This window comes from Rhinichthys klamathensis, unplaced genomic scaffold (assembly GCF_029890125.1).
Source record: "Rhinichthys klamathensis goyatoka isolate OS25496 unplaced genomic scaffold, OSU_Roscu_1.1 h1tg000945l_1, whole genome shotgun sequence".
Lineage (NCBI taxonomy): Eukaryota > Metazoa > Chordata > Actinopteri > Cypriniformes > Leuciscidae > Rhinichthys > Rhinichthys klamathensis.
In genome coordinates this window covers 143,092-212,866 of record NW_026607270.1, presented here as the reverse complement: position 1 = coordinate 212,866, position 69,775 = coordinate 143,092, and the positions used below count along the sequence as shown (strand labels likewise).

Genomic DNA, 69,775 nt, shown 5'->3' with positions numbered 1-69,775 from the left:
ACGGGCCCAAGCCGGTGGCACCGCAACCCCGGTGCCTTTAGTTACCTAAAGGCACCGGAGTGGCGGTGCCACCGGCTTTGGCCCTTCATCGCTGCTCGCAGCTATATTTATATATATATATATATATATATATATATATATATATATATATATATATATATATATATAAACAAGCCGGTGGCACCGCCACCCTGGTGCCTTTAGGGTTACTGTGCATGACGGGCAATAACTTAACCCCGCTTTGACTGTTGAGAAGATGTGTACTGTAGAGCTTGCATTGGTGTGGGCTCTGCAAAAGTGTGCATTGAGGGCACATATCATATGCGTGAGCAACCTTCTGAAACCTAAAATGAAAAATGAGACACCCTACGGTCTCATGGACTTAATGGACACATGAAATAAGTACACAAGATTGAAAGTTAAATCAAGTGTGCCAAGACAGAATATTACTTGCCTGATCTGATTAGAAAAAAGTTTGTGTGTGTGTATGTGTGTGTGTGTGTGTGTGAAACGTGATTGAACAATGTAGACATTAAAACATACTCCGTCCTTTTGTTCATACAGGACATTATTCAAACTGCAAAGTGTTTACTTATATTTGTGTACAATCGCAATAAAACACAACATTGTGCTTTTGTCAAACTGTAAACTACAACTGTCACCCAACCAAAATCTCTTTTTTATTTTATACAAAAATAAATAGTCTATCATTCAGATGAGAATAAAGTTAGTTCAAATTTTAAGGAAAACTCTGAAATATAGCACATTCATTTAAAATTCATTCAGGTTCAATTACCAAACATACAAATCTTAATGTAATTTAAAGCAAACAATACATTTAAAATATATGGGTTGTATGCCTATTTTTTTTATATAAAAAGATATATATCCAAAAAGACAAGGCCTAAACTTTAACAAGGGTTAAACAATCACTGTAACAGACACAATCATACACACACACACACACACACACACAGACACAGACACAGACACAGACACAGACACACACAAGTCAAATCACTTACATTTTAGATGCAATATTGACTTTTTTCTGTTTCAGCAGCGAAAATAGTTAAACAAAGATCACAGCAGAACCATCGAGCATCTCACAGCAACGCGTTCTCATTACTGAATGATTCAGCATTTTGAACGAATCGGTTGACTCAAAGATTCAATGACCAATCCATAATCTGTCTCATTCATGAATGACTCAGCCGTTCGAACGAATCGTTCGAACAAATGAATCAATGACTCGCTCATTAAGACGGTCGCCTGGCGACACCTAATGATGGTTTAGTGATATGTTTAAAAGTATCATTCTTTCAAACGATTGTTAATTAACTCATATTTGAAACATAAGCTATATATATATATATATACACACACATATATATATACACAAAAATAAAATAAAAACACATTTGAAGCGTGTTTGCTTACTAAATTGTGAGCGGAACGAAAGTTGCAGCAAATATCAGCAATAAATTTCATTAATCACGAGAGTGAAGTGCTGACTGAAAAGATGATGACGGAATAGGCTATTTTATGTAAAAGCGCCTATTTAAGCGAATCTGTCATTGTACTCTTTTGTTGTTGTGTTTTCCGTGAAAAATAATAGACTATTGAACTCACAATTCAAGCAATTGGCCCCCGATATTGCACTAATTTTAAAGTGACACTAAAAAGTATGCGGCTGCAGTGGCATTCATTACAGTGCGCATCCATGGCGACGAGCGAGCAAAACAGAGCGAACGTTTTTTCATTTCTACTTCCATAGAAATTCATTCGAGCGCACTGCGAGCGCCACCACTATAAATGTCCTTACTTTACTTTCACTTTTAACTTAGCGATATAAAAGCCCCCGGTGTTACACGTCAAATAACCGGTGAGAAAAAATTCTCGGAGTCACATAGCAGCTACCTATATTTAAATACAACAGGCCTACCTGATTTTGAACACAAGAGGGCAGTATAGCCCTATGTATTATTTGATATATTTATTTTTTAACTGAATAGTGCATCCTGGCTGTTTTTAAACTTGTACATTATTCTTAAATTGAAAAAAAGAATAAAATGGGTTTAGTTCTGATATTTGTATAATTTTATCTAGAAATAAATGGTGTATAATTACATTTTTAGAAGATATGAAGCTTTTAGTGTTTTTTTTTTTTTTTTACATGACTTTAATCCCTCGCCATAGCAAAACAATTAGAGATATTCAATAGATATTCACAATTATGCTTCTTTAATGTATTTTCATCATGTTGAAAAAGTTTGGTGGGAATAAAATAAACCACTTAAGAGGAGTGATGCATATTTTGTCATTTAAAAAAAAATACAAAAATTGTTATGCGAAAAGACAAGGACTTAGAGATTTCTTTATCCTTTAATGCAGGAAAAATCATACAGCCAGCCACACACACACACACACACACATAAACACAGACACCAACCCTCCCTCCCTCCCCTCCCCTCTGCTCCCCTCCCCACACAGACACACACACAAACAGAATGGCAGGGGGACAAGAAATCCATTCAAACTACAATATCTGACTTTCTGTTGCTCTGAGCTAATGACTTTAAATTAGAAAGTCGATTGGCTTGATGAGAACAATATGCGTGGCAAGTTTTGTAACTGTAGGTAAAACGAGCAAAGTTATAACACACTTTATGTGTCCTTTTTTAGTCATAAAATTAATTTCCTCGCCACGGCCAAACCGTTCGAGATATCAAAAATCCCTCCGGAATTTAGCATCATCAATGTCTTGACGTCATGCTGACCGAGTTTGCTTGAAATCCGATCAATTCCCAAGGAGAATTAAATAGAATTTCAGAGGTATGCGTTTCCAAACAAACCATGATAGCCGGCTTCCTGTTGGGATGTCGTAAAACTTAGAGCACGAAAGTTGTTTAACCCAATGAGATCTATAAGTGTACACAGTTTCATATTATTACATGCAAGTGTCTTTGATTTATGGACAAGTGTTCGAATCCCAGTCCAGGGGGCGCTGTCGGTCCGCCCTGCCACGCCCGGGTACCAGCTTCAGTCCGGCCCTGATGGCCACGGGTTCTGACCCGTGTGCAAAGTTTCAAGAGTTTTAGAGGATGTTAAGGGCCCCAAAAGCCCCCGAAACCTTGATCAACAATAATTAAAAGCTTTGTCACTCAAACAGACACATCCCCCTCCCCCCACAGACACAGAGGTATGCAGAGAGAGGGAGAGAGGGACAGAGATTACTCCAAAACATCCCATTCAAACCAAAATATCTGACTTCCTGTTGTTCGGAACCAAAAACTGTAAATAAGAAAGTTGTCCGGCTTGATCTGAACAATATGCCTACCGAGTTTTAAGATTGCAGGTAAAACTATGAAACTAACCCTCTCACTTTTGTCAAAAGGTGGCGCTACTGAGTCCCTGCACCACGCCCGTTCCTGAAACTTTGCACATGTCTACTGGCTAATATATGTGACATGTCTGTCGAGTTTCATGCAATTTCAAGCATGCTAAGAGTCTCAAAAGCATCAAAAAAGAATTTTAAAGTTTGATGTGTTGCCACGGCAACAGTATCAAAGATATCAAGAATCCATTCACAGGTCTACATCTGGCGTATGTTTACATTATACAGATGAAGTTTGAAGCAAATTGGGTTAAAATAAGAGGGTGATTTCGAAGCATTTTGAAAGTGACACACTTCCTGCTGCCAGTTGGTGGCGCTATAACTTTGACTCACAATAGTCACATCCATGTGATCGGCCTCTTACAGCGAACACACTGGTGAAGTTTCATCAAGATCAGTTAATGTATGCAGAAGTTATAACACACTTCCTGTTTCACGTTTCTCGCCATAATTTCGTTTCCCCGCCACGGCCAAACCGTTCGAGATATCAAAAATCCCCTCGCAATTTTTCATCCTCAATGTCTTGACTTCATGCTGACCGAGTTTCGAGGCATTTCTTTGAATTCTCTAGGAGAAGTACTTTAAATTCCATTGCATGCGTTTTACAAACAACCCTAAATAGCCGACTTCCTGTTGGGCTGGGGTAAAAAGTAAGAGCATGAAGTATATATGAACCGATGAGATCTATATGTGTACCGAGTTTCATATTCTTACATACAAGCGTGTTTGATTTATGGACCAAGTTTTCGGACCCCGTTCCAGGGGGCGCTGTCGAGCCCCCCTGCCACGCCCGGGTACCATCTTCACCCCGACCCTGATGGCCGCGGGTTCTGACCCGCGTGCAAAGTTTCAAGAGTTTTCGTGCACGTTAAGAGCCCCAAAAGTGCCCGAATAGTCGTAAGAAAAATAAAAGAGAAAAAAAAAAAAAAAATTTATATATATATATATATATATATATATAAATATAGCTGCGAGCAGCGATTACGGGCCCAAGCCGGTGGCACCGCAACCCCGGTGCCTTTAGTTACCTAAAGGCACCGGGGTGGCGGTGCCGCCGGCTTTGGCCCTTCATCGCTGCTCGCAGCTATATTTATATATATATATATATATATATATATAAAGCCGGTGGCACCGCCACCCTGGTGCCTTTAGGGTTATTGTGCACGACGTGACACAAAATATCTGCTCCCTATCTGCCGAACGGCTCTGGTAGTTCTGCTTCAACACTGATGATGTTGTAGAAATAGTGCGCTCTGGTTGGTCTGGATTATTCGGGATTTTTTATTTTATACAGAAATAAGTTATTTATAATTCAGATGAGAATAAAGTTAGTGTTGATTAAAATGAAGGAAAACAAATATATTTATCTGAAATATAGCACATTAGTTTTAAATTTATTTAGGTTCAATTACCAAACATACAATCTTAATTTAATTTAAAGCAAACAATACATTTAAAATATATGGCGTGTATGCACTTTTTTTTTTATACAAAAAAAAAGATATATATCCAAAAAGACAAGGCCTTAAAGGGTTAAACTCTTGTCACTGTAACAGACACAATCTCTCTCTCTCACACACACACACACACACACACACACACACGTCAAGTCACTTACATTTTAGATGCAATATTGAATAAGCAGAAAAATCGGATTTTCTGCTCTGAAAATATAAATAAGCTTAAAAATTGAATAAGCACTTTGAATATTCTAAACAGAATAAGCACTGGTCGCTAATGTATAAGTACTAGTACTTAATGGAATAGATACTAGTATCTAAAAAATAAGTACTAGTAGCATGAAAATAGAGACTAGTAGGTTAAAATGATTAAATGTTAAAACGGCTTGCCATATTGGCTCAGAGAGAGAGAGAGAGAGAGAGAGAGAGAGAGAGAGAGAGAGAGAGAGAGAGAGAGAGAGAGAGAAAATTACCTTTTAGATACTAGTACCTATTAATAGATACTAGTATTTAGGCTCTAGATCCACTCCGAAAGTCACTTCGTGATCATTTAACCGCTTCATTTGAGAAAAACTATCATTATGACATAAACAAACAAACTCAAAATGTCTTCACGGCAACCCGTCAAAATAAAAGTTCGGTTTAACTTGACAGAAATATATTACCGGTGTACAGTAGAATTTAGATATGTCCCAATGTAATAATACTAACACTAATCCAAATAAATTATCATCAAAACTGAATTTAAGGAATAATCCATGTTTTAATTTTAACAGTAAAGCTCATTGTGCAGCACGTTATTTGACAAAAAGTTTATTTAATTTCATATGATTAAAATTGATGATAAATGATAAAATTTGTGTTTTATGTCTTCATTTTATTACCAGAAAAAACACAACACAGAATTAGTGTGACATTTTTTTTCATATATTTTTTTAAATGTTGTATACGTTTAATGATTCATAATACACTATTTCAATTAATTAGACATGCTTTTTGATTGCTAAAAAATTTACACCACGTATTCGTAATACACCTGCTCCGCAACACTAGCAGTTCCCCCAATCCCCCACCCCCCCCCCCTGAAAAAAAATCCTAGGGGAAACACTGGGCATTCATAACGGTGCGCGTCCATGGCGACGAGCGAGCAGAGCTGAGCGAACGTTTAGTTAATTTATTCATTCGAGCGCTCTGCAAGCGCCACCATTATCAATGTGGACGTCCGTATTTAAAAGCTCTCGATCCTCAGTCACATACCAAATATGTATATAATTTTGAACACAAGAGGGCAGTATGGCCCTATGTATGAGTTGGTGTTTAAACTAAACTATCACTCAAAGAGCCCCTTCCCCCTTCCCCCCACAGACACACACACACACACACAAACAGAATGGCAGGGGGACAAGAAATCCATTCAAACTACAATATCTGACTTTCTGTTGCTCTGAGCTAATGACTTTAAATTAGAAAGTCGATTGGCTTGATGAGAACAATATGTGTGGCAAGTTTTGTAACTGTAGGTAAAACGAGCAAAGTTATAACACACTTTATGTGTCCTTTTTTAGTCATGAAATTAATTTCCTCGCCACGGCCAAACCGTTCGAGATATCAAAAATCCCTCCGGAATTTAGCATCATCAATGTCTTGACGTCATGCTGACCGAGTTTGCTTGAAATCCGATCAATTCCCAAGGAGAATTAAATAGAATTTCAGGGGTATGCGTTTCCAAACAAACCATGATAGCCGGCTTCCTGTTGGGATGTCGTAAAACTTAGAGCACGAAAGTTGTTCAACCCAATGAGATCTATAAGTGTACCGAGTTTCATATTATTACATGCAAGTGTCTTTGATTTATGGACAAGTGTTCGAATCCCAGTCCAGGGGGCGCTGTCGGTCCGCCCTGCCACGCCCGGGTACCAGCTTCAGTCCGGCCCTGATGGCCACGGGTTCTGACCCGTGTGCAAAGTTTCAAGAGTTTTAGAGGATGTTAAGGGCCCCAAAAGCCCCCAAAACCTTGATCAACAATAATTAAAAGCTTTGTCACTCAAACAGACACATCCCCCTCCCCCCACAGACACAGAGGTATGCAGAGAGAGGGAGAGAGTGACAGAGATTACTCCAAAACATCCCATTCAAACCAAAATATCTGACTTCCTGTTGTTCGGAACCAAAATCTGTAAATTAGAAAGTTGTCCGGCTTGATCTGAACAATATGCCTACCGAGTTTTAAGATTGCAGGTAAAACTATGAAACTAACCCTCTCACTTTTGTCAAAAGGTGGCGCTACTGAGTCCCTGCACCACGCCCGTTCCTGAAACTTTGCACATGTCTACTGGCTAATATATGTGACATGTCTGTCGAGTTTCATGCAATTTCAAGCATGCTAAGAGTCTCAAAAGCCTCAAAAAAGAATTTTGAAGTTTGATGTGTTGCCACGGTAACAGTATCAAAGATATCAAGAATCCATTCACAGGTCTACATCTGGCGTATGTTTACATTATAGTAGTGAAGTTTGAAGCAAATCGGGTAAAAATAAGAGGGTGCTTTCAAAGCATTTTGAAAGTGACACACTTCCTGCTGCCAGTTGGTGGCGCTATAACTTTGACTCACAAAAGTCACATCCATGTGATCGGCCTCTTACAGCGAACACACTGCTGAAGTTTCATCAAGATCAGTTAATGTATGTAGAAGTTATAACACACTTCCTGTTTCACGTTTCTCGCCATAATTTCGTTTCCTCGCCACGGCCAAACCGTTCGAGATATCAAAAATCCCCTCGCAATTTTTCATCCTCAATGTCTTGAGTTCATGCTGACCGAGTTTCGTGGCATTTCTTTGAATTCTCTAGGAGAAGTACTTTAAATTCCATTGCATGCGTTTTACAAACAACCCTAAATAGCCGACTTCCTGTTGGGCTGGGGTAAAAAGTAAGAGCATGAAGTATATATGAACCGATGAGATCTATATGTGTACCGAGTTTCATATTCTTACATACAAGCGTGTTTGATTTATGGACCAAGTTTTCGGAGCCCATTCCAGGGGGCGCTGTCGAGCCCCCCTGCCACGCCCGGGTACCATCTTCACCCCGACCCTGATGGCCGCGGGTTCTGACCCGTGTGCAAAGTTTCAAGAGTTTTCGTGCACGTTAAGAGCCCCAAAAGTGCCCGAATAGTCGTAAGAAAAATAAAAGAGGAGAAAAAAAAAAAAAAATATATATATAAATATAGCTGCGAGCAGCGATTACGGGCCCAAGCCGGTGGCACCGCAACCCCGGTTCCTTTAGTTACCTAAAGGCACCGGGGTGGCGGTGCCGCCGGCTTTGGCCCTTCATCGCTGCTCGCAGCTATATTTATATATATATATATATATATATATATATATATATATATATATATATATATATATATATATATAAATTATATATATATATAAAAAAAAAAATATATATATATATATATATATATCACTTGCCTTACCGGATTAGAACAATGAAAACAATAAAAAAATAACTAGGGAATCACTAAACCGAGAGAATTAATCTGTTTTGATGATACACTCAAAATATTACACAAGCAATTCTTTAAATTTAATGATATTCAGAACAGAACAAGAATAAAAAAAAACTATAATTAAGAAATAACCGAAATAATTGAAAGCGAAAGTGAAAGTAGGTGGTGTTTGGCTCACGTAACTCTCTCATTAGAATCAAACTGTTTCAACATTTGCGATGTATTTGGATGCTAAACTATTCTTCATTATGGGCTTTGTACTTCACTCAGGTTTCAATATGTGTGTGTGTGTGTGTGTGTGTGTGTGTGTGTGTGTGTGTGTGTGTCTGTGTGTGTGTGTGGGTGAGGTGCGGGTGCGGGTGCGATTGAACTGTTACACATAAAAACATACTCCGTCATTTTGTTCATAGAGGACATCATTCAAACTGCAAAGTGTTTACTTATATTTGTGTACACTCGCAATAAAACACAACAAAGTGCTTTTGTCAAACTATAAACTCTTGTCAAACTGTAACCTACAACTGTCACCCAACTAAAATCACACGCACACACTGTCTAAAAGCAAAAAATATTTATCCAACCCCATTTAAAACAGTCTGTGGGAGCCATCTTTTGGACATTCACCATATCGCATTGATTTTCATTTATTGTCCTCAGAGCCCTAATCTGTTTATTTTTCAATTACACATTCTACATTGATTAAAAAAGAAAATTCTAATGTGTTTTTATTTTATACAGGAATAAGTTATTTATAATTCAGATGAGAATAAAGTTAGTGTTAGTTCAAATTTTAAGGAAAACAAATATATTGATCTGAAATATAGCACATTCATCTCAGGTTAAATTACCAAACATACAATCTTAATTTAATTTAAAGCAAACGATACATTTAAAATATATGGGTTGTATGCATATTTTGGAATTTAAAAAAAAAGATATATATCCAAAAAGACAAGGCCTTAAACTTGAACAAGGGTTAAACTCTTGTCGCTGTAAGAGACACAATGATTCAGCATTTTGAACGAATCGATTGACTCAAAGATTCAATGACCAATCCATAAACATGTATTGTCTCATTCATGAATGACTCAGTCGTTCGAACGAATCATTTGAACGAATGAATCAATGACTCACTCATTAAGACGGTCGCCTGGCGACACCTAATGACGGTTTAGTGTTATGTTTAAAAGTATCATTCTTTCCAACTCATATTTAAAACAATCTCACATTATTTAATGCATTGTTATTTTTCAGTGTAAACGATTTAATTTGATCACCCCTACCTAGAGTAACAGCCATATAGTGTCTTATTATTCTAAATAATTGAATTTATTGATCAAATTTACAAATTAAAAATGAAAGATGAAGCATACATTTAATAAGACTAGACTAGGGGTGCCCAGCAGATATTACAATTGGCAGATTTAAATATACCATGGCCCCCCACCGTCAATTTGGTGTGTGTATAATAAAATCATTTAGTCACTACAATTAAAACTTGAACGTATTTGCTTACTAAATTGTGAGCAGAACGAAAGTTGCAGCAAAGATCAGCAACAGGAGTCAAAATTCATTAATCACGAGAGTGAAGAGCTGACTGGAAAAATTATGACGGAATATTTTGTGTAAAAGCGCCTATATAAGCGAATCTGTCATTTACTCTTTTGTTGTTGTCTTTTCCCTGAAAACCGGAAGCAATCGGTCCCCGATATGGCGCTAATTTTAGTGACACTAAAAAGTATGCGGCTGCACTGGAATTCATAACGGTGCGCGTCCATGGCGACGAGCGAGCAAAACAGAGCGAATGTTTTTTCATTTCTACTTCCATAGAAATTCATTCGAGCGCACTGTGAGCGCCACCACTATAAATGTCCGTGCGGACGTCCTTACTTTACTTTCACTTTTAACTTAGCGATTTAACACGTTTTACACGTCAAATAACCGGTGAGAAAATATTCTCGGAGTCACATAGGCTACCTAATATATTTAAATACAATAGGCCTACCTGATTTTGAACACAAGAGGGCAGTATAGCCCTATGTATTATTTGATATATTTATTTTTTTAACTGAATAGTGCATCCTGGCTGTTTTTAAACTTGTACATTACTCTTAAATTGAAAACAAGAATAAAATGGGTTTAGTTGTGATATTTGTATAATTTTATCTAGAAATAAATGGTGTATAATTAAATTTTTAGAAGATATGAGGCTTTTAGTGTTTATTTTTTTTTTACATGATTTTAATCCCTCGCCATAGCAAAACAATTAGAGATATTCAATAGATATTCACAATTATGCTTCTTTAATGTATTTTCATCATGTTGAAAAAGTTTGGTGGGAATAAAATAAACCACTTAAGAGGAGTGGGTAAAAATGTAGAGCCTGGTTTTGCAAAACATCCACATTAAGACAAAAATAGCCCACTTCCTGTTGGGCTGGCTTAAAGTTGTTTGGCCCGATGAGATCTATATACCGAGTTTCATAATATTACATGCAAGTGTGTTTGATTTATGGACCAAATTTTCTGACGAAGTTTATGGACCAAGTTAATTTAATTAATAAACTAATTATATAAAACTATTTTCAATGCACTACAATTCAACTGGTTATATGCCTTTACGTCGGACTCCTAGACCACCGTGTTCATACAATACCCACATTGAATAGTTGGTGTGTGTGTGTGTGTGTGTGTGTGTGTGTGTGTGTGTGTGTGTGTGTGTGTGTGTGTGTGTGTGTGTGTGTGAGGCGTGATTGAACAATGTAGACATAAAAACATACCCCGTCCTTTTGTTCATACAGGACATTATTCAAACTGCAAAGTGTTTACTTATATTTGTGTACAATCACAATAAAACACAACATTGTGCTTTTGTCAAACTGTAAACTACAACTGTCACCCAACCGAAATCTCTTACACACACACACACACACACACACACACACACACACACACACACACACACACACACACACACACACACACACACACACACACACACACACACACACACACACACACATAGTTTAAAAGCAAAAAAAATCTTTTGGACATTCATCATATTGCATTGGTTTTCATTTATTGTCCTCGATCAGAGCCCTAATCTGTTTATTTTTTCAGTTACACATTCTACATTGATTAAAAAAGAAAAATCAAATGTGTTTTTATTTTATACATAAATAAATAATCTATCATTCAGATGAGAATAAAGTTAGTGTTAGTTCAAATTTTAAGGAAAACAAATATATGATCTGAAATATAGCACATTCATTTATAATTCATTCAGGTTCAATTACCAAACATACAATCTTAATGTAATTTAAAGCAAACAATACATTTAAAATACATGGGTTGTATGCTATTTTTTTTTATATAAAAAGATATATATCCAAAAAGACAAGGCCTAAACTTTAACAAGGGTTAAACAATCACTGTAACAGACACAATCTCACACACACACACACACACACACACACACACACACACACACACACACACACACACACACACACACACACACACGTCAAATCACTTACATTTTAGATGCAATATTGACTTTTTTTTCTGTTTCAGCAGCGAAAATAGTTAAACAAAGATCACAGCAGAACCATCGAGCATCTCACAGCAACGCGTTCTCATTACTGATTCAGCATTTTGAACGAATCGGTTGACTCAAAGATTCAACGACCAATCCATAATCTGTCTCATTCATGAATGACTCAGCCGTTCGAACGAATCGTTTGAACGAATGAATCAATGACTCGCTCATTAAGACGGTCGCCTAGCGACACCTAATGACGGTTTAGTGATATTAAAAGTATCATTCTTTCCAACGATTGTTAATTAACTCATATTTGAAACATAAGCTATATATATATATATATATATATATATATATATACACACATATATATACACAAAAATAAAATAAAAACACATTTGAAGCGTGTTTGCTTACTAAATTGTGAGCGGAACGAAAGTTGCAGCAAATATCAGCAACAGGAGTCAAATTTCATTAATCACGAGAGTGAAGAGCTGACTGAAAAGATGATGACGGAATAGGCTATTTTATGTAAAAGCCCCTATTTAAGCGAATCTATCATTGTACTCTTTTGTTGTTGTGTTTTCCGTGAAAAATAATTGACTATTGAACTCACAATTCAAGCAATCGGCCCCGTTATTGCACTAATTTTAAAGTGACACTAAAAAGTATGCGGCTGCACTGGCATTCATAATGGTGCGCGTCCATGGCGACGAGCGAGCAGAACAGAGCGAACGTTTTTTAGTTCATTCCTACTTCCATAGGAATTCCCTCAAGCGCTCTGCAAGCGCAACCCTTATCAATGTCCGTGTGGACGTCCGTATTTAAAAGCTCTCGGTCCTCAGTCACATGCTTGCCAAATATATGTATAAATATCATTTTGGACACAAGAGGGCAGTATGGCCCTATGTATAATTTTGTACAATAACTATCAATCGAAGAGCCCCTCCCCACACAGACACACACACACACACAGTTCGCCCGCGCCTCTCTCTCACACGCACACACACACACACACACACTCCAGCATTGCAATCTTGAGATCGCAGCTTGTTCATTATGCTGCGTTCACACCAAACTTTTATACTCTTTTGTTGTTGTGGTTTCCATGAAGAATAATAGGCTATTGAACTCACAATTCAAGCAATCGGCCCCAGAAAAGGCGCTAATTTTAAAATGAAACTAACGGCTGCACGGGCATTCATAACGGTGCGCGTCCACGGCGATGAGCGAGCAGAACTTCCATAGGAATTCCCTCGAGCGCTCTGCACGTGGCCATTATCAATGTCCCGTATTTAAAAGCTCTCGGTCCTCAGTCACATACCAAATATATGTATAATGTATATATAAATATAATTTTGGACACAAGAGGGCAGTATGGCCCTATGTATAATTTTGTGTTTAAACTAAAAGAGCCCCTCCCCCCCCTCCCCACACAGACACACACGAATGGCAGGGTGCATTCTCTCTGTCAGAGGGAGAGGGAGAGAAAATTCTCAGAAACATCCACATTCAAACCAAAATATCTGACTTCCTCTTGGTCTGAGCTAATGACAGTTAATTAGAAAGTTGTCCGGCTTGATCTGAACCATATGCATACCTGTGTCTGTCGAGTTTCATGCAATTTCAAGCATGCTAAGAGTCTCAAAAGCATCAAACAAGAATATTAAAGTTTGATGTGTTGCCACGGCAACAGTATCTAAGATATCAATAATCCTTTCACAGGTCTACATCTGCCGTGTGTTTACATTATACACATAAAGTTTGAAGCAAATCGGGTAAAAATAAGAGGGTGATTTCAAAGCATTTAGGAAGTGACACACTTCCTGCTGCCAGTTGGTGGCGCTATAACTTTGACTCACAATAGTCACATCCATGTGATCGGGCTCTTACAACGAACACACTGCTGAAGTTTCATCAAGATTAGTTAATGTATGCAGTAGTTATAACACACTTCCTGTTTCACGTTTCTCGCCATAATTTTGTTTCCTCGCCACGGCCAAACCGTTCGAGATATCAAAAATCCCCTCGCAAACTTTCATCCTCAATGTCTTGACTTCATGCTGACCGAGTTTCGTGCCGTTTGTTTGAATTCTCTAGGAGGAGTATTTCACATTCCATTGCGTGTGTTTTACCAACAACCCTAAATAGCCGACTTCCTGTTGGGCTGGGGTAAAAAGTAAGAGTGTGAAGTATATATGAAACGAGGAGATCTACATGTGTACCGAGTTTCATATTATTACATGCAAGCGTGTTTGATTTATGGACCATGTTTTCGGACCCCGTTCCAGGGGGCGCTGTCGAGCCCCCCTGCCACGCCCGGGTACCATCTTCAGCCCGGCCCTGATGGCCGCGGGTTCTGACATGTGTGCAAAGTTTCAGGAGTTTTTGAGCATGTTAAGGCCTCCAAAAGTGTCCAAAAGGTAGCAGAAAAATAATAAGAAGAATAATAAATAATCCTAAGGAAAACAATAGGGCCTTCGCCCTTTGGGCTTGGGCCCTAATAATCCTAAGGAAAACAATAGGGCCTTCGCCTTTTCAAGGCTTGGGCCCTAAAAATTATCCTAAGGAAAACAATAGGGCCTTCGCCTTTTCAAGGCTTGGGCCCTAATAATCCTAAGGAAAACAATAGGGCCTTCGCCTTTTCAAGGCTTGGGCCCTAATAATAATAATAATAATAATAATAAATAATCCTAAGGAAAACAATAGGGCCTTCGCCCTTTGGGCTTGGGCCCTAATAATAATAATAATCCTAAGGAAAACAATAGGGCCTTCGCCTTTTCAAGGCTTGGGCCCTAATAATCCTAAGGAAAACAATAGGGCCTTCGCCTTTTCAAGGCTTGGGCCCTAATAATAATAATCCTAAGGAAAACAATAGGGCCTTCGCCTTTTCAAGGCTTGGGCCCTAAAAATGTATCCGAAGGAAAACAATGTATCCGAAGGAAAACAATAGGGCCTTCGCCCTTTCAGGGCTTGGGCCCTAAAAACGAAGAAAAAAACTGCAAAGCATATTGAGTAACACAACTTGTTGGAACACATGCATGTTTTCATTTCTTAAAGTTGTAGTTCGCTCAACTTTAACTTTTAAAAATAAAGACTATTCATTGTGCATTTTGGTGTTTTCTTCACATTTAAATGTCAAATGCAAATAAATGCACAAATTCACAAATGTTAACAACTTCTTTTACAGTGTATTATAATTCACCCAACAAAGAATATGGCTGCTATTTATACAGTTAAAGTATATTCAAGGAGTTCTCACCTTGTACGAACCATCAGAGTTCTTTCTTGAGTTAAAAGTCATTGAGCCTCCATAAAAGTCTGATGCTGTTACTATAGTGACCAGCAGAAGCTCGGCCAAGAGCAACGCAGTGAAAGACATGTTGATCAGAACTGAGGTCTCATCATCTGAGAACGGGTTTTTATTGGAACGTAGGCCTACCCGATAGAGGAAATGGCAATATCTGATCTGGCATGATACCAGAAAAGGGACAGACATTTCATAGTCTTAGTTACTGCTAAAGAATGATTGGCATTTAAATTAGTTTCTATTTGCCGTTGAACATACAGCGGTACTGTGGCCACAACATGTCAAAGGCATTTACAAAAGGATGCAACCACAAACTCACATCTGACTCGTTTGCTTTGTTATGAGACATGTTGTATGTTTTAAATTAAATATTTTTTTTCTGTTGTCAGAATATCAAAGCTTTTGTTGCTAATGTACACTCTTTTTAAGATTTACAAATTTCAGTTGTGTAGTAAAATTCCATCAACTTTAATTGAATAATCCTTACATATTATTCCCTTGTTCCATTAAGAATTATACAAAATGTTATATTAAGCTTGTTTAAAAAAAAAAATCTTAATTCATAATATGAATTCAATTATTCCAATTTGGTGGAATTGTAATGTACAAGTGAAATTCGTAAATCATAAAAAAGGCTTATTTTATTTTTTGAGGTTAGTCTTGAGTTTAAAACAAGGCATACTGCTAACACATGACACCCTGAAAAGAAAATGAACCAGTTGAGCTAGATATGCTAATGAAATAATGTACAACTAGTCACTGATGCTGAACTCCCCTTTAATTGAACTGCAGTTTTTGGAATTTTGAAATGTGATTAAAATGTCAATCATCAGCTTCCAGTAAGAGTGAATCAACATCTACACTGTGTTTCAAATTATCATGCAAGTGACGTAGTAGGATTTCAGTACATAAACATTGAGATTTTAGTTTTTCAAAGAAAGGGTTTGTTTGTTTTATTTCTCATAAGCCATATCATTTTAGGTATCAATCTCAGACAGGTTTATTTAGTAGTTTATGCCAGGTTTTCTTAGTTAAACGGAAAACCCACTTAAAGAGGTTGTTCCACAATCCACGTTGTTAAGAAAGTCAAAGTTCTCATGCAGCATTGGGGGGAAGAAAGATCTTTCTGGAAATGAAAAGCATGAAATGGTTTAATGTCTTGCAAAAGGCATGAAACATATTGTGTTAACGTTTAACGTTGCCGTACACTAAAATGTGAAAACTAAATGGAGATTATCGAACTATCAAAAGATTTGTGAGTGATTAAGAGCACAGATGAACTTAAGTTAAAGTTAAAGGCCTTTTAAGGAAAGTTTGTGTAAAACAAATTTGTTGTATTAAAAGAACAGCTATAAAAAGCCTATTTGAGCAGCAAACAGGTACTTGAAACTGCTGGTGTCGCTGGAGTCTCAAGAACCTCTCCATCCAGTTGTGCAACTGGCAGTTGTGTGTAAAGTTGCATTTCAGCCAACTCTAACCAAAGCTCTTGATAGTTTGATCATTTCCATTCACTTTTCACACAATATTAGTTGTTTTCATGACTTTTCATGCAAGACATTGCACCATTTTATGCTTTTTATCTCCAGAAAGAACTGTAAATTGCTTAATATTTAAGCAATATAATTTGTGGAACAACCTCTTTAAGTGGGTTTTCACTCATTCATGGTCAAGTCTTGTATGTTCAAAGTTACACTTTAATTCTATGCTCTTGAGTCCTGGTTTCCAGTATCTTAGTTTTGATCTTCCGCCTGTTGTTCTGGATTTCCCTGTTTGCCTGTTTTCTGCCCTGGTGTTTATTGTCAGGATTATCTGCACAGTGTTTTGACCAATTGCTTGTTACATGGATTATGATTCTGGATTGTTCAATAAATTAAGTTTTGACACACACCCTGACGAAGGCAATAGCCGCAACGCGTAGGTGTATCTGTCACCATTTTTAAAGATAAAAGGCTAAGCCATGATTCAATAAAGGCTTTTTAATTTTTGTATACACAATTCGAGTGCCTTGGAGTATTACTTTGATTTTAATGTAAACAAAGTTCGGAAGGAGCATGTTCAGGTAATCATCCAATCAGCACAAGAAGAAGCCAGTATAAATAAAGCCTCCCCTTACCTCCTGTCTCATGACTAATTTCTCAGCACCCCACCTCCACCCCTTCACCCCACATTCGGCTGGGTCCGCTCATAGATTCCTATGATCTCTAAGGTTATGGGGGGAGTACTGTGGGGTCGGGCCGAATTCTGAGCTCGGAGCCCTCCCCCGGACAGCAAGCCAAATACGCATTATAATATTACATCAGATTTCATTAACATGTAAACTCGTGAAAAGCTGCTTGTGGATCCTTAGTTATAGCTATACGAGTTATAGTACTTTGTAACAAATTTATGCAAACCAAAGTTTAAAACGCAGTCTGCGTCGAAGACCTAAACACATGCAGGTGAATAAAAAACCTTTTAAATTGACTTAATTATCCTGCTTTATTGCACTAATGTCTATTTCTGATTTAATTACAATGACCTGTCATAGTTTAATCTATCCCGCCACAGTTTTGTAATGAACCTAAAAGATTAATAACATTGTTTTTTGCTCCATTGCTTTGGCAAAGCATTTGTCAATCGAAAAGAAAAGAAAATCGCGAAATAGCTTAGTTTGCTTATCACACGGAAAAGGCTGTAATCTAATTAAATAGGTTGAGGCTGGTTTTAGAGCGAAGCGCATTGTTCACCCAAGCAGCTCATGATTCACATCTCCGTTCACAGTATATACTGCGAGCTCCATCACTGCATGTGCGTGCGTGCTGTGAGTTTAATGTGCATTTGTGACTGTGTATCTGTTCTTGCGTTGATATCACATTTGTTACATTTTACTCTTTGAAATCATAGCTAATTGTATTGCTTTATGTTTTTTTAAATATCTTTTACTGATAACATTCTTCATTAACAATTATTCAGTTAATTGTAATATATACAATATCATTGTAAAAAAAAAAATCAGCTTGCTATAGCCATAACTATTTGATAGTAACGTTTAGTGTAGCTATCTATTTTTTCAAAAGGATAGCTTGATATATCTCAACTTTAACTTATAAGCTTGTAAGTTGTCTCTAGAGTAGCTTCCCCAATGCTGAATGCTTGTTTAATGGTATAGTTTACCCAAAACTAAAAATTCTGACATCTATTATGTTTACAAAAGAGCCGAGACACACAGAAACCGTATTACATGTTTTTTTTACTCAACTTCCTCCTTTCTCCACACCCACGCATGCGCACACCATAAACATCGCGCAGCTGATTCTATCACAACCAACACAGCTAGTTTACTTCATAATAGCCCCCTTGTTATTTTCCTAACAGTGTGTAAATAAATGATTTTAGTTAATTATGTGAACACAACATTTCCCCCTCCCTCCCAAGAACTAAACTTATGCATAACTGAGTCCTTGCCAAAACAATTGAACGGTCCAATACCTAGTGCAAGGCCTACACTGTCACTCTGTGTGACAAAGTCCTTTAAGTAAGCAGGGCGGACCTTTAAGTAATAGCCGTGGCCTTGACCCTGTGTTTCCGGTCAAAATACTGCTGCATCCGTTGCTGGTTTACAGCGGCTTTGGTCCGAACCTGAGAGCTGGCGGCTGTAGGCACTGCCATGCCTTGTGCTTTAAGTCTGTCCAGTGGCAGTTCCATCTCCCAGCCCAGCATGAGGAGTGCTGGAGAGGCCCCGGTTGTAGCGTGTTGGCTGGCCCTGTAGTGCATTAAGGTTTGGTTGAGTGCTGTCCGGAATGTACACCCCTGAGCCAGGTGGGCCCGGACGCCATTCTTTAGGCTCTGGTTGAACCGCTCCACACCGCCATTTGCTTGTGGATTGTAGTATGCTGTGCGGATGTGTTTGATTCCCCTATCACTGAGGAACTGAGAAAAGTCTGCAGAGATGAACTGGGGTCCATTATCTGTCGTGATGGCGCGAGGCATGCCCCAACGCGCGAACAAGACTTCTAGAATGTCTGTGATTACCTGGGTTGTGACAGTTCCAGCCGGAACCACTTCAGGCCATTTCGAATGGAGGTCGTACAGCACCACAAGGAAACGCTGATGATGGGGAATTCCACGGCCATGGATCTCTCCACAGATGTCAAGCTGGAGATGTTCCCATGGGCGGGACGGCAATGGAACCGGCTGCAGAGGGGTTGGCACTGGAGGTCCAGTTTTCCCACTAAGGAGGCATGGCACACAATCTTTAACGAGGGCTTCAATATCGCGATCGATGCTTGGCCACCAGATGAGATCTCGGCATCGCTGTTTGAGTTTAACAATACCTAGGTGCCCCTCGTGTGCCATGGATAGCACGCGGGCCCGCAGGCTACAGGGCACCACGGTGTACAAGCCCCTGGAGACACAAACATCACCCCAACATGAAAGTTCATCACACACCCTTGTGAATGGCATGAGCTCGTCACAAACCTTTGCTGGCCATCCAAAGCGAATGTACGTGCGTAGCGAGGACAGTGTGGGGTCACGCTCTGACTCCTGCTGCAACTCCTCCAATGACACGGCCGACTGCAAGGGCGTGTGAAGCATGTGAATTAATTCAGTCTCTGTGTCCTCGTCAGGGGAGACCATGGGTGTGGGGGCATCGATGGAATGAGAGAGTAAGTCGGCGACTACATTGTCCCTTCCGGGGGTAAATTTCAGTACAAAGTCATATTGCCTCAGCCTTTCTCCCATCTGTGCAGGCGCAGGGGTTTATGACCGGATCCAGATGCCGTCAGCAATGCGGTCAGGGCCTGATGGTCAGTCCTGAGGGTGAAACGCCGTCCGTAGAGGTAAAGGTGCCACCTCTCTGAAGCCCAAACACAGGCAAGCGCCTCACGTTCACCCACCGAGTAGCGCTGTTCTGTTGGTGTTAATGCCCTGGAGGCGAAGGCTACAGGTCTCACCACCCCGTCCTACACCTGTGAGAGGACTGCACCAATAGCCCGATCTGAAGCATCACAGGTGACTAGAGTCAGACATTCAGGGTTGAAGTGGGCTAGTACAGGAGGTGTTGTGAGCTGGGCTTTTAGTGTTTGTACGGCCTCAGAACATGCTGTAGTCCAGTGCCATTGCTCTTCTTTTTTAAGCAGCTGGCGGAGGGGTGCAGTGGTCTGTGAGTAGTGGGGCAGGAAACGGAGGTAGTAGGCCGTCATGCCTAAAAATGAGGCCACTTGAGAGGCTGAGGTCGGCTCTGGAATCCTGTGTATGGCATCGATATTGGACTGTAGAGGGGAAATCCCTTTGGCTGACAAGCGGAACCCAACAAAGTCGATGGCTGGGGCAGCTAAAGCAGCATTTTTCTGGGTTCAGAGTTAGGTTGTTCTGAAGAAGGGCTTGAGCCACCCTCTGGAGGTGCTTGTTGTGTGTCTCAATGTCTTGGGCATGAATAACAATGTCATCCAGAAAGACCGCTACCCCAGGGATGCCGGCCAGTATTGTGCTCATCACCTTCTGAAAGCAGCTAGGGGCGGAGCTTAATCCAAAGGCCATTCGAGTGTACCGGAACACCCCAGCATGCGTCACGAAAGCAGTGAGGTCCCTGCTGGCTGGGTGGAGTGGTACCTGCAGGTAGCCCTGACGCAAGTCAAGCTTTGTGAAGACTGTTGAGCCGTAAAAGTGTGCGGTGAGCTCCTCTGAGGTGGGCAAAGGATATCTGTCTGGAATAACTGCCTTATTCACCAAGCATAGGTCCACGCATTTTCTTATTCCCCCAGATTTTTTCTTTGCAATGACTAGGTTTGAAATCCAGGGAGCAGCGTTGACTGGTTCAATAATTCCCATGTCCAGGAGTGTCCCAAGTTCGCGGGTGACCTCGTCTCTCAAGGCAAAGAGGATCCTGCGCAGGGGCTGGATGACAGGTGACACGTCCGGGTTCACCAGAGGCCTGTGTGTGAAGGCTGAAAGACAGCCTAGGCCATCGAACAGAGCCGGCCACCTTTGCTGCCAAGTGGAGGTGATGTGGTGAATGTCGGAGCCAGCATCATCCCGGAGCGTGAACCCCAGGCCTTTGAACAGGTCCAGGCCTAGAAGGTTGGCTCCCCTCCTCGCAATGTGAAAGGGAAAAGATGGTAGGTGCTTGGAGCCATAGTGGACCGGCACGTGGAGCACACCTAGGATGTCAATCCTGGAGCTGTCATAGCCACATAGAGCGGTGGCAGGATGATCTAATGGCAGGTGAGAGAAAAACTTAAAGTAAGTGCTTGAATTTAGGAGCGATGCAGCCGCACCAGTGTCCATTAATAAGGGTAGGGTTACGTCGGCTAACTGGACGGTACATGTTTTGAACGCCACCTGACCAGCAGTCACACTTCGGATCTCTGTATAGTTGTGCTGAGCTGGTGGAGGTCCAGTGTGTTGTGGAAGCGTGGCCGGGGCTGAACGGCACATCTTGGCAAAATGGTTGTGCTTCAGACAGTTTCTACATTGTTGTCCTTTGGCAGGACAATGCTGTGCCTTAGAATTGTGTGATTTAGAACCACAGTTACCACATACCTCTGCAGTTCGCCTACTGTCTCTGCGTGAATTGTACTGGGAAACCTTGCTCTGAACCCTGACTGTCATATGAGGAGTGCATGCTGGTGTGATAGGCAGGCTGTAACTGCTCTGTAGCTCTGTCCGCGAGTGGCCGCGCGCCTGCTAGCTGAGACGTGCATTCCATGGCTGTCTCGATCTGCAGCGCTATCTCCACAGCTCTGCTTAAAGTCAAATTGTCTGCTTCTAGTAACAGCTTTTCTCTTGTTTTCTCACACGATGTCCCCTCAATGAACTGGTCCCGAAGTATTTGATCTTGCAAAGCCCCATAATCACACAAGCGCGCCATGTCTTTCAAGTTTGTCACGTAGCTTCGAACAGACTCACCGGGTCGTTGCAGGTGCTTCCGAAGTTTATACCGACGGAGTAAAGTCCTTTGGTGGCCAGTGAAATGGGTCGTCAAGAGGGTAACTGCAGCATCATAGTCGTTGGGCGTCCCAAGATTGCGAAAAATGCGTTGCCCCTCCACTCCCAGACAATGGCGGAGGAGCGCCATTTTCCTCTTGTCGGTAATGTCATCAAAGCCTAAAGCGTCCAGGTAGACTGTGAAACTCTCCAGCCAGTTTGCCCATGGAACTGGAGGATCTCCGGGGACGGCAAGAAAGTGTGCAGGCGGGGGTAAACCAAATTCAGCCATCCTCGTCGCCAATATTATGTTTACAAAAGAGCCGAGACACACAGAAACCGTATTACATGTTTTTTTACTCAACTTCCTCCTTTCTCCACACCCACGCATGCGCAGGCCATAAACATCGCGCAGCTGATTCTATCACAACCAACACAGCTAGTTTACTTCATAATAGTAGCCCCCTTGTTATTTTCCTAACAGTGTGTAAATAAATGATTTTAGTTAATCATGTGAACACAACAACATAATTTAATTTTTTTTAATTGTTTGTGGATTTTCTCAAAGTGAGACAGCACATTGTTACTTAGCCAGTGATTGCAGTTCACATGAAGGCAATGTGCCCTTTTTTGTTTTATTACTCATGACAGGGTTTATTACATTCTTAATGATTAATGACAGATCACTCCTCACTAATGAGTTTGTTCTACTGTTTTTTCTCTCTATTGTATTTCAGATGCTTCTCAATCATGCGCTTGTTTTCAGACAAGTATAGCCAAATGTCAAGAGAATGACAACAATACTGTAATCACTTCTGTTTCTTCCAGCCATATCAAAGGATCTCATCTTTCAAATGAACTGCTGAAACATTATACTGCTTTGTGATGTTTTTAAATGTATTTAAAAAATAATTGTAAGTAAGCAATACTAACTAAGGAAAGTAAGGAAAGTAAGGAAACGTTACCCTGTTTTTTGGGTGGCAAAGTTTTTTGTGTCTTGTTCCTTGTTCTTGTCTGTCATGTGGTTCCCTGTTTGTCATGTGATCCTGCCATGTGTCTTGTCCCATGTTCAGCTGTGCCCCGTTATGTTGATTAGTCTTCCCAGGTGTCTCGGATTAACCACGCCCCCTTGTTATCTTGTTTAGACTGTCTGCTTGTGTATTTATACCTCTGTGTTTCAGTTGTGTTTTGTCGGTCATTGAAGTTGTTTGCTGTTCTTGTCCCTGTCCTGAGTTCCATTGGATTACCTGTTTGTTTTATTAAAGTGCTTGCATTTGGATTCTCTCTCCGCTTCTTCCTTGCTGCATCGTCACAGAACGACCGACCAACACTGAATCCAGCAGCATGTTCGCCAGTGTCTCTTCTCCAGCCACCAAACGGGGGAGAGGCCACTTTTTTGAGGGGACCCGGTTGGTCAAGTTTCGCGGGACACGTGGAGGCCTCAGTAGAGGAGGTGGTCGAGAGGAGCCCCGACACCACTCTCCACGCTGGCCACTCTTTGACTCTGGGTTGGTGATGTCCAGCCCAGGGCCCCATTCGCCGCTGGTCCCGTCCAGCCCAGAGCTTCACGTCAGCCACGTCCAGCCAGAGCTTCACGTCACCCACGTCCAGCCAGAGCTTCACGTCAGCCACGTCCAGCCAGAGCTTCACGTCAGCCACGTCCAGCCAGAGACCGTCCAGCCAGAGACCGTCCAGCCAGGGACCGTCCAGCCAGGGACCGTCCAGCCAGGGACCGTCCAGCCAGAGACCGTCCAGCCAGAGACCGTCCATGCTTCTCTGGAAGACACTGTGCTCATTGTGGGGTCCATGGCTGTTTTGTGTGTATGGGCAGCACACACATCCGATACAGCCCATGAACCCAGCACTAAACCCTCTTCGCCGCTGGTTCCGTCCAGCACCAAGCCCTCTTCGCCGTTGGTACCGTCTAGCACCAAGCCCTCTTCGCCGCTGGTTCCGTCCAGCACCAAGCCCTCTTCACCGCTGGTTCCGTCCAGCACCAAGCCCTCTTCGCCGCTGGTTCCGTCCAGCACCAAGCCTTCTTCGCTGCTGGTTCCGTCCAGCACCAAGGCCTCTTCACCGCCGGTCCAGTCCAGCACAGAGCCTTCACCGCTGGTCCCGTCCAGCACAGAACCTTCACCCCTGGTCCCGTCCAGCCCAGAGCCCTCGCCGCTGGTCCTATCCAGTCCAGAGCCGTCTTCGCCGCTGGACCTGTCCAGCTCAAAGCCCTCTTCGCCATTGGTCCAGTCCAGTACAGAACCGCCTTCATCACTGGTTCTGTCCAGTCCAGAGCCCTCGCTTCACGTCACGCCTGCCAAGCCAGAGGCTGTCCAAGTCACGTCTGCCGAGCCAGAGGCTGTCCACGTCACGTCTGCACAGCCAGAGGCTGTCTCCGTCACGTCTGCACAGCCAGAGACTGTCCACGTCACGTCTGCACAGCCAGAGACTGTCCACGTCACGTCTGCACAGCCAGAGACTGTCCACGTCACGTCTGCACAGCCAGGGACTGTCCACGTCACGTCTGCACAGCCAGAGACTGTCCACGTCACGTCTGCACAGCCAGAGACTTTCCACGTCACGTCTGCACAGCCAGAGACTGTTCACGTCACTTCCTACGAGCCAGGGTCTACGGACAAGATGGCTGATCCGGAGACTGTTCACGTCACTTCCCCTGAGCCAGTGTGTGTTTTGTCTGTTCCTGTTCCCGAGCCAGTGTGTGTGTTGTCTGTTCCCGAGCCAGTGTGTGTGATGTCTGTTCCCGAACCAGTGTGTGTGATGTCTGTTCCCGAGCCAGTGAGTGTGTTGTCTGTTCCCGAGCCAGTGAGTGTGTCGTCTGTTCCCGAGCCAGTGAGTGTGTTGTCTGTTCCCGACCCAGTGTGTGTGATGTCTGTTCCCGAGTCAGTGTGTGTGATGTCTGTTCCCGAGTCAGTGTGTGTGATGTCTGTTCCCGAGCCAGTGAGTGTGTTGTCTGTTCCCGAGCCAGTGAATGTGTTGTCTGTTCCCGAGCCAGTGAGTGTGTTGTCTGTTCCCGAGCCAGTGAGTGTGTTGTCTGTTCCCGAGCCAGTGAGTGTGTTGTCTGTTCCCGAGCCAGTGTGTGTGTTGTCTGTTCCCGAGCCAGTGTGTGTGTTGTCTGTTCCTGAGCCGGTGTCTGCTGTTCCTGAGCCGGTGTCTGCTGTTCCTGAGCCGGTGTCTGCTGCCCTGGCCGCCCGAGGTGTCTTCGCCGCCCTGGCCGCCTGAGGTGTCTTCGCCGCCCTGGCCGCCCGAAGGGTCTTCGCCGCCCCGGCCGCCCGAAGGGTCTTCGCCGCCCCGGCCGCCCGAAGGGTCTTCGCCGCCCTGGCCGCCCGAAGGGTCTTCGCTGCCCTGGCCGCCCTGGCCGCCTGCGCATCCTGCTCCGCCCTGGCCGCCTGCTCCGCCCTGGGCGCTGGAACTATCTGGTCCGCCCTGGCCACCTGAAGGGTCCTCTCCTCCCTGGCCGCCTGAAGGGTCGTCTCCTCCCTGGCCACCCGAAGGGTCGTCTGCAATTCCTGCTCAGCCCTGGTCGCCCACGCTTCACGACCCAGGTCCGCCATTGCAATGCCCTGGTCCCATTCCCCTGCATGGACCTGGCCCTCCATCCCTCCCCCAAGACCGCCTCCGCTTCACCACCCTCCTGAACTATTGTTTTTTGTTTTTTTATGGGCGTCGGGAGCCGCCCATAGGGGAGGGGCTATGTCACGGTGTGGGTTTTGTGTCTTGTTCCTTGTTCTTGTCTGTCATGTGGTTCCCTGTTTGTCATGTGATCCTGCCATGTGTCTTGTTCCATGTTCAGCTGTTCCCTGTTATGTTGATTAGTCTTCCCAGGTGTCTCGGATTAACCACGCCCCCTTGTTATCTTGTTTAGCCTGTCTGCATGTGTATTTATACCTCTGTGTTTCAGTTGTGTTTTGTCGGTCATTGAAGTTGTTTGCTGTTCTTGTCCCTGTCCTGAGTTCCATTGGATTACCTGTTTGTTTTATTAAAGTGCTTGCATTTGGATTATCTCTCCGCTTCTTCCTTGCTGCATCGTCACAGTATGATTGCATGTTTCAGTATTGCTTAAGTGCACTGGTTTAATTAAGTATAAACATCTTAAAACACCCGACTAAAGATAAATGGCAGCCTTTGTCAAAAATTACAGTTCTTTCTCAAGAAATGAAACTGATAATATGTTTTAGAATCCTGTATATTAACATATGACAGCCGACACGTGGAATGTGGCATGTTTCATGATAGCATGATGTTAGGGAAGGTCATAAATCAGCTTTTTATGTCAAAGACATTTTTTTTAATCAAATGCATTTTTGGGTGTCACTTTATAATATATGTGCACTAATATGCATTAATTTATGATTAATTAGTACACAGATAATCTTGAGTTAATGCTTAATGTTTGAGCTGATAGATTAAGTCATATATGCTGTTGCTATTGATGAAATGTGTAATCATAGAATAATACCCCATCGATATCTAGTATTAACTAATAGTGTAAATGTATGTTAAATTCCACAATGTGTCAAAGTTCAACTTCCAGCCTTCTGTTTTAATGAATCATTTGCATCACTTAATTCTTTATTAATCATGCATTAGTTAAACATGATTTTATGCATATCAGTGCATCTGTATTGTAAAGTGTTTCCTATTTTTGCAAATGCATGCGTCTAATTACTGCTTATGAGCAAAATGTCAGTCGAATCCATAATCAAATACAAGCAAAAAAATCAGTTTGGACTGGAATGAATATAGACAGTCAATGAAAGCAGTGAAAGAAATGACATAAGTTAAAGCTACCATTAACTATTGTATTTGATAATTCATGTACAACATATAAAAGATGACAAATGAAGGAGATTACAGAGATGCACAACATTTTTGAGATCTCATTTTCCCCTTCTACTTTCACTCGCAAATCATATCATATAATGTGTGTATTTAAAAAAAAAAAAAAAAAACATTTAATGCATATGACTTTATAAAATTGTATACTCTAATATACTGAAGCAAAGTGTGTCTGTTACGAAACTGTTTTGAAACATGGGTTGAGGATCCGATTCCAAACACAAATTTTATTGGGAGTGGGAAAATCCAGAATCGTAATCCACAAAACAGGCATTAGGTCAAAAACACAGAGCAAACCATTCAGATAATAACGTCCAAGGCGCAGGGAAATCCAGGGAGACAGGCAGAAGATCACCATGAAACAGAAACAGCACTCAGGAATGCAGTTAACACCATAGACAGTAAAAGACTTCGCAATGACCATAAAGCAAAGTGGGTATAAGGCACGAGGACACTGGATTTCCAACAAAAAAATGGTTTTTAATTTTACACAAAAAAATATGAAAAAGTCACAAATAAATAAACTGAGGTCAACAAAACCCCCAACTTACCCCCCCCCCCCCCCCCCCCCCCCCGCACAACCTGTCCTGCAGCATTTTTGTCACATCATTTTTTTCACTACCAGGAAAAGGAAGTTGTGCTTTCCAGTAAGTCATCTGAGGTATAGGTGACACGAATCCAAGACTACTTTCTTTTGTTAGAGTATTTCAACACAAACCTAATAAGCAGGTTTGTTGCTGTGGATGTTGGGTGTTATTACTTTTATGTTTCTTCTACTTCTACATAAAGAATGCACAGCAGAGGAAACACCCCATAAAGACTGAATGGAAACACTGCAATAGTTTTGATATTTGAGTGTTGATCATTTTTAGATGAATTTGAACAGATATTGGGTAATGCTTTAGATTACAGCCCGGAAAATACTGTGTAATTAAGAGGAATTTACAGAGTAACTTTCGGTAATTATAGTGTACCTATAAAGTACTTACATGTGAGTATGAGGGAACAATATGTAAAGTTTGGGGAATAAAGGGGTAACAACCAGGAGAATTAAAAAAATATTATACTGTAAGTATTATAGAACTAAGGGGTTCTTCTTCTACTATATGATACAACAATCTTACATTTGGGAGCAATTTAGCGAGAACATACACTGCATACCTTTTTGTAATAATTGTGTACCAAGGCAATACATACTGTATAGGCTTTTTAAAAATGACAGGGTACATACAGTATCTATGCATTTATGCTTTTATTTTATTTTTTTTTGATAGCAAAAGTGCAGATGTTTAAGTTTGGGCTAACATGTTTCAAGGCAAGAAAAGCTAAGACTATTGCATTTTTTTTTTAAATACTGGTTACAGGGTGGTGCTTGTATAATAAATAAAGTGGTGCTTGTATAATAAATAAAGGTTTCCGAGTCAGTGATATAAGATTGTGTGAATGCATTTTTATTGTACTTACCCTGTAAATACATGGAACAAGAGGGTAACAAGCACCACTTTAATTTACAGCCCGCAATGTCACACTTACCCTGTAACTACGGAACAAGAGGGTAACAAGCTACATGAAACAAGAGTATCTTTACCCAATATTTAAGCAAAAGTTGCAATAGTTTTCGTTTTCAGTTTTCACATTAAAAAAATTACAGGGTACATATCTATTATATCTATTTATAAAGCGTATACTGGTTCACCATTATTTCAAAAAGGTACGCAGTGTATGTTCTTGCTAAATTGATCACAAATGTAAGATTGTTATATCATAATAGTAGAATAAGTACCCCTTAGTTCTATAATAAGCACCCCTTAGTTCTATAATACTCACAATATTAATAATTTTTTAATTCTCCTGGTTGTTACCCCTTTATTCCCCAAACTTAAAATATCGTTCCCTTATTTTAAGCACGTTATAGGTACACAATAATTACCGAAGGTTACGCTGTAAAATTGCTTTAATTACCCAGTACTTTCCGGGCTGTAATCTAAAGCGTTACCAGATATTGTTATTGTTAATCAAAATAAATGCGAATATTTTTATTAAAATGTGCCCTTTTCCTTATTTAATTTGACCTATTCCTAGTGGAAAAATCTATACATTTCAGTATAGTACAAATTCTGCTAACATATGTACTGACATATCGCTTGAGACTTACTGATATAAATATTATAATTAAACTTTATTTTGGAGAATACTTCTTTATTGCACAATGCACATCATTTTTTTTTTTTTTTTTCAGGATGGTAGGGGAAGACTCATGAATATTCATTAGGGAAGTCATCCCTAATTGGTCTTAACCCCAGTGACGGGTAGGTTTAGGGGCGGGGTTAGGGGTAGGTCATCAGAACCCCAGTGACGGTTAGGGGAATGAATATTCATGAGTCTTCCCCTACCATCCTGCAAAAAAAAAAAATTCGCGCAGGGTGTACTGGCAAAGGATCGAGACAGGCAGCGGGCAGATCGGAATCAGAAATCCAGGCAAAGGTCTAAGTGGGCTGGCAGCAAACTGGAGGAGTCAAAGAACAGAAACAGGGTCAAACCAGAGAGACAAATTATAGGAGATGAGCGCTCAGAAATGATCACAAAGGTAATGCAAAACTTCGCAGGGAACGAAGTGAGAGAGAGGGCTATAAAGCCCAGAAGATGGGGAACAGCTGTGGAAGGTGATTAGCGTCAGACCGGCTGAGAGAGATGAATGTAATGAACGGGATTAATATTCAGGTGAGGGTGCCCTCTGGTGACGAGAGAGGGAGCTTCCAGAGTCTGGGATTGTGACAATGACCACTGTCTTAAGATGCAAGATATTTATAGTGTACGGTACCTACTTGCAGTTGCAATATAGTAAAATTTTAGCACAATCAAATTAATATCTTTAATTGGACCTTAGCAATACTTAGCAAATCGAAAGTGCATTACATACAACATTAGTTGTTCCAATTTAGCATTCTTTAAGTATACCAATTTAGTATAGGCCTACCAAAAGTACAATGGCAGGGTATTTATATTAAGTAAATAAATATGTAATTCCATTTGTACTACACTTAGCTTAAAATAAATGTTTTTCAAATACATTTTGGTATACTTATTTTTCACTAGGGATGATAATAATTACATAAAAAGATAAAGAAACATAAAATTCTTATGTTACATGTTGTTTTCTTGTAATCTGAAAGATTGCAGTTGGAATTGGTTTATTGCAATTATATAATAGATATGAGTGAGTAACAGCAAGATAAAAGTTGTGCATACTGTAAGCATCGGTAAGAGAGTGTGAGAATAAAACAGTTTTGGGTTGATGAGTATGTAAGACTTTTATAAAGCAAGTCCCATAAAATATAGCTTTTTAACGTTAAATATATTAATAGCTTCTTTTGAGTGACATTTATATATATTTTTTATCTCATGAGGGGAAGTATGCATAAAAACTAATCTATAAAACCACTTATGCTTAATTCTTTCAGCATTTTCTTCTGTTTGCTCTACATGTGAGCTGCTTCTCCAATGAATCCAGTTCTTTTTTTCTTGTAATGAAGAAACGTAAAGCGGTTTTCCATGCAATAATGACTGAATAAAAACTTTCTGCACACATGGACCAACACATCACAATAAATACTTAAATGGACATTTTATTTCAAGAATACAGAAACATGCTTATTGCTTGTCACTGCCCCAAAACACAAACATTCATTTTTAAACGTTTATTTTCTTTAAACAACATTTCATCCCAAAAAATGCCAGACCATAATATTCAAGTGAAAGTTCATGTTTTTTTCCAACAATTATATATCCTGGTTAGCGTGTTATGTTCAGTGAAGCATGTTGAGTGAAAGTGAAGAAGGAAATAAGTGGGGAAAGAAGACAATATGCTGAAAGAATTAGGACAATACCAGCCATACCAAAGGCCATTGTTGTGCGATTATACCATTTACCTTCAAAAACTGTTCATTTACTGCTCTTGTATAAGATATGTTATCAAAATAGAAAGAATTTAATTGCAATTCATTGTGTTCTTTGTGTGTCTACTCAAACTGGCCACTTAAAGGATCTCAGAGAGTGGACAGTAGATGCATGCGATCAACTGATCTTGTTCTTTTGGCATTATATACCAACATCCCTGCCACCACCGCAATGGAGACAACAAAGAGTCCTGCAAAGACCCCAGTGCTTGTGCTCATGTGTAGAAATCCACCATCATTTGAGGCTACAAAATGAAAGAGCAAGAGTTAAATAGAAAATAATGACAGAAATCATATTACAGTCAGTCGCTGTTAAAGGTGCAATGTGTAATAATTTTGAGTATCTATTAACAGAAATGCAATATGAGATCAATAACTAATGTTTTCAGTGGTGTATAAAGAACTTACTTAACACTAGAACGGCCACGGCGGTCATTTTGACCGTTTTGAATTTTATATCTGCAATAACTTTGTTGAAAAAATTAATAAAATCCTGCTGGTACCTGACTTTTCCTAAAAGTGTCTGTATTTTCATTTAAAATGTTTTTAATATAAATTACACATAAGGCAAAAAAACAAATGAACATATTTACCTATTTCGGCCATAGACGGTCATATTGACCGCACTGAATTTCGCGGTATTCTTTTGTTACATTTCCCGCGGTTGAACTTTGTCTATTAGGAAATAATCAGAAGATTCAATTGCAAAATGACAGATATGTTTATCGAGAGCTGGTCAGATGCTGGGAGAGTTAAGGTGTGTATATGTCCGGTATGAAGCCCTTGGCAGCACAGGGACGCTGCGTGTAGAACCATGGAGTGCTGAACACGGGATGACACACGGAAAACGGATACAGGCAGGGAACAAACACGCAGGAAAAATCCACAACGATCTGACAAAGACTAGGCGACAACAGTAACACTAAAAAGGGTCGAATGCTGATCAGTTGCAGCTGGCGCGTTGATCAGAGCGGGCGTGCTGATCAGCTGCTATGATCAGCGACCACGCACACACACAGACACACACACACACACACACACACAACAAGACGAGAAAGAAGACAGCGAATTCATAAACAGGTGACATTGTCTCTCTCAGAATATCTAAATAAGATACTTTCAGTTGTTATTATCTTGTTCTGAGTTATGTTGAATGGATTTGGAAATAGCGCTATCTGTTGTGAATATGCGATAATTACGGGCTACTGATATTATTATTTATAAATGTATAATTAAACTTTTTTTAAATGTACAGTTTGGTGTTGTTTTGTTTTTAAAAGATATCCTAATACAATAAATGCATTAATCTCTCAATTGGGTATTTATCATTAAAGATATAGAGATTGCAATCTAACGGTTAAAATGACCGCTTGTGGCAGTTCTAGTAGTTATGGAATTCTGGCACTTCTAGTGTTAAACCGTAATGTTTTTATTACCTTAGAATGAGACATTTATATCTACATAACCGCGGGCACCCCCTTCTATGAAGGTTGACATAGTTTCTACCGTAGCCGACAGCGAACAAACAGCGCTACAGAGAGCGTTTCGTCACTACCTTGAAAGAGAAGCAGCAGAAAGCTAGAAGCTGGCCATAGACACCGTGAGTAGTGACTTTTCCCTTGTCAGTGGTGTAAAATATGTAGTTGGATTGTTTCTTGTAACTTAGTTCTTCTCCCTCACTGTGTTATGGCTTTGCTAGGTGGGGATAAATGTGCTGGTTACGTTCGCATAGCTGCCAACTCTCACGCATTGGCCGTGAGACACCCGCATTTGATTGGTTTCACACGCTCACACGCCACACTCCCGATTTCTCACGCTGAAGTGTCAACCCGGGCGGTCAAATGCCTGGAAGATGAGTTTATCTATATATCTACCTGTTGAGCCACTCGTGATCGACTAGTTAAACCGCAAATTCGTTAAAAATCTCCCGTTATCTAGAGCGAGCGTGCATGCGAGACAGAGATTGTGCTCCAAACCGCGTAGAGCGAGCGAGAGACCTTGCGCGAGCGAGACCCCCCCCCGTCAACAAATCTCACTCGTCTCTACCCCCCCCCCCCCCCCCGTCAACAAATCTCACGCCGAGCAAAACTCAAAAGTTGGCAGGTATGCGTTCGTGAGACAGCTGATTAGTACTCTTGTCATTGACCGTAAAACAGTATGTTACAGGAATCACCAACCCGTCGATCGCGGTCGACAAGTCGATCTTGGAAGCATTTTAAGTCGATCGCGAAGAGTTTTCAAAATCAGAGAAAAAAAGCCTATTGTGTGTAGTAAATGGTGTCTAGGGGATGCGGAGGCGCGCGCGCTGTTACAATCATGTCATTTTTGCCGCGCGCACCTTTGGGCTCATGCGGACGCGTCGAGTTTAAACAAGGCTTTACGCTTTAACCAGCTCAGCCACAGTAACAGCTCATATTAGCCAGCTAAACTTTTACTACCCTGTTAGAAAAAATATATAGTTGCATAGTTTCATGTGGTTCTTCTCCCTCGCTGTATTATGGTTTTGCTATGTGGGGAGAAATGTGCTGGTTACGTTTGTGAGACAATCAGCTGATTACTATTATTATATTATATATTAAGACCCTTGATCCTCACCTGACTATGGCTTTGTAAACTTTATCCATGATGTGGTTTATAATGGACTGTGGTACAGAAACAGTGACAATGTTACACACTCTTGGCTTACTCTGGCTATTCTCTGCTGTCTCAGACGACGATATGTTTGTCCCGTTTTAGCCACCGTAGCTTCTTCAAAAGGGAGGGGTGTGCAGTGGGCTGAGCCCTTAGTGCAACTCGCAACCGAAACGCTAGATGGCGCTAAAAATCACACACTGCACCTTTAAAGGAATGATTAAGCCAAAAATTAAAACTGTTGTTTTAAAGACCTATTATGCTCTTTTTCAAAGTCTGATTTTGTTTTTGGGATCCACTAGAAAAGGGTTTCATGCTTTAATGTTCAAAAATGTAGTAAATGTCACGCCCCTTTCCCTAATGTGAGTTTTTTCTTTCCTTTTTTTTTCCTGTATGCCATGGGTGGGAATTATTTAAATGAGAAATATTGTGAAATTATAAGTACTACGTTCATGGAAGAAACTCAAGAGTACAATCGAGGCGTTTCAGGGAGTTCAGAAACAGTGCTTACTGATATAGACAATAACTCCCTTTGGAGTGACTTTGTGCTTTGTAACTTTGCAGACCTTTTTCATGCTCAAACAGCAACATTTCACACTAAAGAAAGTTGTAAATGTAAAAAAGCATAATTGGACCCCTTTAAACCATATTCATATACCTGCAGAATTATGAGTCTGTCTTGCCACACGCAGGGGACCCTGGGTGATGTAGTGGCTAGCTGTTTCTTGGCTCACGTCTCGCCTACGTCTGCGAGCGGCTTGACTGAGGCAGCCTTGGGCACATCTGGAGTTCGAGCTGTCTTTTGCACACAGGATCACGGAACAGCTAATGTACACCTGTCAACACGATTATTATATTGAAAGGTTCCTGCTCAACACAATTTACACATTATTGTTATGAAAATGTATCACACCTCATCGAAGCCTCCTGTGAACTTGAAAGCTTGGATCTCAAAGTCATATTTTGTGGAGTCACTTGGGTAAGGCATGACTGTTTCATCCATAACACACCTGAAATAACAATCAAAGAACTGAAGGACTTCTGAACACATCTTGAGAGTGTTCAGTTTCAGTATTTTTCCCAATGGTTGGATAAATACTTGGAATTGTGTATTATTTTTCAAGTTAGAGAGAAAATGCAACACAAAACATTCATCATGCCTTAATGAGATTTTTTTTAAGTGTATGCTGCTCACCAAGGCTGCAATTATTTGATCAGAAACAGTAATATTGTGAATATTACAGTTAATAATTACAGTTCCCTTTTGAAACGGTTCACTTGCATTGCGTCAGTCTTTTCTGACACTAGGGGGAAACTCAGTTTTCTCCGAATACTGAAGCCTGATGACAAGTGGCTTTTCAGCCTGCAGAAACCGGGAACAATTTCAGAGCGAAGATCATCTCCTAGCTGATTCTGAAGACGACAACACAGAAGCCTCTGTACTCGCCATCGAAGCAAGCCGCCTGCAGCGGATCAATGGTGCCTTTCCGGCGAATGCAAAAGAGCAAATGTCATCCTGCGAAAGCCGAAAGAGCAAATTTATATTCTAAAAGAGCAAATTACGCGACGTTTGTTGCAAAATGCCACGCCACGAGTGTGGCTCATGCAGGGTTCCCCTGCTTCCCTTGTATGAGCATGACTCGGATGTAGCTTGCCTGGGACGCAACAAGTCCACGCCGAGGATGGACTCACTGAGACCAGCTGCTCTAGCTGCTCTTCAGCGGCCCTCCCTACAGTTGACGACGTGGAGGAAAAATTCTATACTAAACTTCCCCCATTGGAGGAAGCCGTCACTGCGCATCACTGTCCACCCTTGGCTGGAAGGCTAAAGCCTCCCACTCGTCCAATTCATGCAGAGCTACATCTACACTCGTGGCCAAGCTGGTTCATCGTTGACTCCACAGCACGCCAAGCCGGCTCCCGCACCCGCTCAGCCCCAACGAAAGGTGGAACCTGAGGTGAAGCAGCGCTTCCGCTCAGCAAAGCGCTACCCGTTTCCCAGGCGTTAGGGACCCCGTCCTAAGGTAGAGCTGGTCCCTGAGCCACCTAAGCAGTCCTAATATATCTCGGACACAAGGAGCAGGAGGCTGGGTCCCGCAGAGGCCAGATTACCACCAAAACGACCATGTGTTTACCTCCCAACCCCCTGTTCAGTTCTGGGCATTGGAGGCGTCACACTTCTGTCTCAGACAGCAACTCTCACGTCCTCCGAGCCGAAGTATAAGTTCTGCTAGCAAAGGGCACAGTAGAGGAAGTCCCTGCAGCCCACAGCGAGTTAGGCTTTTACAACTGCTATTTCCTTGTCCCCAAGGAGGATGGCGGCCTCAGGCCCATCCTCGATTTGAGATGTCTGAACCACACTCTGATAAGACGGCCGTTCAGAATTAACTTTGCAACAAATCCTCCCTCAGATCTGCCCAGGGGATTGGTTTTTATCAGTGGATCTGAAGGACGCATACTTTCATATCCAGATAGCTCCATTACAGACCGTTCTTGAGATTCGTGTTCGAGGGGGTGGCTTACCAATATACAGTCCTACCATTCGGACTGTCTTTTACGAAATGTATGGATGCATCTCTCTCCCCCCTGAGACGAAAGGTAGTTTGCGTCCTGAATTTCCTAGACGATTGGTTGCTCTTAGCCCAATCAAAGGAGGAACTGTGTGTGCTTAATTTTCTGCTCCTCAGCCATCTGGAAAGTCTGGGGTTCAGGATCAACTTGAGCAAGAGCTCGCTGTCCTCCAGCCAACGCATCGCATTCCTGGGGGCAGTATTCGATTCGTCCCAAATGCAGGCCTGGATTTCGCCGGAACGCTCCCTGAAAATTCTGAAGTTAGTGGTGGCATTTACAGCTGGGAGCAACCTCCTCCTGAAAATGTTTCAGAAGCTACTGGGCCTCAGGGCAGCAGCCTCCTCAGTAGTTTCCTTGGGCTTGTTACATGTGCGGCCACTACTACGCTGGTTGAAGGCAAGCGTGGCGCGAGGACCGCATTATTCTCAGGGTGACCCACGGCTGCACCAGAGCCCTGGTCCCCTGCTCCTGGATGGAATCAATGTTGGGCTGGCACATCAACTGCCTGGAAATGATGGTAGTACTTCTGGCCTTTAAGGAATTCCAGCAAGAACTCAGAGGGCACCATGTCCTGGTCCGGTAGGACAGCATGACAGTGGTAGCCTATATAAATTATAAGGGAGGTTTCAGGTCTCGTCTGCTGAACAGGCTGGCACGTCGCCTCTTCCTGTGGGCACAGGACAATCTCTGCTCAGTGAGAGCGATACATGTTCTGGGCTCCATGAACACGGGTGCAGACATTCTGTACCGAGTGGAGACTGCAACTTAGACCTCCCTGCCCTTCAGGCACTGATTCTGTCTGCCTAGTCAGTCTCCACCCTCAGGGTTTTTTCTAAGAGATATCATACCCACAGGTTCCGGTTCCAAACCCGAGCCTGCCTTATAGGTCATATTCTAGGTCCCTATCTCTGGTAGCCTGCCCTGGGGCCCCCCGGCTATGGCCTCGCAGGATGGCTTCCTTTCTGTGCTAGTAGTACTCCGTTTTGCAGTGCGTTCCCCATAGGGTCCTAAAAGATTGACCTAATGTGAGTGAACCATGTCGAAAGGGAACATTCCAGTTACTGATCTACAGTAACCTTGGTTCCCTGAGAAAACGGGAATGAGCATTGCGTAGCTTCCCATGCTACTGCGCATTTGGCGAGTCGATGCTGCTGCTACTCTGCCGAAAAATCATGGACGTGCACAGATATGAACCAATCAGGCTTCAGTTTCCTCACAGCGTCAGAAAAGTCTGACGCAATGCTCATTCCTGTTATCCCAGGGAACCAAGTTTATGTCCGTAACCAGAAAGTTTTCTGTTTTAATATACTTTAAAATGTAATTTATTCCTGTGGTGTCAAAGCTGAATTTCCAGCATCATTACTCCAGTTTACAATGTCACATGATCCTTCAGAAATCATTCTAATATGCTGATTGCTCAAGAAACATTTGTTATTATTATTAATGTTAAAAACAGTTGTGCTGCTTCATACATTTGTGAAAACCATAATATAATTTCTTTAGGATTCTTTGATTAATAGAAAGTTTAAAGGAACAACATTTATTTGAAATATAAATATTTTGTAACATTATAAATGTCTTTACTGCCACTTTTGATCAATTCATGTGTCCCTGCTGGATAAATGGTAATGTATGTCTTAATTGATTATTAATTTTTGTTTATTATTAAACTCTACTGTAACATTCTATAAGATCACAGAAATCGCTTCTAAAGATCTCTCAGTAGCAGATCAAGTGTTTGCAGCATTATTCAATGTGTTGACGTAATTTCCACTGAAACAGGAAAACAGGGCGGGACATATAAAACAGCTCCTCCCCTTTTTAAAAATAGCCAGTAGCATTTAGTTTATATAACAGCTCGGCCAGAGCCATTGAGCTCGGTAAAGCCGCAGTTTCCTCCTAGTCTCTAAACGTTTCTTCTCTTAATGTCCTCCTTATTGCTTTAAAATATAGCATTCTGTGCAGAATTCAAATGGGTCCGATATGTTTTCTGGTATGCACAGACTCGCGCAGATGTTCCGCAAGATGATCTGTGCTAATGTGTCTCTGGACCGGAGAAGACTGTGTGCGCTGTGGCGGTTCGTGTGACACAGGGCATATTTACACTGTTTGGATCATTCCCTATTCCCTATATAGTGCACTATGTGCTATTCACCATCTAGAAAATAGTAACTGAGTGAACAAATGACCGATTTTAGACGCAGCTTCAGTGTCTATTTATAATGTTTGGGTCGGTGCGCTTTAGATTCAAGAGAGCATTTGATTGGACAGAAAATCTGATGAGAAGCTGAAGTGCAGCTTGATGTCATCAAAATCATTGATCCATATTGGTGGAAGTGAGAGACTAAGTTTTGAATGCTTATCTCTTCTAAATATGAATTTTGTCATTGTTTGGGGGTCCGCTAGCTTATAGAAAACAGTAAGGCTCATACTAAAAGCCAAAAAACTTCAATTTTGATTTCATGGGGACATTAAGTGCTTTGAGCAATTTGACCTTACAATTAAATGACTAATCATTTTTCTTTCATTAATACAGTTCAAATAAGTATGTTTAGCACTGAATAAGGGTTCAGGTACATCAAATCTTTAGCTTCACACTTGTTTTTTCACATTGCAGCCACGTAATAAATAAAATTTTCCTTATTTGAGGAAAGCCATTGTGAGGTTTTCAACAAAGCCTTGAAGACCGACCATGTATTTGAAGGAGAACACCAACTTTCTACATGGGTTTGCACCTGAAACCTTTGTGTTAGTAGACCAAAAGCTTAACCCAGTGAGCCTTTAATTTTGCAACAGTCCTGCAGTGTTTTAAACATTACCAGTGACAAACTTGAGTATAATGAATAAACTTACTCTGTCATTAGTGCATGACATTGCTCATTCTGAAAATGTAAAAATCTAGTTCATGATAAAGTCTTACCCGTCTTTGATGATGTCATAAAAGACAGGACTGAACGGATTGTCTTCAGGAGTGGCCCTGCAGGACTCAACGAAGAGTGTGACCTCTGGGAGAGCAGTACGGGCTTCAATGCCCATGTAGATCTTGTCCATCAGCTGAACCTGCACTGGATACTGGCTAGGATCTACCTGACTGTTAAAGGTTTGGTCTGTGAAAACTTCAAATGAGTAACTAAATGTGCCAAAGCTGGATTCAGTGAAGATGTAGTCGGATTTGTGGTTGACATAGCGGTTGGACACACTGGCTATTTTGGGATACTGGCAGGAGAAGTCAAATTTAACTTGATTGCGTCTGGTGATAACAGCATTCGGGTTTTCAAAGGAGTTGATCTCGTTATGGAAGACAAAGAAATCTCCAGAGTCCTGGTTGGTGTTAAATGAAGAAAAAAATAATCAGAATGAAAACACTCAAATATTCCAAAAAGAACTTAGAAGAATATAAAACAGTTTCCATACATCCATCGTAGTGCCACAGGTGTTGAGGGACATTGTGCCCAGGATGTGGGTTTGATTGGAAGTAAGAGAGCAGGTGGGGTCTCGCAGTTGAAGCCAGTCCTGGTCAATGCCATCCATGGAGGCTTTACTGACTACAATGCTGATACTGTTATCGTCACAGATGACCTTTGCTTCACCTTAAAAGATATGATACATTTATTAAGTCATGATTAGTGTATTTTTATGTAACCTGCATTTAAATCATGAAAAAAACCAAACACACAATTCGCGCAATGAGCACAAACACAATTCATAACTCACTACATTCTCAGTGGACATTAGCAATTAATCTATTCCAAATACATTTGAAGGTAACTCCCTTGAGTACTAAGGTTTGTTACCGCCCAGCAACTTAATTTTACATTTACATTTACATTTAATCATTTAGCAGACATTTTATCCAAAGTGACTTACAACTGAGGAGAACAATAGAAGCAATCAGACCAGCAAGAGGGCAACAATACAAGTGCTGTAACAAGTCTCAGTTAGTCTAGTACAGTTAAAACATCGCAAGGTTTTTAAATCAGAAAAACAAATAGAATAGAATAGGCAAGTGCTAGAATTAATTGGTCAGGTGCTGGCGAAAAAGATGTGTCTTTAGATATTTTTTGAAAATGGCTAAAGACTCAGCTGCACGAATTGAGATGGGAAGGTCATTCCACCAGCAGGGAACAGTCCAGACTGTGAGAGTGATTTTGTGCTTCTTTGGGATGCCATTTCGAGGCGTCGTTCACTTGCAAAATGCAAGCTTCTGGAAGGCGCATAAGTCTGAACTAGCGAGTTTAGGTATATTGGTGCAGACCCAGTGGTTGTCTTGTAGGCAAACATCAGTGCCTTGAATTTGATGCGAGCGGCTATTGGCAGCCAGTGCAAACAGATGAAGAGAGGTGTGATGTGGGCTTTCTTCGGCTTGTTGAAGACCACCCTTGCTGCTGCATTCTGGATCAGTAGCAAAGGCTTGATAGTACATGCCGGAAGGCCCGCTTAGAGAGCATTACAATAGTCCAGTCTTGATAGAACAAGAGATTGGACAAGGAGTTGTGTGGCCTGCTCTGATAGGAAGGGTCTGATCTTCCTGATGTTGTATAAAGCAAATCTGCAGGACCGGGCCGTTGTAATGGACCGGGCCGTTGTAATAATATGGTCTGTGAAGCTTAGCTGATCATCAGTCACAACTCCAATCATCAATCACAACTCCAACTGACTACAATGTCAGTACAATGTACTATTAATTTTGTTCAACTAGTTTATACGTACTTGCTAGAAGTGGTGAGGATTTTGGTCTATCCTCAGTGATTCACCAAAAAGATTTGTTCACTGATTCGTTCAGTGGCTCTTTGCACCATAGGTGTCAATAAGGGAATATATTTGAGCTTTATGTTATTGAATCATTCAATTAATCAAAATATTTAGCATGTCTACAAATCCAATAAGGTAAAGAACTCTAGAAAGAGCGTCAAAGCATTGTTTTCTCCACAAATAACAACAAAGCAGCCTATAACCTAAAACAATTACGAGTTTAACGTTAACACATTACCTGAACAAACAACATGCCATAAAACTTTAGAAAGTTCGGCAGTTTGCTGTCACATGCTTCAAATGTTGAGAACGATTAACGCGAGGATGATTTATTCACTTAAAAGATTCATTCAAAAACACAGATTCATTCATAAACAACACAGAATGCACCAGTACTTGCTTAAAGCAACACCAAGTAACTTTTCCTCTGCGGTCGCCCTACAGGTTGGAAGTGGAATTGTCCATTACTGCTGTCGTAAATAATTTAGCCTACCGCATCCTACTGTCGCACGCAGGCACATGCTCTCTGTTTATCCAGCACCGGCTTTGGAATCATGATGACAATTCAAAAGCTACCCGGCTGCTAGGTACCTTACATGTAGTTTTAGTCTACTGTCGAGTACGCTCCACCTATCAGCAATTGTAATGCTTGCCGTAAAGCAAGTCAAATTTGTAGTTTTCTTATGTCTCATTCGGACTACAGAAACGCGAGCTGATCTGGCAATCTTACATAGCGTGGATATATCAGATAAAGGACCGCAAAGCGGTGGCATAAGTGCATTTCACCATGTCACGACTTGATGAACCACTGAAACGATTTTGAAAACATTATCTTAAGGTAAAAAACTTACTTAGTGTTGCTTTAAGCATTCACATATGTATTCAAATACATAAAAGATGTGTCTGCAAATACATTTACCTGATAGAACCCTTGCTTTTGCCACAACCACAATAATGCACCTCATTTCTGACTGCCTGATGAATAAAAGAGAGGAAAGAACTCTTGAGAAATTATACAGAGAACACAAATTACCGGTGAACTTAGATCCCCCTTTACCTGTGAGGTGTCTCTGCTGTGAAACACACAGGTACATGGCGAAAAAGATCCGTCTCCTGTGGAATCCAGGTCAGTGTTGCCATCATAACCCCATTACTCAAACTTGTCAGGGTCTTAGACATATTAGAGGGGCCACTGACCTGGAAGTCAAAGATGCTACACAAGAGGAACAGAAAGATCACATAACATCAACTCAAGTGATTGGCACATGGAAAAACTGCTTTAGCAAACATTGACAGTTGAGCATATGATATCAAGGTATGCTTTGACCTAGTGATAAAGTAAAATCAGTTTAATTAATCACTGCACTGCATTAAAAGTCACTGCACTAAGAAATGAATTTTTTTTATACCGTATATCAACTCTCCTAGCAAACACAAATGTTTTAAGAACGTTTTGCTGATGTTCACATCAAGTTATTTAAAATGTTAAATAACTGAATGTTCTCTGAACGTTCAAAACACGAGCAATGTATAAATAATGTTTTTGTGGTCACGTTTTGAGTCCATTATTAAAGATCAAATAATTCTGAACGGATACTGAACATACTAGAAGAATGTTAGTTCATAACTTTGAGAGAACCTTGCCAGAACGTTCGCCAAAGTGGAACGTTCCTTGTTAGCTGAGTTGTTGAAGTTTGATAGCAACAGAAATGTAGCAAAAAAGTGAAATGCAATTAAATACAGAGTTTAAAGACAGTGAAAACTAATTGTCTGACAAAGAGTGGAAGACAAATATGTAACACCAAACATTATTCAGACCTGTTGTCTGCGACCTGTGCTTGGAGGGTGATCTCGTGAGCCTGTCCCACAGCAGCATGATGTACATCTCCATGCAAAGGAGTTGATGTCAAGAAACTTGGCTTGTCCACCCCTGGTACACAACCCTGAGCTGGTGGAAGAACTGCAAGATGCCGTAGATTGTGTTTAAATTCACAGAAACAATGCACACAATACACAGTTTCAGTGGTACACGGTTCATTAATGAGCTAGCACAACAGACAAAAAATAGACATTCTAAGGGTTTCGTCATCCACAAACTGTGAACACATAAGTTCACTACTACTTTTTCTATACATGCTGCGATATAAATAACCACTGAGCCTGTTCATCCACAATTTTTCTTTTGTCATTTATTGCATTGTTTCTGGCTCTTGCACACATTCTGCCAAAAGACAGAAACTGGTTGTTCAGGGCGATCAAACACAAATGAATGTCTAATGTTCCGCTGGTGGTGATTGATGTCTCTATTGGCGGAAATATACTGTGTCTCTATACACTCTTTCAAAATGTACTTTTGACTTTAATTTCTTTCTTTGTATTTTATCAATGCCTTTATTCAACAATAGATTATACATTTCACACCTTAGTATTATCTGGTTTTCCAGTCATTTGTGATTACTGTTTTAGGAATTTTAATCAGAGAGATTGCTCTGAATATTTCTTACTTTTTCAACTTAATTCTTCTGATATTCATTTTAATTAAATTATGAGATTTCTGTATAGACTAACTTTGTTAAAAACATTTTAAAGAGATTTCTTTATTTTTTTTACCCAATTGAATCCAATTGTGTGATTACTGAAAGGCTATATCTATACAATTAGCTTCCTAACTTTTTTTTTTGCATAAAGGAGAGTCTCTGTTTGACCCATAGCAGATGTGCTACAGTGTACAAATGTGATTCTCACTCACTTTCAACTCCAAACTGCAAAGGCACTTGACTGAGAGCAGTTGGGTTGCTGTCATTGAATGCGTTACTGACAGAGAAGACCCCATTATGGTCCATCACAGTTATGTTTGAAACAGGATAATCCTCCAGGATGAGCTCAAACACATGCACACCCAGGGCCAGTGAATCTCCTGTGTGCAAAGTGCATGATTCCTATAAAGCAGAATAAACCATTATATACTGTATATATATATATATATATATACACAGTATAATACAGTATCACACACACTAAACATTACCTTGTGAAGATGTATGTTTGGATGTTGATGGCACAGTGTGCAGTTGGCGTCATTAAACCTGCATCTCACAACATCGTCATCTGGGTCATGTGCCAGCAATTGAAAATTCTGGAAGCAGTTCTGAGGAATCCTGAATATTATCAAACAGAAGATAGAGCAAGATTATTTTTTTGGAAGTAGATGTGTCTGTTATAAAGGCAAATGTGAATAATGCATTCAAATGCACAAACCTTATGTTTGGAATTGCAGCTGAAACAGGGGATCTGTTTGGAGACTGAGTGTCAGATCGCTGGCCAGTGTCAACACGAGTGTGAAGCGTCCATCCACCGACACCCTGAACATTATCTTCCCAGCAGCAACCAGAGGAACTGAAAGAGACATTTGATCAAATGCACATTTGCATTCTTTTAATGTCATGTATTTTATGTGTTTAAATGCATGAGTTCACTTTACGCATTAACCACAGAACTTAGCATATAACATTCCTTTAACCTAAACTATTAACTGTTAAGGTCTTTGGTATGTGCATTTTGGGATTTTATTATTTAACCTATTATGTATATTTTGCGATCATCAATAACTTAAGGTAGAACATAGTTCTATAATATAAAAGTAGCATCAGAATTACCTCAGAATGAAGGGACCATTACTAGTGACATTAGTGGCCATGTGAACCTCTGATTGGCACCACAGATTTTGAGCTGTGCTGTCGGTCTCCATAGGTTCTGTGTTGGTGAGGACGCCACAGGATCCACTCTCACAGATCCAGTTGACTTGAGAACCACAGGGACCCCTACTGGACTCTCTGGAGTAGAAGTGCATCTGCATAAAGCATAGAGGATACCGGGGTTACCACATGTTTAACTCTAGTGAATTTTTCTCAGGAGAGATTTCTTTTGATCATATTATTTAAAAAAACAGTTGAATCTTGTATAATTTGCCTAACTTATACGTGTAAAAGCAATGTAAAACAGTGTATCTAATTGCAATGATACAGCAATGCCTCCCTTTGTTATTGTTAACGAAAACTATTATATAAATCATCAATTATCAATTATATTGACTAATTTCTCATTTTCAGTAATTGAAATAAAGCTGAAATAAAGTAAAATATAAATATTAGATGAAAACTTAAACTTTCAAAAGTTTAATGAAAATTAGCAATGTTGCCTTGGCAGCTTACTGAAATAAATGTTTAGTTGAAGTATTAAAAGGACTAAAACTAAAGCTGAAATAAAAATAAATTAAAGCTAAATATATTCAAATCAAAAACTAATAAAATTACAAAAGCACATAACAACATTTCTCATAAAATGAAAACTTAAAATACATAAATGAGAACAAATTCAAAATATGAATAATAACTATAAATAATACTACAATAGCATTGCATCACAGTGTCATGAAACTGCACATGGAACATGGACAGAGGTGATCCAAACGCAGGCTTTATTAAGAGGAGAATCCAGAGACAGGTACAAGGAAACAGGCAGGGGTCAAAACCAGGTAAGCAGTCCAAACAAACATCAAATCCGTGCAGGGATAAGGCAAACGGGAAACCGGGAACAGGCAGATAACTGGAACTGGAACAAGGCTAGGTAATGCAGTCAGACACATACAATACTGAGCAATAAACCAAGGGAAAACTCAGGCTTAAGACAGGTGCGCTCAATCTAAAACAGGTGCAACAAATAAACCATAATCAGTCCAGGGTAAAACATAAAGGAAACAATAAACTAGGAAGGAGTGCCCCCCAGAGGCTCAAGCGGGCACTCCAGCCGCAGATCGTCACACACAGCAACCATCTCTTTTTTCTTTACACGTTTACAACTATTCACATCTACGTTTAGATTACTTATTCTTACTTAAAATTAATTTGACATATTTTGTATGACAGTTAAAATAGAGGTCAAATGAAATTGATTAAAAATAAACAGAGTGAGACTCAAAATGTTAAAACTGTATTTACCTCCACGGATCCATCAGGAAATCTGTTTCCAGGCGTGAATGTCATGGAACCCCCATAGAAACCTACGGCTGGTCCCACAGCGAGAGTCAAGCTAATCAGCAGCAGCAGCATCGTGCCGTGTGCCATTGCGTCTGCTGGAAACGTTCGTTGAGCAATGCCATTTACAAAGAGAAATGGGTGGATACCTTCTGTCTCCAAGTTATTGTCTAAGTTGTTCCACCAGTTGAAGACAAGCATGTGATGAATGACAGGAATCAGCTTCCTTAAAAAGCCACACACAGAGATTATTTATATCGGGTTACATCAACTTTGATTTCCTTATTATATAGATAACAATATCATCCATTGGGTAACATGATACATTGCAAAATAATATTATTTTCCAAATTAGTATGTTGTCAAAACTCCATAAAATATTAAGAAATTGTTTTTATATGGGTAGCAATAAGATAAAAAACAAATGTATAAACCAACTTTTGCAGTCGATCAAGATGAAATTCACATTTCACAAACAAGATACCAAATATTTCAGATGATCTAACTGTTAACCATGTTGTATCTCTGGAATCATATTAACTATAGTGGCTAAATCTATGATGATAGGTCAATACGTTTTTCCAAAGCAATATAATGATATGCATCTTTAACACTAGAACATCTATCTGATCTCTCTCTCTCTCTCTATATATATATATATATATATATATATATATATATATATAATTTTAATTAGGCCATTGCTTACTCAGCCTCATGTCATTCCAAACCTGTCAACTTCCTCTTCTATGTAATGCAAAGGATGTAATGACAGTCTTGATCACCTTGCATTTTCAGGGGGAAAAATTCAATGAATGTATATGGACACTGAGGGTGTCAGTCCCTAACATTTCCTTTTTGTGATCAACAGAAGAAAGATGTCACACTGGTTTGTAAAAAACAAAAGGGAATAAGTAAGGACAGCTTGTACTCCTTGGGCAACTCCTGAGGTTTATAATCCCTAATAAATCAGCTCTAACTAATTACTGTAATGCTCAATAAGGTTGTTTTATTGTTAAGACTTTTACTTTACTCAGAGAATCAGTTGGGTAACTTCCATAACATTTCCTTCAAATGTAGAGCTGAGAGATGAAGAGAGTGAGACATCTAAAGAACTAGAAAAGATGAATTAGACACAGTTGAACAGAACAGGTTTTGTGTAGAACATCCACATCATTTTGCCTCCTTCTGCATTTGTCTAGTGTTGTTGTATTAATTTTGAATAAATCTATAATGTCTTTTGTTATTGTGTGTGACTTTAAAAGTTATATATTAGTATCAAAAAACCTGTTGAAAAGATGTATGGCCTTGCCAGATTGTGTAACAACAACAATACATGAATGCTAATGACTGAATATTAATGACTTCATTCAGGACTATGTGATTGTATGTAATGTATTCAAAGCGTTCAAAAGTTTGGAGCCGATACGATTTTTTCACCACTTTTTTTTTTTTTTTTTGCTCACTAAGGCTACATTTATTTGACCAAAATACAGTACAATATTAATATTATGAAATATCATTACGATTTAATATATTCTATTTTATTGTGTAATTTATTCCTGAGATGGCAAAGCTGAATTTTCAGTATCATTAATCCAGTCTTCAGTGTCACATGATCCTTCAGAAATCATTTTCAATATGATGATTTATTGCCCAAGAAGCATTTCTTCTTCTTATTAGGCTACTATTAATGTTGAAAAGAAAACAGCTGTGCTGGTTAATATTTTATATTTGATTAATAGAAAAGTTCAAAGAACAGCATTTATTTGAAATATAAATATGTAGCTAACATAAATGTCATTACTGTCACTTTAGATCAATCTTTAAAAGAAAAATTCGTGCAGTGTAGGGCAGGCCTACGTGATGCCATACTTATAGGCTACAAATACATACATATACATATACATATATGTACTTACATACTGACCCTGAAAAGTGGTCCAAAAGTGTCAAAATGACCCTAATTGCGAATTTCCTTGCTTTCTGCTTTCGGAGACCTTCAGACACACGCCCCTCCCATTAGAGCGAACCTCTTTTGATTGACATGGACCATGCCCAATCAAAACAATGGAATGTTTGTTAGGGGCGGGATTTCCTTCAGCGCTGGATGAGCTGCTGCAGTTCGTTCTAGGTGACACGTACCAAAAGGTGCGATTAGGCCTCTCTAAACTTCAGATAATTATTTAAAAAAGGCTGCATTTCACTATGTAAACATCTTCACAGAGCTTTGGCTAAGCACGAGGACCAAATACAGCCGGATTCGTTACTTTCTTTAAACTGTTGAATGTATTTGGAAAACTTGGGAAACATTTCAGATATATATGTCGTTTGAGCAACAGTCCAGAAATATAATGTTTCAAGAGGAATCTCGGAGGGGACAAAGTTATTTCTATACTGAAGAGTGAAGAGAAAATCATTCCCACGAACGTTTCTGTGGAATCCAGGAGAGGAGGAAACATGGGCAACGGCGTGTGCTCCAGGAAGCAGAAGAAGATTTTCCAATCTCTCTTACTGGTCACGGTGGTGTTCGGGATGATCTATGGTGGGATGGTGTCTTATGAGATGCACAAACAGCTGAAGAGGACAGAAGAGATGGCCCTGAAATATCAGCAGCACCAGGAGTCTCTTTCCGCTCAGCTTCAAGGTAAAAACACACGTCGTCTTGATGACGTCACAGAGCAAGAAACATTCTCCCAAACTTTGGCTACTTACGAGCTCTAAAATGTAGTTTACTGTGAGTGATCTTGCAGGGTATCTTTTGTTTGTGGTGTTGTTGCTTAATGGTCAAAGAACTAGAGAGGTAATCGAAAGTTTTATTTTTAAAGCACATAAAAGAATGTCACATGACAATCTACAAAATGTATTGAATACATTGACTGACATTTCTTGTGTCAAGACCATTTAATGAGAATATAATAGAATGCAATAGAATAGAATGGGGTAACGTTGTCTATTGGTTAAAGGGATAGACATGAGGATGAGTAAATGATGAGAGAATTTTCATTTTTGGGTGAACTACCACTTTAAGAAAGATCTGGGCTGGTAACCAAAAAGTTCCTGAAAAATTTCAAATGACAAAATAATGTCACACAAGCTGTTAAATTGGTGACAAATGTTTCTGAATATTTCACACCTTTATCTTTGAGAATAGAATAGAATAGAACAGAATAGAATGCGATAGATGGGGTAGCTTTTAAAAAAAAGTCACCATAAAATCATAATGGAATTAATAGAATATTGCAGTATTTATTATAAATGATTTATCTGTGCACATATATTTTTTTAAATTCATATGCATGCCCTCCTAATCTTTAATCACTTCTCTGGGCGGGACAACATGTCACTCACACATGACATCACACCAAAAGCAAACCACAAAGATCTAAATGAATTCCCAATGGACAAAATCAAATCCAGCCCTACATTTTTACTTGTTCAAGAATCTGAATATACGTCACTCACAATATAGGGAAAAAAAGATGATTGCAACTTCCGTTTCATGCTGACTTTAAACCAAAGGATTGTTAGATCAAACCATATAAATGATTCCATATAGCAATGTAATCATCTACACGACACTTGACTGACACATATTTAATGAAATACCACGGTTTGCAAACCTTTTTCATGGAATTTAAACAAAGTGTTTTGCTGCAAATCCAACTTTGCTGCAATTCACACAGAACTTGAAACTGTTCAAACTGGCTGTTAACTTAAGGTATTGAAATCCTAGATATGTTTGAGTGTTTTTGTGTGTAGATACTGCATTTTTATGCAGAACATTTTGTTTCAACCTGTGCCTAAAATCACAGTCTTTCATTGTCCCAGTCTTACAGAGATTGGCTTCGCAGTTTGTCTGCTTGTCCAAGCTCAAATAGCTGCAAAAAGGGTACGACGAAATGGCCCTTGTTTTTATATTACCGGTAAATAAAAATATATGTTAAACTGTTGGCATTGACAGATGAAACTATAGTTTTATTACTTTGCTAGATTGCAATATTGAATTAATCATATTTTTCGTTGTCAACACAAAGATCTGACATATACATAATAAATATAAAACAATTAATTATAAATGAATGACTGATTAATCATAATTAATTATTTAACAATTCTAAAATGAAACAATAAAAAATCTAAATCGTTTACTGCAGGATACTTTTTAAGCACAAAAAAAGGTAAATATTAATGGGAATTTATTTCAGAGATATTTTACTCGTAAAAAAATTCTACAGGTGCCAATAATTGTGGCCAACGTGTTTTTGGAGAAAAACATTTATTCCCCCCCTAACCCCCCCCCCCCCCCCCCCCCCCCCCACACACACACACACACACACACTTTCAATTCTTTTACCTCAAAGAAAGGTTAGATTTTTGCTTTTTCTTTAATGAAAGATCAAAAGGATAAACAATCCTATTTTGTACAGCCATTTTTTTTTAATCATATTTACCAGGGGTGCCATAAATTCTGACCACAAATGTAGTTCAGATCTGATTAATATTTTTTTGGAATCATTTTTATATTTGTAAAAAAATATTCATGTGTTTATATTTAACTGCAGTAAGCGATTTAGATTTTTTAATTTTATAACTGTTATATAACTAATTGTAAATTTATAATAAGTTGCTTTACAATTATTATATTTATTTACGTCAGATATTTTTCTTGACAATGAAAAATATGATTAATAATCATTTAAGAAACCTTTTTTATATTTGAAAATATTTTTATTTTTAAATATACAAAACATTATGTAAGATTTAATTTATTATTTTTATTATTTATATATATATATATATATATATATAATTATTATACATTATGCATAGTAATTTATAACAGTCATTAATAATACTTGTTCTATATTCATTAAAAAATAGCCTTGGGTCCCTGAGCCAACATATATTTAATTTCCTAAGCATATGTGCTGCTTATTGTACAAACGATTTTACTTTTGATTGTTATTGGGACCACTAGGAGGTCCTGTGATTACTGCCTTCTTTGAGTCTTAATCACTGCACAGTCTCTTTAATCAGTATAATAAGTACTTGACGTGTCTGTTATGTAATGATGAATGTAATAGGAGGATACAAGACAAGAGGCAAGGCGTCGGAGGATGCATACCATGACTTCACTGTAATAATGCAGTTCAACGAACAACCCACGCTGCTGGACAAACACAAATATGGGGAGGAAAGACTCTGCCAGGCTTAATTTCCTGCAGGCATTTCAGATTTTGCTGGTGTAGCTCATGTTACGTGTAAAAAGAGCAGACGGGTCAACCTTTCAATCTGATGCCATTAGAGAGAAATTAAGAGGGTCGAATGTGGCACTCGACGGGTCAGTGGTTCACACAGTGGGGAAAGTCTTAAAAAATAGCTCAGCTTACTTTACCTTCTGACTATGGTACTGTAAAAGATTCTTGTTGTGAGGAGATTGTGTTGGGGTATCTAGATTTTTTTATATATATTTTTAGCACTGGTGATTTGTTTGCAGGTTAACATGCTATACTTTTTGTTTGACTGTTTGCACAGTAAACCCATGTCAGAAATTTACATCTTTAAATGTATATCTTTTAAAACACGGCCTCTACAGCCATATGGATTCAGAGTCAGACAGATGTTTTTTGTTTATTCTGAGTTATTTTTCTGCATTAGTCTGTTTAGTAAAATCACTTTTTCGATGTTGGGTAGAGCAAAACTATATATTTTCATGTATAATTAAGCTGTATAACTTAACCAATTTAGTGTCATGTCAGCTAGGGATGCAACGATTACAGATTTTGTAAGTACGATTATTGTCTGAGAAATAATCACGATTTAACGATTATCACGATTATTATGCATCAATTAATTTCACAACACTACTAATGTATAATATCACATGAACACTCAACACTAGATTTTAATGTGTTATTTATTGCTGCCACAACACAGTACAAAATTATAAAATGGCTAACAACAATCAATATCTTCCTTTTGGAATTAAAGAGAAGTGCTTTGTAAACATCCAGTATTTTTCTTTTAAAAATTATTTTAATACTCTTTTTTTTTTTATTATTAATCCAAATTTTACATGTGCCTTTAGAAAATCATCTATTATAATCTCATTATTTTGGTTTGTTTGTTTGAAGTTTAAGTAAAAATTATAGAAAGAAACTGAGAACATCTCTCCGTAAGGTTCAAAGCCTATTTCAGAGTGGACAAGGACCAGTTTGATTATATTTTAAGGAAAGTTGGCCCAAGCATCAGTAAACCGAGCTTCTGCTGTGAAACTATCTCTCCTGCGCAACGGCTCTGCAATTGTCTGGTTAGGGACGATTCACATACAGCGCCTGAAAACGCTAGGCGCGCCGTGTTCTCCTTTTTCCAACGCGCTAGGGCGGTTGCGCTCCGGAGGCGTCTGTCGTTGCTAAGCAATCGGTGCGCTTGCGGCATTCTCAAAAGTTGAGATGTTTTTATCTCGATGCGACGCGGACGCGCTTGGAAAAAACGAGCGCGTCGCTTCCATTATGAGCGCGCATAGCCTACCGCGCGCCTACATTTGAAATAACGAACTTGAGCGCGCAAAAGACGCGATATGTGAACAGGCCCTCAGGCGTTTTTTCGGTGGAAATAGAGCGTCGCTGCTTAGTCATAGTGGCTGATGAGCACGGCACTTTAAGCTGGTGCACCGCTGGTGTAACTTTGTTTTCGTTTTGTGTGTGTTAGTTGCAAAAGTTCCGTTCCGTGCAGAACACTCGGTGTAGCAAAGTCTTTACGATTAATTAACCGTGACGTTTTAAAGCGCGGTTAATTGTGAAATCCGTTAATCGCTGCATCCCTAATGTCAGCATAGGACACATTATTGTGTTTGAAAAAACACACATGGTGCATTACTCGGGTTTCAAGACACTGTCTCAAAGACATTTCATTGTGCCATATGGTGAAAAAAATGGCTTGCACATATGTGAGATGACAGCCGAACACATTTGTTTGCATTTTTGCATAGACCAGAAGTTCAAATATACTGTAACTCCCAACTGTAGCTGAAAGATTGCCAAGAAATGTATCAGCTAAATTTAAATAAACTTTCATTGCACAAAACTGTCATAGACCTTTGGATTATGCATTTAAATTTTAAAGGTGCTATATGTAACTTTTTGACTGTACTAAAGCATAAAAATACCATTATATGTTTGCAGAGATTTAGGGAACATGCTAAGTTCACATACTTATATGAAAAATGTTTCTCTGAAAATGCTGCAGCCAGTTATTTTACTTACTTTTGGTCGGAATGTCCGTTATAGAGGGAATGCATTAACGTCACTTTCCCGCCGGAACACGCCCCCCTCAGCCGGACTGAGTGGCAAAAGAGCTGCTGCGTGACTGGAGTTAATAGGGAAAACTGCGAAAACGCGAGTAAAACAAACTATTATCAGTTTAGACTAAAAGTTGGACTCGATATAGTATTCCTTACAACTTATCAAAGATCCAGTGATCCATGGATATTGACATGCAGCCAGGAATCGTGTTTCCTGACATTTAGATGTGCCTGATTTCGACGCCGGGGAAATAAATTAAGATAATTTGCCTGTAAACGTTTTATATAAATACAATATAGATAGGTCTAAATCCGAGGGATCACTTACATTAATGTTATACTGTATATCATCATATCGTCCAGCCCTAAAACTTGTATAGTTTTTTGTCCGTGTTTATTTAAAAACATCCAATTATGCAGAATATAGTCTGTTCTGTAGCTTTTTGCAGTCTGTAAAAATATACAGTACCTCAGATTTCTGGTCAAATCTAGTTGTACAGTCAATCGCAAAGCTCTTTCCCGTTTTAGATGTGTTTTTTGTGTGTTTTTCGCGGCATTCACGCTGAAAACAAATGCTGCCGCTCAGTCTTTTTGCCACTTGTGGGCGTGACCGCATCCACTCCGGCCGACGGTGACGTCATGCGCATACCCTCTATTGTTTCGGTCTGTGTGATCCCGCCTAGTGGCAATTTAGCCAATAGTATTTACAAGTCTTGTTCACTCAGATATACATCATTGCTTACGTTACATGAGTGCCCACACTACTGGCAGAACTCTTAAAACGTGTTTAAAAAAAACAGCCGAAGCCTTTGATCACTTGGAGTTTGCAATGGAGCTGATTTATTATTTACAGTTTTTTGCCCCCTTATGAATTTAGTTGTGTCCCAAATGACGCACTTATACACTATGTACTTATGCAATATGTACTCAACCGTGTAGTGTATATGAACTTTATATGGTTATTTTGTCAATCACCGTCAGAGTCTGATTGGCCCTCCCCTCCGCTACGTAATTAGGGACTTTAAGCAACAGCTGCTGATGGAACGGCAACGGCAGCCGGAAGTAAACTGTTTACTGCCGTAGCTAAAGAACGCAAAAATCACTAAGCAACAGTAAAGAGTACGGCGTAGGGGATAATTTAATCATTTGACAAAATACAAATAAAGAAAGTTATTTTAAAAAGCAGGAGAGGGTTGCTTTGGGAATTTAATGATATACAATTACAATGCCACATACCATAAAACATAACATTAACTTTCTTAATCTTTCACGTAGTAACGACTACGGCAAATCAGCTGTTCTCCCGTAGTAGACAGTTACAGTAGAACGTCGCGAAGTAGCAGCATGCTCAATAGAACGCCAGAATGCCGTTGCCGTTCATCTAGAGTCTGTTGCTTAAAGTCCCTAATGCCGCGCATGCGCAATAGAACACCAGAATGTTCCAACAGTAAGTTACCGAAAAAGTAACGCAACGCATTGCTTTCCAGAAAAAGTAACAAATTACCGCAATTAGTTACTTTTTATGGAGGAATACAATATTGTAATGGATTACTTTTAAAAGTAACTTTCCCCAACACCGGTCAACACCAATACAAAAATGTATTTTTCTCTCTTTCTTCCTGTCAGTTGTGTACGAGCATCGCTCTAGGTTGGAGAAGTCTCTTCAGAAGGAGCGGCTTGAGCATAAAAAAGCCAAAGAAGGCAAGTTTGTTTATAATATATGACAACATCAGTGACTAATTGATGAAGAGGAAATGATGAAGTCTAATGACATCCTGTAGCTTGCAAAGCAGCTATGTTATGCCAAGTGTCAAGTTAATAAGATCCTAAGAGTATTTGGACTTTTAAGCCACACTTAAAATGTATGAATGTCTTTGCAAAATAATATCATGTAATAGTTAATTAATTAGCATAATAAGTATTGTATTTGTCTCAGCTGTAATACTTGTTTTTGCCTTTTCCTCACAGATTATCTTGTGTATAAAATAGAGTCTCAGCAGTCTCTCAACAAAGAAAAGGTATGTTGTTTTGAGAGCTACAACATGAAGAATGTTTTTTTTTTCCAGTAAAAATTGGAGTTGTAAAACTAGATGAAATGCAGGGAAGCTAATTTTTTGAGAGAAAACATGCACTTGCCCTGCAGTCAAATACTCATCTGGTTTTTTGTATGCAAACCATACATTTCTCGAATATCACAACCTGTGGCTTTCCTGCATGGCATTTAGAGAGACATGATGCCATGCTTACAAAATGACCAGGTTTGTTTGTATTTGTTTTGTTTACAGCAAGATGCCAGTGTCAGGTTTAATTCTCTGCATTCCCAGCATCAGATTTTGAAGGTCAGTTGGAAAAACTGTATGTAACTGTATGTAAAATGCAGTATGTCTTTTCTTCCCACGGCAAACACAGATAATTCACTGTTGTGTGTCTGTGTGTGTGTGTTTACCATCAGAACCAGCATGACGACCTAAAAAAGCAGTATTACGAACTACAAGAGCGACATCAGCTACAAGGAGATGAACACAACAAGGCATTAGATGAACATAAACTGAGACTTGGCCAGCTTCATCAGACCAAAGTGTCTGAGATTTCTAAGCTCAAAGGTATCATGTTCTCGCCATCTTTCTCTTAGCAATAACACCCTGGCAACCACCACAAAGACTCTAGCATCATGTTGCCTACTGGTGTCTTTATGGTGGAATTGAAAGCTACAGTCATTTCAGCTGCCTCTCTCAATCTCTTTCTTTCCCAGAGAATGAATTAAACCTACGTGAAGAAAACAAGCAGTTGAGAAAAGCTCATCAGGACATCTATGTGCAACTTCAGGATACCAGGGTAAAACCGAAAAGCCCTATGGGTCTTTTTAGAGCAGTAGTACACAAAATATGTTTTATGGTTATTATAGATAATTAACCCATGCGTACTGTTTGCCACAGTTAAAGGGGTCAATCTTGTGAAAATGCCCCAAAATTCACAAACAAACAAATAAATAAAATTAGAAAATATATTTAGCATGAAGAATCATATTTCAAGACCATTGATATATATATTTTTTTTATGAAAAGAAAAAAGCAAGTCAATAAATAAATAATTCTATTTATATCTCTGTTACTGTATATTTAAATATAATGTTTATTAACCATATATAATATAATGTAATACATTTGATATTTAGTTGTTTGTTTATTTAAAATATTCTAAATGACATCAGTTCAACAGATTTGCAATGATGCAATTGTTACCGTTTTACCGTGCTTATAATTGAAATTCAAAAATGATAATTATCAGTTTAAATAATATGTGATAAAATAATCACATTACAAAGGGAGAAATTGTTATGATTCTGAAATAATTTCACAGTGCAAAAAATGTAATGGTTCTTAAAAATAGACTTTTTATGCAATATATATATTTTTATTTTTGTGAAATGTTTTTGAACATTTTCATAAAATTCACCTAATTAGAATTCAAATTTAGTCTTAATTTCCATGATCCATTTTATTGCAGATCAGGCAATTGTTTTATGATGATAATAATTAAGCTTTATCACACAGTCCATACTAATATTCAGTGTGGTTATCCTGAATGCTTGTATTTGAGCTTTGCCTGTGATGGTTCCTCTTGTAGCAACAGCACAAGAACCTAAAAACCAGCCACAACCAGCTTGTGTTGACCCTGGAGGACCACAAGAGTGCGCTAGCTGCGGCACAGGTTAGGGTGTGTGTGTGTGTGTGTGTGTGTGTGTGTGCATGCGCTTTAAGCAGGTGCAGGAGTGTGTGTTCTGTTCCACTGACAGCTCAAATGCCATGCAGAGCATATCCTGTGGGAAAGACAAGTCAAGTTTCACAGAGGTCATGTAAGCAGCAAGCAAATAATTTAGTGTAATAAAATTAGATTGCATGCATTTTCCACACTTGTTAGTGTCATTATCTTAACATATCAAACGCTTACTGTAAGTTGCAACAACTAAGTTGCTTTTCCTGTGCAATTTAGGAGTGTTATTTATGTGGCTTCATCCCAAATCAGTCGCCTATGACGGTAACCATGATGGTTAGGATGTTGCCTATGTAGGAAGCAAGGTTTTGAAACAGAGCTAATATGTTTTATTATATTTTCTGCAAAGCACTGGATAGAAGTAGAAATGCTCTCAGTGTGAAAGCAGCGCATGATCCTGCTGATTCAGTTAGACTGCAGTGCTGCTTATGCAAGCTTGTCAGACTGGACAAAGTCTGCGTTTCAAGTCCGGTCGCATTCCACAAGGCCATTATGATCTCTTGCACACAGTCTCACTCTCGTTTCTCAGAACTTCTTGCCCTTGTTTGTTTAGCATGCTAAAATGTGCATGACTCTGATAAGCCATACATGCTGTACGTCCTGTTTACTCGCTCTTTCTCTGTGGCTTTGAAAAACCAGATGTACAGATGCTCGTTAATTAGAACTGTCATTATCTGCTTTCCCAGGATGATAGAGAAGCATGCTGGGAGGCATTGGGTTTAGTGTGTGTGTGTGATACAGAGTGATATTTTCCTTCCATATGCTGGCAATACTTGGCATTCAAACAGAAAAGAAAACGGGTACCCTAGTGAAGAAGGATTGGGAGAAAGGTTAGGTTAGGATTGCAGGATCTTGGGTATGAGTTGAGGATGATAAAACAATAGTATGATTTAAAGAATAGTCTTTTGAAGTCATACATTTGCATTGTGTGACCCATATTTGAAGTCTTTATTTAGTTTTCTTTGAATGTTGATGTACAAGAACCTACAATGTTTAGTATCAATGACATTAAACATTTTCAAAGACCTACATTTAAATTCAATCATTACCAATTTTGAAACCAGAACAAAAAATAATATGCTTTTGAACATAAATAAATAATTTGAATATAAATAAATACATTTGAAACCATGTAGTTCTCTAGTATTCTTTCAATTAAATACATTTTGCTTTAAAACAAACTTTACTTTCTAAAACAAAATCTTTTATTTTAAAAGTATAAATATTAAATGATTAAATATGTATTAAATTTCAAATATATAAATACAATAATACCATATTGGTTTTTTTCTTTAAATAAAATTAAATCAATTTTGCTTTAAGTTCTAAATAATATGATTAAATTAGTAAATAAAATGAAAAACCAAGTAGTTTTGTAGAATTTTGTCAATTAAATAAATGTTGCTTTAGGTTCTCAATTCATTATTCAAGTAATTATGCAATTATTGATATACACTCACCTAAAGGATTATTAGTAACACCTGTTCAATTTCTCATTAATGCAATTATCTAATCAACCAATCACATGGCAGTTGCTTCAATGCATTTAGGGGTGTGGTCCTGGTCAAGACAATCTCCTGAACTCAAAACTGAATGTCAGAATGGGAAAGGAAGGTGATTTAAGCAATTTTGAGCGTGGGATGGTTGTTGGTGCCAGACGGGCCGGTCTGAGTATTTCACAATCTGCTCAGTTACTGGGATTTTCACGCACAACCATTTCTAGGGTTTACAAAGAATGGTGTGAAAAGGGAAAAACATCCAGTATGCGGCAGTCCTGTGGGCGAAAATGCCTTGTTGATGCTAGAGGTCAGAGGAGAATGGGCCGACTGATTCAAGCTGATAGAAGAGCAACTTTGACTGAAATAACCACTCGTTACAACCGAGGTATGCAGCAAAGCATTTGTGAAGCCACAACACGCACAACCTTGAGGCGGATGGGCTACAGCAGCATAAAACCCCACCGGGTACCACTCATCTCCACTACAAATAGGAAAAAGAGGCTACAATTTGCAAGAGCTCACCAAAATTGGACAGTTGAAGACTGGAAAAATGTTGCCTGGTCTGATGAGTCTCGATTTCTGTTGAGACATTCAGATGGTAGAGTCGGAATTTGGCATAAACAGAATGAGAACATGGATCCATCATGCCTTGTTACCACTGTGCAGGCTGGTGGTGGTGGTGTAATGGTGTGGGGGATGTTTTCTTGGCACACTTTAGGCCCCTTAGTGCCAATTGGGCATCGTTTAAATGCCACGGCCTACCTGAGCATTGTTTCTGACCATGTCCATCCCTTTATGGCCTCTGATGGCTACTTCCAGCAGGATAATGCACCATGTCACAAAGCTCGAATCATTTCAAATTGGTTTCTTGAACATGACAATGAGTTCACTGTACTAAAATGGCCCCCACAGTCACCAGATCTCAACCCAATAGAGCATCTTTGGGATGTGGTGGAACGGGAGCTTCGTGCCCTGGATGTGCATCCCACAAATCTCCATCAACTGCAAGATGCTATCCTATCAATATGGGCCAACATTTCTAAAGAATGCTTTCAGCACCTTGTTGAATCAATGCCACGTAGAATTAAGGCAGTTCTGAAGGCGAAAGGGGGTCAAACACAGTATTAGTATGGTGTTCTTAATAATCCTTTAGGTGAGTGTAGATTGCAATAGTTTTCTTTCTGATCTGGATGTATTTCCCCCATGATGGCCTTAAATCTCTTTCTCTTCTGCCTTGCGTAAGGGCTCTTGATTTTGGCTTGCTGTGTTTGTTGCCTGTTTCAGCTAACCACCAAACCAACGCTCAAGTAACTTTTCACCAGTGTATATGAAGCCTTTTCTCTGATGTGTGGTGTTGTACTGATATAATGGGTCTCGATGGGTTCCAGGTTCAGGTGGATGAATATAAACAGCTGAAGGAGACGCTCAGTAAGATGCCCAGTCTGAGACATGCTGCAGGGCAACCCCAGCAACATGAAGCTGTTCAGCCCGTCCAGAACGAGAACGCAGAAGAAAACAATCAACCACAGGATGCTCAGCCAGAGGTATTGAAACTGTTTATCCATCATGCATTCAAAACTGAGGTTTTCCCCCACTCATGTCGCTGGTTTAAATGGTGAAGAATGAGATCTGTTTCATGTGGATCTCCCTCAGATGGAGAAACACCACGAGGACGAGAAGCCTCAATCGCACCACAGGGAGGAGGTTGGCGAAATGGGAGGAGCCGAGGAGAGGAGGAGAGAGCTGGCAGAGGAGGAGATGGAGCAGGCGGGACAACCTCAGAAACTAGAGGAGGAGTTTGATGTGCCGCATAATGAAGTGGAGGAGGAGGAGCCACAGGCCAACCAACCAGATGAAAACGCGCTAGAAAGGGAGCAACGTCACGTTAAAGAGGTCAGAACTCTTGCGACATGATTCTGAATGCAAACATTAGATAAATTACCAATAAACTAGTATGACTACATTAGCTTTCAAAAGTTTGGGGTTGGTAAGATTTTTTTTGCTCCCCAATGCTGCATTTATTTGATCAAAAATACAGTAACAAATGTAATAATGTAAATCATTCATATTACAATTTTAAATAACTATTTTCTATGTAAATACATATATTTCAAAATGTAATTTATTCCTGTGATGGCAAACCTGAATTTTCACAACATTACTCCAGTCTTCAGTGTCACATGATCCTTCAGAAATCATTCTAATATGCTGATTTAATTCGAATATGCTATTATTATTATCATCATCATCAATGTTAACAACAGCTGTGCATTCTTCATTTGTTTTGTAACATTATAAATGTCTTTACACTCACTTTTGATCAATTTAATGCATCTTTCCTAAATAGATGTATTAATTTCTTTAAAAATAAACATACATACAGACCCAAAACCTTTGAACGGTAGTCTAGCATAGTAAGCTGCCTACCTAGACATGTTTAGCCAATTGGTCAGAAAGACAAAACATTTTGTTTTAAATGTTTTTTTTTATCAAGTATTAATTGAAAAAAGTTCCATCTAATTTAAAACACACTATGGCTATGTTCAGACTGCGAGCAAAAATTCTTTGCATATGCAGATTTAGCATTTTCCATAAAACACATGAAATCTGTTCTTTCAAATCTGATTCAAACCACATTTGGAGTTTGTGTGAAATGCGATTCCAAACAGATTTTTACAAATGCATCTCAGTCTGGACACTGGCTGCTCAAATCAGATTTCAAATTGTCTTATGCATCACTCTTAATGTGACACACAACGCTAACGTTAAAACCAGTGACGGAAATGTCGGAAATATTCATACATTCATAGATATATACCAGTCTCCTCCGTCGCTGAGTTTTTCTTGTGCGACGGAAGAGTTCTGCACTGAGACTCAATAGGGCGCTTATTTGGAGAGCGAGATGATGCTTTTAATTTTTCCTGCATCATTTGAAAGCCTCATCACATACGTTGGTACGTTTACGTTGTTACCTAAGCAACCCATGCAGATAGGTTGGTTATGTCTGGAGTGGACACACAAATCTAATTTGATCACTTGCAATTAATAGTACTGACAGTCTGCTTGAAAAGATTTGATTTGAGAAAAAATCTGATTTGATGTTTTCATTCTGTATGTTTTCGTTATTATTATAAATATTGAGATGTTATCTTAGCCAGTCCACCTCCCTGCATTGTCCTCCAACATTGAACTATTTTCCCATTGTAAGGCCCTCACTCTTCTGTTCTGCCCCCAGGTGGCGCCAGCGCTGGTGGAGCGGGTGAAGTCTGCATACGAACAGCAGCAGGAGCAGCAGCGTCTGGCTGCGCAGCTGGCGGAGGAGCGCAAACAGTTGCACCTGCGTCAGGAAACCCTGCAGAAACAGCAGCTGCAGCAGCAGAAGGAGAGAGCGGAAAGATTACGTCTGCAGAGAGAGAGAGAGGAACAGCTGAACAGAGAAGCCGATCTCAAAGATCAAAAACTCCAGCAAGAGATGCTCCGGTCAGAGGCCCTCCCTCGAGTTATACAGTTATTAAAATAAATATATCATAAAATATTAAAAAATAATAAGCATTTGTAATTACATGTATTTTTAACAATACTTTTTGCAGTAATGAAGAATGGTCATTTGTGCGTGTTTATTTGCTATGCCAGGAAACTGCAATGATTTATTTTATAAATCCTTTTATTTTCTGTATTTACCAGGAAAAAGGCACAGTATGAAAACATAGATGCTGATATAGTCCAGGGAGAAGAAGATCCACAGATAGCTGAGGAGAAAGGTGACAATTTATGTGGTTTGTCGTGATAGCAGTGCTACTTTTTACTCGTGGTGTCTCAAAGTGATTTCTTAAATGTTTGGTGCAATTTTAATATCTGGGACCAGTTGTTCAAAAGTAATCTGATCGGATTGGATCTTGGAAATTGGTTGTTGAAAAGAAGGGAAAAAAGGATTTTGAAATCAGATTAGATCACAAAATCCAATCTTGGATGCCAAAATAGATTGGGATACCTTTGATTGAAAAAATCTGGATTATCCTGATCTCAGCAGAAGGGTGGATTTCAGGAACAAAAATGTAATAAAAGTTTAATACTGGTCAATGAAATATATATATATAGACATTGATATTTTTATTTTGTTCTTGATTAGTTTAACTGTAAAGTAATAAAGTAGAAGTAAACATTAGGCTACCTATTAAGCCTTTCAGTACAGTAAAGTAAAAAAATAGATTTTAGTGCAATAAAATAAACAGCTGTTAATATATATATATATATATATATATAAAATTATATTTAATTTTAAGTTTTTTTTTTAATTTTTTTTAAATCACTGTATATAAACTACATCAACACAATCATCAGAGATGAACCAGACAAAAGTATTTTCTAACAATTATTGCATGCATATTTGTTTGTTTTTGTTCTGGGTCACATGAGGGGCTACGGAAACCCTAAAGGGACATAGAGATGGGAGGAAAAATTAATATTTTATGCTTTTGTGTTCTCTCGCAAGAAGTAAAATGGATTACCTGATCCTGGATAGCAAAACATGGGATTTCCAAATCAAGATAATTTTGATCCAGATTAAACATTTTGAATAACTGGGCCCTGAGGATTATACTTTTGTATGTCTCTGTCATGTGTAGAGGAGAACGTGCACCATGAGGAGCCAGGGCAAGGTGAAGAGGAGCATGCTCAACATGAGGATGAGGTGTGTTCCCTTATGATATTATAAACGCATATACAAGCACCAGTATTCATATAAACATGGCTTGATTCTTACTTTTCCCAGGGAGCACATGTGCTCCTAAGTTTAAAAATGTAGGAGCACATTAAAAAATGTATCAAATAATGTATATTTCCAAAAAAGTACACTAGATTTTTAAATATTTCTGCTTCAAATTGAATTGAATAATTCTGTAATTATAATATATATTATAATGTTGGACTTTAATTATAATTATAAACAAGCTCGAAATACACCGGGACTCTTATTTTGAATTTAGTTTTTATATTGCTGACTGCTTTTTCAAATAGATGAGGTATATAAAATATGCTCTCATACAACAATCTACGACATGTTACATTATTACAAAAATAATATAAAAACCATAAAGTAAACATTGTCATAAGCAATCTATTCGCATAAATCCTTAGTATTCATTGATTGCGAACTGCACTGAAACCGAGAACCTGTAGAATGCACAAAAGCACAATTATTTGACTTTAAACAATGCAACGCTCATATTTATTTAATTCAGTCATCTCCTTTTGAGATTTAATAATCACTGGCACAGGCTGTATCATATGAGTCCATTTTTTTTCTGTCCCCAAATTTAAAATGTATATTTGTTTGTTATATCATGTAACATATTTAAGACAAACGTGAGTAATTTAAGCCATTGTGTGTGAACGTGTACTGATGATAAATACTTCAAACTTACAGCGACCTGTAGGAGCAGATGTTGATCCAGAGGACGACCCCAACAATCAGGGTGAGGATGAGTTTGAGGAGGCAGAGCAGCAGCGGCATGCCCATGAGGAAGAGGAGGAGGAAGAGCCAGCACCCGTAGACAACCCCGACATGCACCTGGCCGTAGAGAATCAACACCAGCCGCCTGCTGAAGAACAACTGGTGGTAAGCAACAGGTTCTTTGCAGCTGAAAGGAGTCTCCTAACCAGCAGACGTGACATGTTTTCAGCATGATGTTTTACTAGGTGTGGGAAACGAGATTGTGGACCAATGAGTCTTCAGTGTTGGTGGAGCTATACAGCATTTTTTGTATAAAAACAAAAAACAGACTTGCAGTGATTTAGTTTGGGAATCTGACTGTTGCCGACATCTAGGGGATTTTTATGTTATGCAACTGAGAATGTCTGAATTTTTGTGTGTTTTGTGCAGATGGCTGGAAACCCAGACCAACAGGAAGATGCTCTGGATGAGCAGTACCAGGAAGATGGCGATGATGAGGTCAGATAACAAAAGCAAAACACACACACAGTCCTAAAAACAAAAAAAAGAATTATTTGTTCCCTAATCGGGATGGCTTTCTCTCTCCAGGCTCAAGATGAGCTGGTTGAAAATCAAAAGCATGAGGCGATGCGAGAAGGAGGAGACCCGTATAATGAGGAGAATGCAGAACAGGTACAAAATATTTATAATTTGTGGCTGTTCAGAAGAGGTTTGCTGATCAGACTTATACCTGGACAATGATGAAATAAATAAAAAATAGTTTATTATTTTTGGAAAAAAAATTATTCAGCAAGGATGCATTAAAGTGATCAAATAGTAAACACTATTTCAAAAGTGACAGTAAACACTATGACAATGATACAGAAGAAAAATCTTTTGATCTTTCTATTCATCAAAGAATTCTGAAAAAAAAGGCATCACAGTTTCCATAAAAATATTAAGCAGCACAACTGTTTTCAACATTGATGATGATAATAATAAGAAATATTTTATGAATGTTTTATGAAGGATCATGTGACACTGAAGCCTGGAGTAATCATGCTAAAAATTCAGCTTTGCCAACAGAGCAACACATTTTAAAATATTTTAAAATATATTAAAATAGAAAACGGGTCTTTTAAATTGTACACATATTTCACAGTATTACAATTTTGATCAAATAAATACAGCCTTGCTTAGCAAAAGAAACTTCTTTCAAACATTTAAAAATCTTACCAACCCCAAACTTTTAAACAATGCTTTATGCATATTTTGGTGCACCGTGTAATTTTTAGCGGTGGCCAGTAAACTCTAGTGGTGAGGTTGCGAATTGCAACCAACAGAAATGACGGTGGCCGACAGGAAAAGATGACGTCGTCTGAGACAGCAGAGAGTAGCCAGTTAAGCGATGAGGTTTCTTTACAAAGATAAAATAAGAAATTAGGTTAACTTAATTATTCAGTAAAACGATGTTATTTAGAATATTATTGTTACTTGTTCATCATTGTGTCAGTGTTTTATTCGCTGACTTTAGCTAGCATCTTTGCACGATGAACAACATAGTGACAAGACGTGTTTGTCCGTTTAGGGCCACTGTAGAAACATGTCGGCGCATTTCAATGTAAGAGGACCCGCGGTGTATGTAGATAGAAATGGCTCATTCTAAGGTAATAAAAACATAACGGTTCAATAAAGGACAAGTTCGGTATTTTACACTGATGAAATAGAACGGTTAAGATTGAAATTTGGACACATGCTGCTGGCCCGAGAATTTTCGGTTTCTGTGGTTGCATAGGTGCACTGGAACAATCCTTCATAAAACGCATTAAACTTTAGTTTACAAAGACGTGAAACTCACCGAGGGGTCTGGGGTGTTCACTGATATGCTCGCACAAAAATCGCTGCAAAAGATGCTTTCCAACAGGTTTTATCGTAGTTTTTGTCCAACTTGGAAAATTCTCGGGCCAGCAGCATGTGTCCAAATTTCAATCTTAACCGTTCTATTTCATCAGAAACGATCTTAAAACAGGGCTTTAAGTGTAAAATACCGAACTTGTCCTTTAAGTAGGCTAGGGGCCCTATCTTGCACTCGGCGCAAATGACTTTGTACACTGACGCATGTATCATTCCTATTTTGCACCCGCGCAAAGCGGGCTTTTCCCTCCACAGACACACGTCGGTTAACTAAGGCCCCATCCACACTACTGCGTTTTAGTTTAGAAACGGATAATTAAAACGAATACGATCTCTGTCCACACCAGCGTTTTAGCTGCGTATTAGAATTGATCTCCGTCCACATTAAAACGACTGAAAACGCGGATCAAGTGACCATTCACCAACACTGGGCATGCGCGTGCCGTTGTAAACACAACTTCATTGATAAAATTATCCCACCATGCTCTGGGTTAACCCCAAACCGACGCTCCATGTACGGTCAACGCCGCCGCTGCACACGGGAATTGTCACAGATCGCTCGAATAATAGCTTGACTCCGGCACATGTAGGCAGTTATAGCGTTGTAAAATGCAGAATTTACTTGTACAACAGCTGCTAGCAAAGATATACGCCATGACTGATGACACCCAATCATAGAGCCGAGCGTGAGCCTCTACTACGTCATCGTTTCTAAAGTCCTCCGTTTGGACCCGTCTACACTAAAACGCCCTCCGGAGATTGAAAACGAAAAACGGATCGGCAGCGTTTCTAAACTTCTTCGTTTTGGGTCTCCGTTTTTGCCGTTTTAGTGTGGACGGGAGGTGCAAACGTAGCAAAAGATCTCCGTTTTTAAACGAAAACGCAGTAGTGTGTACGGGGCCTAAGAAATACACTTGCGCTCCCCGGGGCGGTTCAGCGCAAAGAGGAGGCGTGTTCCGGCGCAAACTTTCCCTCATGCTATTTTGCTGTTCTATAAAACAAATGCGCCACTGACCAGAAAAAGCCTAGTCTAAAGTCAGTGGCGCGTTGCGCGTTGTTCATTATGCTATTTTAAGGGCGCATGCTTGGCCATAATCAATGTAGCGTGTGCACAACGCGCATACACTTTGATTCTCTCATCTAAGCAGCAGTTTTCATTTTTGCAAATCATACATTATTACGATAGATAGATAGATAGATAGATAGATAGATAGATAGATAGATAGATAGATAGATAGATAGATAGATAGATAGATAGATAGATAGATAGATAGATAGATAGATAGATAGACAATTTATTATAAAAGCATACATGTAGCTTATACATTTACCCAAATTATCATACGGCTGTTTAACAGAAGTTAATTTGGGTGGGTTTCTCCATCCCTAATGTCACTTCTCTGTGTTTTACGGCCCTGACGAGAACGTTGCTCTCCTCGGCTGTGAACCGCTCCTGGCGCGCGCCTGGCAAATCCGCCGTTATAATAGGAATCCGCTTTAGAACAAGCGCGCCTGCTCTTAAAGGGAATGTGAGATGACGCTCTGATTGGTTTATTTCACGTTATGCCCAAATCACACCTATGAATAATGAAGCTACTTCAGACCAACCCCTTTTAGATTTGCGCCAGGCGCAAGAGTCATTTATCCCGCCGGGAAAATAACAACAGCGCCGGGATCCGCCCACAAAGTTACTTGCGCTTTGCGCTTTGACACTTGCGTTTCAGATCGTTAAAATAGGGCCCTAGGTCTCTATACACCACTGAAAACATAGTTATGTATATGATATTGCATTTCTGTCTACAGATCCTCCTAAATATTACACAGTACACCTTTAAATACATTAGAATCTGTTAAGCATTATATATTTGTTAATTGTAGTGTTCATTTAGTTTCTTGTCAAAAATGTAGAAGGCAGGACCATGCATCTTTTGTTAAGCTGTCTGTTGCAAGACAACAATTTTATGGTCTCTGTCACTGTAATGTATCACAGAGAGTTATGTAGTGCTTACGTGTGTGTACGTTTTCACTTATTCTTTTGTACAAGCTGCCGCTGTAACTGTAGACTGGTGGCAGTGCCACAGTTGGGTGAGTCAGATCGATTGCAAAGTCCTCCACGGTGTTCAGTTACTGTCCTGAGTCCAGCTCCTCTTTAAACATCCATCCTCCATTTTCACCTCATCTCTTAAGCCCCTTTCACATAGAGCGTTGATCCCAGAAAATTGCCATAGAAGTGCTAGATGGCCTTCTGTGTGAACGCAAACACGTCCCAGGATTGATTCTGGGATGGGGACCTTAACATTGCTGGGATTAGTCCAGGAACGTTCATGTTGTTGTAAATAAACAACAAAGTTTGCACATCAACATCTAATGCCTGATCAGCTGCCATGTTGTTTAAAGCAATGCAAACACTTCCATTGTTGTACCACAACACTAGCGTTTTCGACGCATACATTACACATCACGTCTTTACGGGATGTGTGTGAACGCACGCACAGATTCCAGAAAATCCTTGGCAGTGTGGATGAACAAATCAAACGATCCCGGGACACATTATCAGTGTATATTCCGGAATCTCTGTGAAAGGGGCTTTAGATTTAGGGAATGTTCTTCATGCTTTATTCACGTCTGTGCACTTTTAAAGTTACAGTTCACTCAAAATGGAAAAGTCTGTCAGCATTTACTAACCATCATGTTGGCCCAAGCCCATAGCTGTGTCCAAAATCGCATACTGTATAGTAGGTACTACATTTAGTTACATACTTGAAATGTAGTTAGTATGATAGTATGATTTAAATTCGGACATACTACATCTACCATCTTGTCACTGCCTTGTGACCTAAGGCGTCAGTTATGTCGCTGCTTCACTGCCATTCACAAACCCTCTCCTGTGTCCTTCTGGGATAGTAAAGTGTCCAGTGGATGCACACTTGGAAGTAGGAGGTCATCCGGGTACTTTTCAGCTACTGTTTCATGAGTACTATGAATTCGGACAAACTACTCAGCTAAAATAATGTTTTTTTTTTGCCTACTATATAGGCATATTCGGATGCAGGGCATCACTTTATTTCTTATGTGAAAGAAATTTGAGGTGGTTAGTAGCAAACGAGCAGACTCGATGCTTGAGCTCAGACGTGTTAGGTGTGTGTAACAAACATCATACTTGATTGTTTTTATATAAATCTTTTCTCTTTTTTTTGTATCTGTACAGGAAGAGGTCAGAGGTCAGGTTGTGAAGGAGGATAATCAGCTCGCCCAACATCACAATGAGGAGAACTATGAGGAAGAAGAGGAGGAGGAAGAAGGCAACGGGGATAAACCCCCCATTCGCAGGGCAGAAATGTGAGGCGATTGAAAGGAAGGACAGCCAATCGCTGCCAAATTTGGATTGGGTTTCCCACACCATCCTCTAAACATTGTGCCGGGAGATGGCTCTGTTGGGTCGTTCTGATGAATAGGAAATCTGATTTTCTTCCAGTTTGTGTAACTCTGAAACCGAGATGCACCAAAACGCCCAACCACACAGAGCAAACACCTGCTGTCTGCCTTTACTGTACGTCTGTCTGTCATTTCTTCTTCTAAGGAGCAGTGAATAAGTTCAGTTTAAATGCTGTTATATCTTGCGTTTGATTTCTTTGGCTGGACGAAAATCTGAAAGCATAGATTTCAACCACCAGAAACTCTTGCACTGAAACATTTTTGTTCAGTTGGGGCTCCACATACAAGAAATATTCCATTTTAATATTGGTCTCATTTTAAGTCAAGACCGGACAGGCAGCAGTCACCAATCCGCCTTAAATCCTCACCTGGTCCTGCCCAAACTTGTGTTGGTAATTCATCCATCTTGTTGAGGAAAAATGCAACGCAGAAATATTGTATCATGGGTGAGTTTGACAAGGTGCTTGGGTCAACAGATGTCACTACATTAATGTTTACAT

The 69,775-nt window shown here is 39.6% G+C and overlaps 2 protein-coding genes across 3 annotated transcripts; one reads left to right on the top strand and one right to left on the bottom strand.

The window, feature by feature from the left end:
• Window positions 1-30,583: 30,583 nt before the first annotated feature.
• On the bottom strand, window positions 30,584-46,036 carry LOC130078649 (uncharacterized). The gene is made up of 13 exons (XM_056244224.1): window positions 45,881-46,036; window positions 44,540-44,733; window positions 44,142-44,279; window positions 43,912-44,041; window positions 43,633-43,822; window positions 42,702-42,843; window positions 41,941-42,096; window positions 41,803-41,858; window positions 39,546-39,721; window positions 39,052-39,452; window positions 34,474-34,570; window positions 34,219-34,396; window positions 30,584-31,174 (listed from the first exon to the last, which is right to left on the bottom strand). The coding sequence occupies exons 1-13, from the start codon at window positions 46,004-46,006 to the stop codon at window positions 31,020-31,022; spliced, it is 2,139 nt and encodes a 712-aa protein (XP_056100199.1). The 5' UTR covers window positions 46,007-46,036; the 3' UTR covers window positions 30,584-31,019.
• A 1,984-nt stretch (window positions 46,037-48,020) lies between these two features.
• golim4a (golgi integral membrane protein 4a) lies at window positions 48,021-69,571 on the top strand. Of its 2 annotated transcripts, XM_056244220.1 has the most exons (16): window positions 48,022-48,563; window positions 54,849-54,923; window positions 55,191-55,240; window positions 55,508-55,561; window positions 55,675-55,825; window positions 55,975-56,057; window positions 56,850-56,933; window positions 59,884-60,039; window positions 60,149-60,388; window positions 61,731-61,975; window positions 62,180-62,256; window positions 63,121-63,185; window positions 63,921-64,112; window positions 64,377-64,445; window positions 64,536-64,619; window positions 69,049-69,571. In XM_056244220.1, the coding sequence occupies exons 1-16, from the start codon at window positions 48,377-48,379 to the stop codon at window positions 69,181-69,183; spliced, it is 1,947 nt and encodes a 648-aa protein (XP_056100195.1). In that variant the 5' UTR covers window positions 48,022-48,376; the 3' UTR covers window positions 69,184-69,571. The 2 variants fall into 2 exon arrangements, with proteins under 2 accessions (XP_056100196.1, XP_056100195.1); XM_056244221.1 differs by lacking the exon at window positions 56,850-56,933 and having other exon boundaries at window positions 48,021-48,563.
• The last annotated feature ends 204 nt before the right edge of the window (window positions 69,572-69,775 follow it).

What these genes read in the sequence shown, in the direction of transcription:
- LOC130078649 (XM_056244224.1), bottom strand. Translation starts at nt 46,006, where the DNA reads ATGGCACACGGCACGATGCTGCTGCTGCTGATTAGCTTGACTCTCGCT. An exon ending in CCTGTGGCACTACGATGGAT is followed by an intron (nt 39,453 to 39,545) that starts GTATGGAAACTG and finishes AACACCAACCAG; the next exon opens with GACTCTGGAGATTTCTTTGT. An exon ending in TATGACATCATCAAAGACGG is followed by an intron (nt 34,571 to 39,051) that starts GTAAGACTTTAT and finishes TTGTTATTTCAG; the next exon opens with GTGTGTTATGGATGAAACAG.
- golim4a (XM_056244220.1), top strand. Translation starts at nt 48,377, where the DNA reads ATGGGCAACGGCGTGTGCTCCAGGAAGCAGAAGAAGATTTTCCAATCT. An exon ending in TCTTTCCGCTCAGCTTCAAG is followed by an intron (nt 48,564 to 54,848) that starts GTAAAAACACAC and finishes TCTTCCTGTCAG; the next exon opens with TTGTGTACGAGCATCGCTCT. An exon ending in GTGCGCTAGCTGCGGCACAG is followed by an intron (nt 56,934 to 59,883) that starts GTTAGGGTGTGT and finishes GATGGGTTCCAG; the next exon opens with GTTCAGGTGGATGAATATAA.